This window comes from Zingiber officinale, chromosome 6B, assembly GCF_018446385.1.
Source record: "Zingiber officinale cultivar Zhangliang chromosome 6B, Zo_v1.1, whole genome shotgun sequence".
Classification (NCBI taxonomy): domain Eukaryota; kingdom Viridiplantae; phylum Streptophyta; class Magnoliopsida; order Zingiberales; family Zingiberaceae; genus Zingiber; species Zingiber officinale.
This window is the reverse complement of record NC_055996.1, coordinates 131,610,958-131,677,204: the sequence shown is the minus strand read 5'-3', so window position 1 is coordinate 131,677,204 and position 66,247 is coordinate 131,610,958. Positions and strand designations below refer to the sequence as shown.

Sequence of the window (66,247 nt, the reverse complement as noted above, 5' to 3'; positions counted from 1 at the left end):
AGTTTTATTAGGATTTTATTTTGATCTAGATACATGTACATTCCTTTTATGGAATATAGGATCAAAATGTAAAATTCTATTTATGTCATGGATCGAATCTTGCAAAGCGTGGAACCTTCTAAGGACCAGAGGCGCAGCGAAACTCGGAGCAAGATGGATGCGACAGTTAGACCCGGTGGCGGTGGCCAAATATGGCAGCAGCTTCGGATGACAACACACGGAGGACAATTAAAGATAAAAGCCATAATAGTTGAAAATTAGATTTTCTATTTATTGCTTTTATATTGTCCTGTGTGTGCATGTTAGTTTACAAGTTTAGTAGGCTAGCATAGTTAAAATTCCTCATTTGTAAATAACTAAGTGGGAGAGAGATTTTAAGTAAATCCATGGTCTCCATTACTGGTTTGTAAGTGATGCAAACAAGCTTGCGTTGGCTCGAGTGCCTTCCTCCATAACGGATGAGCTTGTTTGCGGATCACTAGAACAGACTTCCATTACTGGATGACTATAGGAAGTTAATCAAGGCGTGTGATCTTCCCCAGCGGAAGGGGCATAATCTTATTAATGGACTTAGTGTCAAGTAATGGTGAACACTTAGACACATCTAATAGTATCCTCCCCAACTGCTATTATTTGTGAGACCAAATAATACCAACTATTAATTTTATTTGTCAAAAGTTAGGTTGACAAGATAATAAAATTAATGGGTTAAACCCTCCTTTACAAATGTTGAAATTGTATACGTCCACACTAACGTGGCATACAAAATTCACGGTGTTATGAGGTGTTGGTTAATTTAAAATAGTATTGTTTGAGGAATCAATATTATTCTAAATTTAGAGTTCGACCAAAAGTTATTTGTGATTCTTAGGATGACTTTCAACCCACTATCCATCATACTTCAACAAAATAGACTTCGGACCAAATTACATAGATTGGAAAAGAAACACGGATATTGTCTCATCACTGAAAGCTATAAATTTATCTTGACCGAACCTTGTCCTGATGCACCCATGGTGAATCTACCCAAGAGGAGATTGAATATCATAAGAGATGGGTAAAGGCGGATGAGATGGCGCGGTGTTACATTTGGCTTCAATGTCAAATGTATTGCAACATCAAGATAAAGATTTACCAACGACTTATGATATTATGAACAATCTCAAGGAACTCTTTGGTCATCGTGATAGGGCTTCTAGACAAGAAGCTATGAGAAAGATAATGACCACCATGCAAGAGGGTACTCTGTAAGGGATCATATCCTAAACATGATGGCTTATCCGAAGCGAGATACAGATCCTTGGAGGAGAAATTGATGGGAAACCCGGATCGATATGATCCTCCAAACGCTACCTAGAAGTTTTGAGCGATTCCTTTGAACTATAATATGAATAAAAGGATTTATTTATTAGGGGAACTACTGACAAGCAGCAGAAGGATTATTTCGTCAAAATTCTCAAATTCACTATCTTTGAAAATGGTTCTACTTCTAAACCGAGAGGAAAGAAGAAGAAGAAACAAGATGGTTCAAAGAAAGTGAATAAATCTCGAGTACTGGATTAAAGTCTGGAGTGAAGAAGTCAAGGGCAAGTGCTTCATCTAACAGGACATTGGAAGGCGGACTGTCCTCGTAAGAACCAAAACAAAGGTATATCTCATGCTCTAATTGTTGAAACATGTTTAGCGGTGTTATCTACCAGCACCTGGTGTGTAGATACGGGAGCCACTGATCATGTCTGCAATTCCTTGCAGGGGTTCCAGGAAACCCGACGACTATCTGAAGGGGAGATTACCGTCTACATGGGCAATGCTACTAAGGTGGCAGCTGTTGCAGTGGGAGACGTCTACTTATCTTTTAGTAGAAATAAAAATTTGGTTTTAAGAAATTGTCTTTATGTACCCAGTTTAGAAAGAATTTAATTTCAGTTTCTAAACTGTTTTTAGATGGATATTCAGTTTCTTTCAGTAACGATGTAGTTATTAAAAGAAATAAAGTGATTATCTGTTCTGGTGCATTAGTTGGCAATTTGTATATTTTAAATCCAATTTCTTCCACAAAGCAAAACATGGAAATTTATAACTCATCTTCTAATTCTAATAAGAGAAAAGAACCTTCAGAAATGAACCAAGCATATCTTTGGCATCTAAGACTTGGTCATATTAATTTAAGTAGGATTCAGAGGCTTATAGCCGATGGACTTTTGAGTTCATTAGAGTTGGAAAATTTTCCAACTTGTGAATCTTGCTTAGAAGGTAAAATGACCAAGAGGCCGTTCAAGGCCAAGGGGTATAGAGCCAAAGAAGTGTTAGAGTTGGTTCACTCTGATTTGTGTGGTCCTATGTCTGTCCAGACAAGAGGAGGTTTTGAATATTTTATTTCTTTCATAGACGATTATTCAAGATATGGATACATTTACCTAATGCGCCGCAAGTCCGAATGCTTTGACAAGTTCAAAGAATACAAGGTCGATGTGGAGAAAGCGATTAGGTAAAAGTATCAAGACACTACGATCGATCGTGGTGGCGAATACCTCTTAGGAGAGTTTAGGAATTACTTATCGAGGTCGGGATTCAATCCCAATTGTCACTTGAACAGATGGAATGGTGTAGCGAGCGAAGGAATAGGACTCTTATGGAAATGGTTAGATCGATGATGAGTTATTGAATTACCAAATTCGTTTTGGGGATATGCTCGAAACAGCAGTATATATGTTCCGAACTTAGTACCTTCTAAATCGGTTTCTTCTACTCCCATAGAATTGTGGAATGGGCGAAACCCGTCTAAGACATATTCGGATTTGGGGTAGTCCGGCACATGTCTTGAAACCAGATCTTGATAAGTTAGAATCTCGTAAAGTTCGCGTGTTTGTAGGATATCCTAAAGGAACGAAGGTGGTTTATTTTATAGTCCTAAGACCGGAAGGTCATTGTTAGCACCAATGCCCGGCTTTTAGAAGAAGACTATATAATGGATCACAAGCCCAAGAGTAAAGTTGTTTTAGAAGAACTTAGAGAGGACATGTCTACTTCAGTACCAACGACAAGATGAAGTACCACAAGAGACCGCAACACGTGTCACACATGATGCACAACCACAGATAGACTCGTCGTAGTGGGAGGGTTGTGAGGCGACTGAAGATTCATGTTTTGGGAGAGTCTTGGACTTGATCCCTAAACATGAACCCGATCCCCGATCATATAATGAAGCACTCCAAGATATAGATGCAAGTCTTGGCAAAAGGCAATGAATTCGAAATAGAGTCCATGTACTCTAATAAGGTGTGGGAGCTTGTAGAACCACCGATGGTGTAAAAGCCGTTGGATGCAAGTGGATCTACAAAAGGAAAAGAGGGACAGACGGGAAGGTAGAAACCTTCAAAGCTAGGCTTGTTGCGAAAGGGTACACTCGGAAAGAGGGAATCGATTATGAGGAAACCTTTTCACCGGTAGCCATGCTTAAGTCTATCCGGATACTCTTATCCATTCTGCTCATATGGATTATGAGATTTGGCAAATGGATGTCAAGACAGCTTTCCTTAATGGAAGTCTTGAAGAGAACATCCATATGAAGCAACCGAAGGGTTCATTGAAAAGGCAAAGAGCATCTAGTGTGCAAGCTTAATCGGTCCATTTATGGATGAAGCAAGCTTCAGTCTTGGAACATCCGGTTTAATGAAGTAATCGATCATATGGATTTATTCAAAGTCCGGATGAGTCTTGTGTATATAAAAGTGTAATGAAAGCGTGGTGGTATTTCTTGTACTATCGTAGATGATATTTTGTTAATTGGCAACAATGTCAAAGTATTATTAGGCGTAAGGGTATGGTTGTCCAAACAATTTGATATGAAGGACTTAGGAGATTGTGCACACATTCTTGGGATCAAAGTTATAAGGGATCGTAAGAAAAGAATGTTGTGTCTGTCCCAAGCTTCATATATAGATACAATCCTTGCTCGTTTTAGCATGCAGGATTCCAAGAAAGGTTTCTTACCTTTTAGACATGGAGTAGCTCTATCTAAAGAGATGTCTCCAAAGACATCGAAAGAGATAGAGGACATGAAAGCAGTTCCTTATGCTTTTGTAGGAAGCCTAATGTATGCAATGCTATATACGAGACCGATATCTGTTTGGCCGTGGGCAGTAGATATCAGAGTAACCTGGACAAGGACATTGGATCTGCGGTAAAACATATATTAAAGTACACGAGAAGGACTAGAGATTATATGCTAGTTTACCAAGCGACGATCTGCTCCCTGTGGGTTACAGTGGATTTCCAATCGAGATAGGGATATGATGAAGTCTACATCGGGCTATGTGTTTACTTTAGGAGGTGGAGCCATTTCATGGAGGAGTGTTAAAATGCGTTTTGGACTCAACCATGGAAGCGAGTATGTAGCGACCTCGAGGCGCCTAAAGAAGCAAGATGGCTCGAGAACTTTCTAATGGACTTAGATGTGATTCTGGTTTGCCCAAAATCATCACAATTTATTGTGATAATAAATGCAATTGCAAACTCGAAGGAACCACGAGCCCATAAGGCAAGTAAACATATAGAGCGCAAGTACCACCGATAAGAGATATCGTGAGCGAGGAGAAGTTGTCATCGCCAAGATTGCATCAGTGGATAACCCTGGCGATCCTTTCACTAAGGCCCTTCCGAAAGCTTTCGATCGGCATGTGGAGGAATGGGAATCGGATGTATGGTAGAAGATATGTCGACTTAGTCATTAGTATAAGTGGAAGATTGTTGCAGTACCGAAAGCCTAAGCTTTGTAAACATTCATTATGAATAAAGAATCACATTTGGTCTAATTATCTACATTTGTTTGTAGTTGTTCATTTAATTTATATTGTAGATAACATAGTATGCGATGTCACATACAGAAGATGATGTTATCAGTACCTTATAAATTATAAACAGTAGCTCACGACCAGAATGGAAAGGAACAAACCATTAGAAGGTCGTAGTGTAATTAGGTATTAGTTTATCTTGACTATATAATTACACTAGTACACTCAGAGTGTATTGAGTAGGACCATTTGAGGTCGTTTCTTTTATATTGACTTTATAAAGGAACAAAGACCTCGGTTATTATGGAAGTGTGTGCTCTTAATCTTAATATAATAACAAGCACATATATTTGATATTTATTTCTTTAATTTATCAATGGGTGAGATTTAGTTCGATGAATCAATAAGCACGATAAATTGGGAAATGATATCACTTATAGTGTGTGTTGTTGATTATAGAAGGAAACTGTGTCCTAGAGATACTAGGTTGATAATGTCCCCAAGAGGAGCTCATAAGGATTGTCATGTTAAACCCTGCAGGTGGACTTAGTCCGACATGACGATAAGGTTGAGTGGTACTACTCTTGGACTTAGACATTAATTAAATGAGTTGTCAGTAACTCACTTAATTAGTGGACATTCGATATCTTAAACACAGGGAGACTAACACACTCATAATAAGAAGGAGCCCAAAAATGTAATTTGGGATTGGTGCGGTAGTTCAATGATAGTTCTCTAGTGGAATGAATTATCATTGATAAAATTAAGTTGTGTGTTCGGGGCGAACATGGGATGCTTAATTTTATCGGGAGACCAAAATCAATTCCTCCTCTCGGTCCCTATCGTAGCCTCTTATTTATAGAGTTCTATACCCACCTATACCCACCTTCTATACCCACCCAATAGGGGCCGGCCAAGCTAGCTTGGGATCAAGCTAGGGCCGGCCTAGGTATGAGATTGGGTGGTCGGCCCTAGCTTGAACCCAAGCTAGTAGGGCCGGCCAAAATAAATTAAAAAATAAATTTAATTTTAAATTTTATTATTATGTGGAAGATATATTTTAAAGAGAATTAAAATTAAAATATCTCTCTTGTAAAAGATCTACAAAAGATTAAAGAAAGAGATTAGATCTCTTTCCTTATTTGTAGATTGGAGAGATGTTTTATTTTTTCTTTAAAAATTATTCACATGTTGATAAAATTAAAATTATAGAAATTTCCTTTTATCAACCATGAAGAGATTTTAAAGAGAAATTTTATTTTTTAAAATTTCCGGAAACAAATTAGGAAGTTTTAATTGTTGATTAAAACTTGTCCTCTTTTGTTATCCAATGATGGCCGGCCACTTGAAATTAATTGGGGAAATTTTATTTTATTTCTCTCAATTAAATCATGTCAAGGAAATTAAGGAAAATTTATTGTAATTAAATTTCCTAATTTACCTAGGCCAAGGAATATAAAAGAAGGGGTGAGGGTGCCTTCACAAGACACAACATCTATTATTCCTCTCCCTCTTTTGTTCCTTGGTGTGGCCGGCCAACCTCTCCCTCTCTTCCTCTTGTGGTGGCCGAACCCTACCCTTCTATTGGAGCTCTTGTGGTGGCCGGATACTACTCGGAGAAGAAGAAGAAGAAGGAGAGAAAGCTAACATCTCTTGGAGTTTGGTTAGTATTTTGTTTTTCCTCCTTGGTGAAGCTTCCTCTTTGTTGGCCGAACCTAGCTAGGAGGAGAAGAAGGTGATTGGTGGTTTCTCGTCTCGGAAGATCGTTGCCCACACAACGTCTGAGGTTAGAAGAGGAATACGGTAGAAGATCAAGAGGTTTTTCTACAAGGTATAACTAGTAATTTCTATTTCCGCATCATGCTAGTTATTTATGGAAATAATACCAAATACAAGAGGCTTACGTTCTAGAATTTCGAATATGTTTTTTTGAAGTTGTGTTCTTTTGTTTCTTTCTTTTCCTTGTGATTTGATTGTTCTCTTTGGTTAACCTAAAGTTATTTTAGGAAATTAAATATTAGCTTTTTATTAAAGGTTTTGTCTAGTCGGTGGTGGTTGCTCCCATATCCAAAAAGGTCATGTGCCTTGCCACGTCAGTACTGGGAACCTTTTATGGAAATTAATATTTAATGGAATTAATAACTTAAGGAGACTTGGGTCGAACGTGTTAAGTTCCGCAGGAGATCCAAGTCAAAACCTAAAAGAACAAATAGATTAAGTTTTGGATCAAACGTGTTAAGTTCCGCAGGCGATCCAAAATTTAATTTAAAAAGAACACATGGTAGCTAGGAAAAGGTTCAGACCTTTGTACAAATTTTTTGTACAGTGGAACCTATAGGTTTTCCGAGTAGCAACCAACAGTTCGGCCGATGATGCTCCGCTACTTACACGGAAGCGGCGACGACCGGAATCCCCCTCTACCTCAACTCCACCTGATGAGCCACAGCCCGAGCGGGGCGCGGATGCTCCGGTGCTGTCCGGGACGGTTTCCTTAGAGAGTACACCGACCCCACATGACTCTCCGAGGGCCAGCTTTGAGGCGCCGCCGTCCAGCCCTTCCAGGACTTTGCGCCGTATCAGGCGTTTGGGCGAGCTTCCCTCCTCGTCCACCGGTGGGCCGTCCGGTAAGGCCGACGCTTCTCAGAGCGAGCCGAGCGGCCAGAATTTAATTAAAACCGTTCTGCGCCTTCCTTCGGAGGCGTACATGGCTGCTGCTGATCGGCCAATGGTCTCTGAGCAGCAGATCACCTTGACGGGCCCTCTTGCCCAAGCTTGGGTGGACGCTTGACGTCGAATAGCCAAGATGACTCCCGGGCAGCTCGGCGACAGCAACCTACAACAGGCCACTGGGGTATGCTCTTTTTCTTTGTTTGCGTATTTGAATTATGTTTTTAAACCTGTTCACATTTGCTAGCAGAACTGGGTGGAGCAGATCGCCATTAGCGATCGATTGGCCGAACTGGAGGATGAGTTGAAAAAACAAAAAGCTGCGGGGGGCACCGGGCAGTCGACGACCGCTCTGGAGAAGGCCAAAAAAATACTGGATGTCGAACGGAAACGGGCTTCCGATCTGGCGAGCAAGGTCGTTCGGCTTGAAACGATGGTCAAACAACGAGATAAGGAGATCAAGACGGCGACCACTCGGAAGCAACAGGCCATCGATGACATGGACCGGATGAAGGTGGAGATCAGATGGCTGGAGCAACGCATTAAGGATCTGGATGCTCTGCTGGCCACCGAGAAAGAGAGCCGCTCGACCGATCTCCAAAGGTTTGATGGAGAGTTGAAGGATCTCCAAGCTGCCAGCGACGCTGCCCACGCCGCGCTCAAAGAATATCAAGAGGGGGAGTCGGCCCGTTCGGACGAAGTGAGGAAGGCGTATCTCCGCTCGGGAGATTTCGGAGAGAAGTTTACTGGTGGATTACCTGAAGACCAAGGGCCACCTGCCCGCCGAGCTGGCCATCCCCCCCGAGGACCTCGCGACCGTGATGGGCGCCATCCTAGACACTCTTTTTGACTTTGACGCGTGATAAGCGTTTTTTCTTTTTATGAACTTTTTTGTATTCCAGCCGTTCGGCCCAACTTATTTTCGTAGTAACTTTTTTAGTTCCCCCAGTGCATAATAGATAATCTTTTCTGTTCCTCCAACTTCTGTTTTGACAAGAAATTTTTCTTTCGTCAGATTTTAAGTGTTCTTTATAACTCCTCCGCTCGGATTTACGATATAACGTGGACTACAGCCGCTTGCCTTCAATAACATCTTTCGCCATGCGACTAGGTAGCCGCTCGGCGCGCGAACGTCATTCGTTCACTTGCTCACATTTTTAATTCTAATTAACCATCTCTAGCTTTGCGCCTTACCTCAAAGGGGTTTGCGCTAGATTCTTGCCATGCGAGCCGCTTGGACGTTTATAGACGCCGGCTCGTCTCTCGATATTTAACGTCGGAGCTCGACGGTCTTCCGCTCGGAAATTATAGACGCCGGCTCGTCTCTCGATATTTAACGTCGGAGCTCGACGGTCTTCTGCTCGGATGTTTATAGACGTCGGCTCGTCTCTCGATATTTAACGTCGGAGCTCGACGGTCTTCTGCTCGGACGTTTATAGACGCCGGCTCGTCTCTCGATATTTAACGTCGGAGCTCGACGGTCTTCTGCTCGGACGTTTATAGACGCCGGCTCGTCTCGATATTTAACGCCGGAGCTCGGCGGTCTTCGCTTCGGGCGTTTATAAGCGGCTCGTCTCGATATTTAACGTCGAGCTCGGCGGTCTTACCCGGACATTTATAAGCGGCTCGTCTCGATATTTGCGTCGGAGCTCGGCGGTCTTCCGCTCGGACGTTTAGACGCCGGCTCGTCTCGATATTTAACGTCGGAGCTCGGCGGTCTTCGCTAGGAGCGTTTATAGGCGCCGGCTCTCTCGATATTTAACGTCGGAGCTCGGCGGTCTTCCGCTCGGGCGCTTATAGACGCGGCTCGTCTCTCGATATTTACGTCGGAGCTCGGCGGTCTTCCGCTCGGGCGTTATAGACGCCGGCTCGTCTCGATATTTAACGCCGAGCTCGGCGGTCTTGCTCGGGCGTTTATAACGCGGCTCGTCTCGATATTTAACGTCGGAGCTCGGCGGTCTTACGGCGTTTATAGACGGCGGCTTGTCTCTCGATATTTAACGCCGAGCTCGGCGGTCTTACTTTCGGGCGCTTATAGCGCGGCTCGTCTCGATATTACGTCGGAGCTCGGCGGTCTTACGGGCGTTTATAGCGCGGATCGTCTCGATATTTAGCGTCGAGCTCGGCGGTCTTACCTTTCGGGCGTTTATGACGCGGCTCGTCTCTCCATATTGCGTCGAGCTCGGCGGTCTTACGCTTTCGGGCGTTTATAGGCGTCGGCTCGTCTCTCGATATTTAACGTCGGAGCTCGGCGGTCTTCCTCGGACATTTATAGACGCGGCTCGTCTCTCGATATTTACGTCGGAGCTCGGCGGTCTTCCGCCCGGGCGTTTATAGACGCCGGCTCGTCTCTCCATATTTAACGTCGGGCTCGGCGGTCTTCGCTTCGGACGTTTATAGACGGCTCGTCTCGATATTTAGCGTCGGAGCTCGGCGGTCTTCCGCTCGGACGTTTATAGAGCGTCTCTCGATATTTAACGTCGGAGCTCGGCGGTCTTCCGCCGACGTTTATAGGCGTCGGCTCATCTCTCGATTTAACGTCGGAGCTCGGCGGTCTTCCGCTCGGATTATACGCCGGCTCGTCTCTTGATATTTAACGTCGGAGCTCGGCGGTCTTCTCGGGCGTTTATAGACGCCGCTCGTCTCTCGATATTGCGTCGAGCTCGGCGGTCTTACCTTCGAGCGTTTATAGCGGCTCGTCTCGATATTTAGCGTCGAGCTCGGCGGTCTTCCGCTCGGACGCGTTTATAGGCGGCTCGTCTCGATATTTAACGTCGGAGCTCGGCGGTCTTCCTCTCGGACGTTTATAGACGCGGCTCGTCTCGATATTTAACGCCGGAGCTCGGCGGTCTTACGCTCGGACATTTATAGGCGTCGGCTCGTCTCTCGATATTTAACGCGGAGCTCGGCGGTCTTCCGCTCGGACGTTTATAGATGCGGCTCGCTCTCGATATTTAACGTCGGAGCTCGGCGGTCTTCCGCGGACGGTTATAGACGGCGGCTCGTCTCTCCATATTTAACGTCGGAGCTCGGCGGTCTTACGCTCGGACGTTTATACGCCGGCTTGTCTCGATATTTAACGTTGGAGCTCGGCGGTCTTCCGCTCGGGCGCTTATAGGCGGCTCATCTCTCGATATTTAGCGTCGGAGCTCGGCGGTCTTCCGCTTTCGGGCGTTTATAGACGCCGGATCGTCTCGATATTTAACGCCGGAGCTCGGCGGTCTTCGGGGTTATAGACGGCGGCTCGTCTCTCCATATTTAACGCCGGAGCTCGGCGGTCTTCGGGTTTATAGACGCGGCTCGTCTCTCGATATTTAACGCCGGAGCTCGGCGGTCTTCCGGGACGTTTATAGACGCGGCTCGTCTCTCGATATTTAACGTCGAGCTCGGCGGTCTTCCGCTCGGACGTTTATAGACGCCGGCTCGTCTCGATATTTAACGTCGGAGCTCGGCGGTCTCCAGCTCGGACGGTTATAGACGTCGGCGCAGCTCTCGATATTTAACGCCGGAGCGCGGCGGTCTTCCGCTCGGACGTTTATAGACGCCGGCTCGTCTCTCGATATTTAACGTCGGAGCTCGACGGTCTTCCGCTCGGACGTTTATAGACGCCGGCTTGTCTCTCGATATTTAACGTCGGAGCTCAACGGTCTTCTGCTCAGACGTTTATAGACGCCGGCTCATCTCTCGATATTTAACGTCGGAGCTCGACGGTCTTCTGCTCGGACGTTTATAGACGCCGGCTCGTCTCTCGATATTTAACGTCGGAGCTCGACGGTCTTCTGCTCGGACGTTTATAGACGCCGGCTCGTCTCTCGATATTTAACGTCGGAGCTTGACGGTCTTCACGGCTAACTTTTAACTAATTATATACGCCCTGCCGAGGGGCGAGGGGTCCTCGTTATCGAGCGTGCGGCTCGTTTAATGTACCTCCGGCCGAACGGTCCGGGGCCTTCGATACTAAGCCTTTGGCTCAGATACAATTCACACTGCCGAACGACGCGGGGTCTACGTCATCGAGCGTTTGGGTATATTTGTACGCCCCGGCCGAACGACACGGGGTCTTCACGCAGTAGGCCGTTCGGCGGATAATGCTCAATGCGTTTTCATCTTTTTGCTTCCTGCATTACAAGGACATAGGCGACTAGCATATACAAAAATAAATTACATTCGTGCACCTTTCATCCAGCTCGATAAGGTTGGAGATGATTTGTACTCCACGGTCGATCCAGCTGCCGTCCGGCTTCATCCTCCAAATCGGACGCAATAAAAGTCGTGGCCTCCGATCGGGTTGGGTGAATCTGTACCTCCTCTTTTTCTTCATAAATTAAAGAAGGTGGCTTCTCAGTGATGGCGTTTACCTCGATCCGGGGCGTCTTCCGAGCGGAATTGGCTTCTGCTCGGACCATCTCGATGTAGCATCGCCGAGCTGCTAGCTGATCTCCCCGTACTTCTCCCACTTTGTCCTCCACGGGGAACTTGATCTTCTGATGGAAGGTGGAGATGACCGCTCGGAATTCGCTGAGCGTCGGTCGTCCCAAAATGACGTTGTAGGACGAGGGAGAGTCGACCACCACAAAGTTTGTTGTCCTTGTCCTCCTGAGCGGCTCTTCTCCCAGCGAGGTAGCCAGCCGGATCTGTCCGACCGGCTGAACTTCGTAGAGCGTAGTTGTCATGGGTAACAACTCGGCTCGATCAATTTGCAGCTGATCGAACGCCTTCTTGAATAAGATGTTGACTGAGCTCCCTGTGTCAACAAATACGCGGTGAATAGTGTAATTGGCTATTACTGCTTTGATGAGCAGAGCATCGTCGTGGGGTACTTCAACTCCTTCCAAGTCCCCTGGCCCGAAACTGATTTCCGGTCCGTTCGCCCACTCTTGGCTGCAGCCGACTGCATGAATTTGGAGCTGCCGGACGCTTACCTTTCTAGCTCGATTGGAGTCTCCTCCGGTCGGCCCGCCAGCAATAACGTTGATCTCGCCTCGGGAAGTATTGCTTCTATTTTCCTCTTCCCGAGCGGACGGTCGGGACCGTTCTCTGGACGCTCGGCGATTCTCCTGCCTTGGAGAACGATGCCGATCGGGAGCCTGTTGCTGTGGCCTATCGGTTCGTGTCCGTTCGGCGTCATGAGTTCTCTGCCGCCTGTCGACTGAGGGAGATCGTCGTCCGGCATTCCGGGGCACGGGATGAGCCACGAAGGGAAAACTTCGACAATCCCTTGTATTGTGCGTATCCGTCCGGTGGAAGGAGCAGAACATCGGGGTCCATTTCTTCCTTGGCTTTGGCCGAGCGGCAGCTACCTCTTGCACGTGGGATCGGACATGGGGGGCTCGGATTGCTTCGGCCCTCGGTCCTCTGGGCGGCTGATCAGCGGCATGTTGCTTCCGCTCGGACGGAGGAGGCCGCTCGGCTGGAGTTTCTTTTTTCCTGGCCGCTTGCGCTTCTTCCACGTTGATGTACTCGTTAGCCCGGTGTAGCATGTGATCATAATCCCGGGGCGGCTTTCGGATGAGCGATCGGAAGAAATCTCCATCCACTAGGCCTTGTGTGAAGGCATTCATCATAGTTTCCGAGGTGGCCATTGGAATATTCATTGCCACTTGGTTGAACCGCTGGATGTAACCTCGAAGCGATTCACGGGCTTCTTGCTTGATGGTGAACAGGCTCACGCTCGTTTTCTGGTAGCGTCGGCTGCTTGCAAAATGGTGGAGGAAGGCCGTTCGGAAATCCTTGAAGCTCGTGATGGATCCGTCCGGCAACCTCCGAAACCACCGTTGAGCCTACCCGGAGAGGGTGGTGAGGAAAACCCGACACTTCACCCCATCTGTGTATTGATGTAGGGTTGCCGTGTTGCCAAACTTACCCAAATGATCATCTGGGTCGGTTGTCCCATTATACTCGCCGATCGTCGGAGGCACGTAATGCTTGGGCAGGGGGTCTCGTAGAATAGCCTCTGAAAATTGGCGATTGATCCGCTCGGGCGATGCGTCCGCTCGGGGGGCTTTCCCCTTTCTGTCATCTCGTCTAGGCATTTCATCCGAAGAAGATCCCCTATCTCTGTGAGCTGGTACGGCTTCAGGGGTGCGGAACAGGGCTCGATGAAATGCAACGGTGGCTGGTGGCGCTTCCGCTCGACCACCAGACGCTGATGTTGCTTGCTGCTCCGGCCGCTCGGCTGTGGCTTTCTGTTTTTGCTCCACGAGCTTGGAGGCCCTTATCTCGACCAAAGCGTCGAGTTCCTCGTTCGAAAGCGTCACCGTGTGTTGTCGTCCAGCCTCGTCCATTGTTTCTGATTGGATGCAGGAGCGTTCCCACAGACGGCGCCAAATTGATCCTGTCCGAATCGCTGAACCAAAGGACGGTGGGCACGTGGCGCGCTCCTAGTCGATGGCGTGGGCCTCCGTCTGGTCGCACGAACCTCCGGCGATCCTGCACAGAAGTCGGGCCGGGAAGGGGTTCCCGGCGGCGACCCTCCGACGCTCAAGTCAGGTAAGCAAGTGGAAAAAGTGGCTTTGAAGCTCCTAGAACGCTACCTCCGGCGAAATAAGAGGCTCTTTATATAGAGCGGTGAAAGAACCAATACATGTCCACCGAGGCGCATACGTGTCCGCAGCTCATACCTCGGTATGCACCTGTCAGAAAGCTTACCTGACGCCATACTGCAACAGTCCCATCGCGCCTTCGATGGGACAACAGGACACCCCGTTGTCAGACTAGGAGTATGGCCTAGCCATACGACTTGGCGGCTGTCAGAAGAGGTTCCCCCTTCTTTACTGCTCATAATCCAGGGCGTCCGACCGGCTGGACAGGGAGTCCGTCCGGCCGGCCCCTCCTCCTTTTACGCGATGGCCGGACGGCACTCACCTCGCGTCCGGACGGACGACACTCACCTCGCGTCCGGCCTGCCGTTGACATTGATGCACTGGGGAAATTTCCAGTATGCGCTATGTAGGGACTGTTAGCAGTGTCATTTTCTCCTGGTTCTTCCGCTCGGCTCTTAACTACTGTTTCGACAGAGCGTCGGAACCCCGACCCGGTCAGGGCGCCTTTTACTACCGAATGTCCATTGGTCGGCCGATCAGTCCTATCCTTTTCTTCCAAGTCCGGTCGGCTCACCCTTCTCCGGCGGACCACTTGGCCCCTTGACCTCCACGTGGCGCTGACCCCTCGTTAGGAGGTCCTAGGCTCTTACCACCGGATCAATCTTGTTCATCGGTCTTTAATAAATGGCACCGGTATTCTTCAGTCTGAATGACATTACATTGTAACAACAGGTCTCATCGACTGTAACAAAGATAACTTTCTCTTGATCTTCCTTGACGAGCAGCACATGATGGTATCCTTGGAAAGCATCGAGTATGTAGATCAGCTCGCAACCCGCTATAGAGTCCACCATTTGATCTATTCGAGGCAGAGGATAAAAGTCTTTCGAGCAAATTTTATTAAATCACGGAAGTTGATGCAGACTCGCCACTTGTTACTCGGCTTAGAGACCAGCACGACTTGGCCAACTAGCTCAGAAATTGCACCTCGTGGATGTGACTGACTTTCAGCAATTTTTCTATCTCCGCTCGGATGATTTGTTTTCGCTTTGAGCTGAAGTCCCTCTTCCTTTGCTTCACCGGCCGAGCATTCGATCAGACGTGAAGCTCGTGCTGAGCCACGCTCGATGAAATGCTCGGGAGCTCATGAGTTGACCAGGCGAACACGTCGTGATTTCGCTTAACCATGCCACCTGCTCCGCCTTCTTCTCATCTATCAAGTCAGCGGTGACAAACGTCGTGGCTTCCAACTGGTTAGGATGGATCTGAACTTCCTCTTTCTCTTCATAAAACAGCGTGGGTAGTTCTTCCATGATGGTGTTTACCTCCAAACGTTCAATCTTCTGCATGGCCTTCACCTCGGATTTGACCATCTTGATGTAGCACCGTCAAAATGCTAATTGGTAGCCTTTGACTTTACCTACCTCATTGTTCACCGGGAATTTGATCTTCTGACAGAAGGTGGACACTACGGCTTGGAACTCGTTCAGGACCGGTCGATCCAATATTACATTGTAGGCAGACGACGCATCCACCATGATGAAATTTGTGGTCCTAGTCCTCTTAAGAGCCTCCTCTCCGAGTGATATGGTCAGCCGAGTCTGGCCAATCGGCAATACCTTATTGCCTATGAACCCATACAACGGGGTCATCAAGGTTGTAATTCGCTCCGATAGATTTGCAATTAGTTGAACGTCTTCTTGAAGATGATATTCATCAAGCTTCCTGTATCCACAAAAGTTCAGTGAATAGTATAATTAGATATTATCGTCAGATGATTAAGGCATCATCGTGAGAGATTTCCACTCTCTCTAGGCCTCGAGGGACAATGCTGATCTTTGGTCCCTCGGCCTTCTTCTTGCTGCATCGCATAACATGTATCTCTAGTCGCCGAGCGTGTGACTTCCTTGCTCGGTTGGAATCACCATCAGTTGGCCCACCAATGATCATTACAATCTCGCCTCGAGCGGCATTGCTTCAATTTTTCTCCTCCCGAGCCGAGGGTCTAGTCCGCTCAGCCGAAGCTCAAGCTGGACTTGCATTTCCCCTTCGCTGAGGCTGGCGATGACACTGCTCATCCACCTGTCTCTCTTCTTCTCTTTGCCCATCTGACCGACACCAATGATGTTGATTGAGAGTTGGTGAGCAACGACGGTATCCCAGAGGAACCAATTGGCTTGAAATTGGCCTCAAGTCATAGCAGTCCTGTATATTGTACGTTGCTGATTGATGGAAGGAGCAAAATAACAGTGTCCACAGCCAGCCTCTCACAGATTTCAGTCGTCTGCTGCTACATGCTGCACCACATGAGTTCGAGGTTCCTGGTGCAGTTGTGCTGCTCCCGACCGAGGGCCCTTTGGTGCCTGATTAACTGGCCACTGTTCAGGAGGAGCAGTCTACTCAGCAGGCACTTCCTTCCTTCGTGTCGCTTGGGCCTTCTTAACGTTTATGTATTCGGTGGCGTGCCTGAGCAGGTGATCAAAATCTTTTGGAGGCCTCTAGATCAGTGAGCAAAAAAATTCTCCTTCAGTCAGCCCTTGCGAGAAGGCATTCACTAATACCTCTCGGATGATCGATGGGATATCCATAGCCACATGGTTGAACCTCTTGATGTAGGCCCTTGATGCTTCCTTAAGCCCTTGCTTCACCAGGAACAAATTAACTCTCGTCTTTTGGTGATGGCGACTGCTAGCAAAATGATGCAGGAATGTCGCTTGGGAATCCTTGAAGCTATACATTGATTCGATCGGCAATCACCTGAACCACCGTTGTGCTGATCCAAAGAGGGTGGTGAGGAGGACTTGACATTTTACTCCATCGATGTACTGATGGAGTGTGGCTATGTTGTCAAATCTGATCAAATGGTTCTCTAGATTAGTCATCCCATTATATTCCCCGATCATCAATGGAGTATAATGTCAGGGTAGTGGGTCATTCAGGATCCCCTGAGAGAACTGTCAGTTGATCTGTTCGAGCGAATCATTAGTTCTTAGTGCTTTCCCTCCCATGTATCCCTCATAGGTGCGTAATCCGAGGAAGATCCTTGATCATTGTATGCCTGGCCTTGTTCCTTTGAGGGAGTATGGAACAACGCCCGATGAAAGGAGATCGGTGCATCCCCGTATATGCTAGTCAGCTTCTTGTTCTGCCCCTGAACAGATATATTCTCCACTCGGTCTCTATATCTGGCCTGTTGTCCCCCTGCTGACGTTGCGGGTTCATTTACGTGTCGCTCAGTCATTGCCTATTGTTGTTGCTCTAGCATTTTGATCGCCCAGGCTTGTATCAGCATATCCAACTCCTCCTTCGTCAGCGTCATAGTCGTGAGTCGTCCAGCGTCCTTCATCTCCACGTCTATGATACAGACTACGTTCCCACAGATAGTGCCACTATGATCCTGCCCGAAAATGGTGAAGAAGGCTAGCTAGGAATATGGCTACTCTGTTGACTTCGTGAAAACTCCGCTCTGATCTGTAACACACAGAACGTCAGTGCTGGGCCAGGGAAGGGATTCCCGGTGTTGGCCCTCCGACGCTCAAGTTAGTCACTAAAATAATAGAAAGAAGGCAGAGCAACGTAGTAGCAGTGAAAGCATAAGTGAAAATAACAAATAGTACATACCTCCGCCGGTGCATGGACCCCCCCTTTATATAGTGTTACAGTAGGCGACGTGCATGCTTCTTAAGGCGCAGGCATGTTTTCCAACCGTCCTATGAAAAGATATGTCAAAAAAGTATCTTTGACATCATACCTTAATAGGGCATGCAAATCCCTGACAATACAGTAGAAGCTTCCATTGCACCATTCGCTTGTTGACCATGCCCAGTTGTCAACAACATTACCTCCCAGAGAGAAATTAAGAGATATGAGAGAGGACCCACAATTCAACCGAGCGGGGTGGCCACTCGGCCGGGATTCCCTGTGCTATCGACCTCAGCTGCTTTTCCTCATAGTGACTTAGTTTGGCAGATTGTTTATGGCTCGATCAGACATGAGTTCCGGTCGGCCTTACACTCGCTCGATCAGTTGCGAGCATCTGATGTTTTGGCTGTACTGATCCCATTTGGACGAGCAATCTGCTCCAATGAACCTGCTGGTCAATCATACACTTCGGGGTCGATCATACACTTCGGGCCCGATCGGCAGTTGAAGTCAACTTCTACTCGACCCACATTTGGTGAGACGGTTGGTTCTCTACCGTTGACTACCCTGACCTTGACCTCCACGCATGCTGCTATCTCCACCCTTGACCCACACTTGGTGGGCCCCCTCTATCACCGCATCAATGATTTTTTGAACATAAATTAAATTCTTTAAATATATTTGTGTTAAAAAAAATCATTGCTCTCACTATATTAGATCAAATTAATGTTTGAGGGCACGAATATAATCAGGAGCACTAGCCGAACACATAAGATCTAGTTTCATGTCAATCCGAAGTAGTTTGATCCATCAGCTGTATTTTTTGAACACTAATTGAATTTTTCAAATATATTCATGTTCAAAAAATATTACTTTCAATATATTGGGTCAAATTGGTATTTGAGGGCATAGATATAACTAGGAGACATAGTCGAATATATATGAATTAGTTTCATATCAATATGAGGTCGTTTAGTTTATCAACTGATTTTATCTAAAATTGATTTTGATTAAAAAAAGTAAATTAGTTGACTAATTTATTTAAAATTTTGGCACAGAGCAAAATCACTTTAACTGATAAAAAAATCAATCGACTAATAGGGATAAAGTAGAAAATGAATATATAATTTAATAATTTTAAAATCATGTATTTTTTTTTATTTTACCCCTATCTATCAATTGATTTTTTTTATCAATCGAATTAATTTTACTACATGTCGAAACGCTGAAATTTTTAACAAATCAGTCGACTAATTTACTTTTTATTTTTTTAATGAAAGTTAATTTTAGATAAAATTAGTTGATATACCAAACGATCTCAGATTGACATGAAAATAGTTACTATATATTCGGCTATTTCTCCTAATTATATTCATATCCTCAAATGTAAATTTAACTCAATATATTAATAACATTGATTTTTTAATACAAATATATTTAAAAATTTTAATTTATGTTCAAAAAATTATTACTCTCAATATGTTGAGTAAAAACTAGCTGATGAAATAAATGACCTCAGATTAATATGAACCTAGTTCTTACATAATTGTCTACCTCTTCTGATTATATTTTTACCCTCAAACGTTAATTTGACTCAATATATTGAGAGCAATAATTTTTTAAATATAAAAATTATTTAAAAATCCTAATTTATATTTAAAAAATCATTGTTCTCAATATATTATGTCAAATTGATATTTAAAGGCTTAGATATAATAAGGAGAAATAACTAAACACATAAGATCTAGTTTCATATCAATTCGAGATCTTTGGTCCATCAGCTGGATTTTTTTAACACGAATTGAATTTTTCAAGCATACATGTTAAAAAAATCATTCCTCTGAATATATTGGGTTAAATTGATATATGAGGACATGAATATAATCATACATGTTGGTGCAATATTCTTTAGGTTAAGGTTGACTAAATTTGAGTTGGCTCAAGTTTGAGTCTTGATATTTGGGTTTTGATGTTTGGCAATATATGGAGATTGCAGGAGCAATCGTCCGTTTGAGAAGATTGTTGGTGTAATTCCAAGGTTTGACCAATTAGATGAGAAGAAGAGTCAAGTAGGTCAAAGGTTTGACCGGATACTTGACTGGGAAAGTCCTAATTGGAGGTTAGGCAGATCAAAACCTAGTGAGTGAAGCTAGGCAGTTGGGAAAGTCTTGGTGAGTGAAGCCAGGCAGATGGAAAGTCTTAGTGAGTGAAGTTAGGCAGATACAAAGACCTAGTGAGTGAAGCCAAGCACAAGGAAATCCAGACGGGTCAAGGGTGACCGGACATCTGGTGGAAGGAAATCCAAGTGGGTCATGGAGGACGGGACACTTGGCACGAGACGGTAAGTCCAAGTGGGTCAAGGTTGACCGGACACTTGGCACGAGGAGAAAAGTCCAAGTGGGTCAAGGTTGACCGGACACTTGACACAATAAGAAAAGTCCAAGTGGGTCAAAGGATTGACCGGACACTTGGTGAAGAAGCCCCAGCAAGTCATGGTTGACTGGATGCTAGGCACGAGGAGTCCCAACATGTCACGATTGACCGGATGCTGGGTTTGGCGACCCTAGACTTGACTCGGGCAAGCTAGGGTTGGTCAATTTGATCAAGTGATCAAATTGGACCAAGGCCAATCGATCAGCTGATCGATTGGGCACAGTGCAACGATAAACAACAACTCAATTGATCAGTCGATCGATTGGGAACTTATATCACACGCACAGAAGCCTTCCCAGTCGATCAGCTGATCGATTGGGGGCTAGAAATCGTGTGAGTCGCGATAAAGGCTAAATCGATCAGCTGATCGATTCAAACCTTTTTCAGCAGAGCATAGAGGCGCTCTGAATCGATCAACCAATCGATCCAAGCCTCTCCAATCGATTGGGATGTGACCATTGCGTAGGTTAAAGCTGTTGGAGTGCGATTTCTTCATAACTTCTTTGCGAGCTCTATCCCGATCTTCACGCGTTCTTCTCCACTGAGCTCACATAGACACGCCAGATCTTGGAGGCTTAGAGAGGTGTGTTGTTACACTTCCAAGCAAGTCAAGAGGTGTATTCAAGCTAGAAGAAGAGCAAGCTAGGATTTCTGCATTGTAAACTTGTAAGATTTGCTATTGTATTAGCTTGTATTTTGTTCTTCTTGTATATCTTGTTGTGTTAGTCTTGTATGAGGTTTCTCCACCTCCGGTAGTTACCTCTTCTTGTATTAATGGAGTGTGTGTCGCGTGTGAATTCTTGTATTAGTTACCTCTTCTTGAGGTGGATACCAAGTATATTTACGTGTTAGCGCTGTGAGTCTTGTTTCAAGTTCTTTCCGCTGCATATCAACAACACCGAAGCAAGCAAATGGAGCGCGACGAGCTATTCCCCCCCCCCCCCCCCCTCTAGCATCAATCAACCCTAACAATACAAACATACAGTAACTAGTTTCATGTAAATCCGAGGTCATTTGGTCTATCAGCCAGTTTTGAGTACGACTAATGGACCAAACGACATCGGGTTGACATGAAAATAAATCTTATATGTTCAGCTAGTTCTCCTAATTATATCTATACTCTCAAACATCAATTTGACACAGTATATTAAAAGCAATAATCTTTTGAACATGAATTAAATTTTTAAAATATTCTCATGTTCAAAAATTATTGCTCTCTATATTGAGTCAAATTGACGTTTGAGAGCATAAATATAATCAGGAGAGGTAGATAAACATATATGAACTAGTTTCATGTCACTTGGTCCATCAACCATTTTTGGCATGTATCGGTTGATGGACTAAATGACCTCAGATTTATATGAAATTAGTTTTTATGTGTTCGTCTTTCTCTCCTAATTATATTCATGCTCTCAAACATCAATTTAACTTAATATATTGAGAGTAATGGTTTTTGAACATAAATTAAAATTTTTAAATATATTTTAAAAAATCATTGCTCTCAATATATTAGATCAAATTAATGTTTGAGAGCATAAATATAATCAGGAGCACTGACTGAACACATAAGATCTAATTTCATGTCAATTAGAAGTTGTTTAGTCCATCAGCCAGATTTTTTCAACACTCATTGAATTTTTTAAATATATTCGTGTTAAAAAAAATCATTGCTCTCAATATATTTGGTCAACTTGAGATTTAAAGGCATGAATATAAATAGGAGTACTAGCCGAACACATAATATATAGTTTCATGTCAATCTGAAATCGTTTGGTCCATCGATCGGATTTTTTTGAACACTGATTGAATTTTTTAAATATATTTATATAAAAAAAATTATTGCTCAAAATATATTGGGTCAAATTGAGGGTTGAGAGCATGGATATAATTAAAAGAGGTAGACAAACACAAAAAAAAATTAGTTTCATGTCAATCTGAGTTCATTTGGTTCATCAGTCGATTTTACCTAAAATCGACTGATGAATCAAATGAACTCAGATTGACATGAAATTAATTTTTTTTGTGTTCGTCTACCTCTTTTAATTATATCCATGCTCTCAACCCTTAATTTGACCCAATATATTTTGAGCAATAATTTTTTGAATAATAAATTAAAATTTTTAAATATATTTATGTTAAAAAAATCATTGTTCTTAATATTTTAAGTCAAATTGACTTGAATATAATTAAGAGATAGTCGAATATATAAGTCAAATTGACTTGAATATAATCAGGAGATAGTTGAATATATAAAAATTAGTTTTATATTAATTTAATATTATTATTTTATCTAAAATTAATTTTTATTAAAAAAATAAATCAATCGATTGATTTATTTAAAATTTTAATACATAGTAAAATAGATTCAATTAATTAAAAAACAGTAGACAGATAGAGATAAAATAAAAAATAAATATATAATATAAAAATTTTTAAATCGTTATACATGATTTAATAATTTTAAAAATTTATCTATATAGTTCAATAAAAAAAGTCAAATTAATTTTGCATTTGAGCATATTGAAATTGACGTACTAGATTAGGCAAACCGTGATGCAAATTTGACCGGAATGGATCAGGCCAAATGTCACCCCGCATAATTATATGGACAGACTTCATTAACACTTGCGTCCTATTCTATCCGCCATCACAGTCACACTAGGACAGTGCCAGCGATTTTCCTGAACCAATAATTTCACGAGCGGTTCAATTAAAGATTCGTCGTAGTTACAACGGTCCCCATTCCGCTCCACGCGTTAACGGCAAGCGACTCGTCCACGAACAACCCCGGTCACAATAAAACTGCTCACCATCTTATAGTCAACCCCTCACTTCTCGATAAACCCTGTCAATTTTACGGTCAACTCTCGCAGCGGAGGATCGGATTCCTTCGACCCAAGGTCCGTCTTTGTTTATCCAAGTCAGGCCAGCGACGACCGTGACTCGCAGCTCCTCTTCAGGGAATCCGTCACCTAATCTTCTTCCTCTGCTTGTAAGGATGGATGGGTAGAATGGCGCAGTGGGCTTCGATGGAGAAGCGGCTCGGTTTCCTTCTCTTTTATATCTCTTGTTCTGCACTATTCTTCAGCTTTTTCTCCTGCCGGCGTCGTGTAGTTTTGGCCCAGGATTTGGCGACGGCGCGGCCGGTCGACGTCGGCGTGATACTTGACCTGGAGAGCCTAACAGGGAAGAGGAGCTGGACCAGCATTTCCATGGCACTCGACGATTTCTATGCTGCCCATGGGGATAACAAGACGAGGGTGGTTCTTCATCTCAGGGATTCAAAGGCAAGCGCGGTTGGAGCAGCAGAAGCAGGTAATTAAGAATGGTGAATCACCTGCAGGTAAACTTGTTTTGATTTTACAGTGCTCGATCTAACGCACAAATGATGGTGATGAATCACCTGCAGCGGTTGACTTGATGAAGAACGTTCACGTGTCTTGCATCGTCGGCCCACTGACGTCCACCGAGGCTGCCTTCGTCGTCCACCTCGGCGACCGCGCTCGAGTGCCCGTCGTCGCATTCTCGGCCACTAGCCCCGCCCTTCGCTCCCCATTCTTCGTCCGCGCAACCCCCAGCGACTCGGTGCAGGTCCCCGCCATCGCCGCCCTCGTCCGACACTTCGCCTGGCGCCAAGTCGTCCTCGTCTACACCGACTCAGAGTACGGCACCGGCGTCGTTCCCTCCCTCATCGACGCCCTGCAGGATGCCTACGTCCGCGTTCCCTACCGCGCTGTCATCCCCGCCGCTGCCTCCGATGATGACCTCGACCGCGAACTGCGCCGCCTCAAGGATATGCCCGCGCGGGTCTTTGTCGTCCACGCGCTGCCTGACCTGGGAATCCGCATATTTCGACTGGCGACGGAGCTAGGCATGATGACTGCAGGATACGTGTGGATCGCCACCGGCGGCATCTCCGACGTTCTCGAAATGGTAGACAAAATGCCCATGAGCGGCATCATCGGCGTCCGCTCGTACGTGAACCGGTCCAAGGAAGTACTCAACTTCACGAACCGCTTCCGATGGCGGTTTCAGAGAGACTATCCAGCAGCGCAGGTCGCCAATCCATCAATGATTCAACTGAGGGCGTACGACACGGTGTGGGCGGTGGCGACGGCGGCGAAGAAGCTGGATCCGTCCTTGATGCGCTCGTCCATTGACCGCACCGCGCAATCCGGAAACGCCTCAACCGATTTGGGGCGCCTCGGCGTCAGCAAAACAGGGGAAGCACTTCTGCACGCTATTCTCCACACTCGGTTCCAAGGGCTGACGGGCGATTTCCTGCTTGTTGACGGTCAACTCCAGCCGTCGGCGTTGGAGATAGTCAATGTCGACGGTGGAAAGCTAATCACCATTGGGTTCTGGACGCCGGAGGAAGGCGGAACCCTAAAGCAGCAGCTAAACTCCACCAACGACACCGATGTCCTAAATTCCGTGGTCTGGCCAGGCAGCCAGACCGATGTCCCGAGAGGCTGGGAAATCCCGACAAACGGCAAGAGGCTCCGAATTGGCGTCCCGTTGAAGCACGGTTTCGACCAGTTCGTCAAGGTGGAGACCGATCCGACCACCAATCGAACCCACGTCTCTGGCTACTGCATTGACGTGTTCGAGGCGGTCATGCATCGGCTTCCCTATCCTGTCGCCTTCGACTACATCCCGGCGGTGAATTCCGACGAATCCTACGACAATTTGGTCTACCAAGTCTACTCTAAGGTTGGTCTCCGCTGCAATATAACCCCCAATTCGGTGTCAAATTGTTCAATCTTCTCGTTGGACAGAATTTTGACGCGGTGGTCGGCGACACCACCATCCTCGCCAATCGAACTCATTTCGTCGACTTCACGATGCCGTACGCAGAATCGGGGGTGTCGATGGTGGTGTCGGTGGAGAAGAACAATAGCACCGGCATGTGGATCTTCTTGCAGCCGTTGACTCCCGACCTCTGGTGGGCTATCTTCGCCGTATTCGTGCTCACCGGATTCATGCTGTGGATGATCGAGCGCCGCAACAACGAGTTTCCCGGCACGCCGTTCCAGCAACTGGGCACCGTCTTCTACTACGTTTTCTCTATTGCCTTCTTCGCACACGGTAAAAAAGCTTCTTTTACCTCCCTTTTTTCACTAATTGGGTGTCCATCAACTGTTTACGATATTGATTCAGCGGAGAAGTTGACGAGCAACCTGTCGAGGTTCGCGGTGATCGTCTTCTCGTTCGTGGTACTGGTACTGACGTCGAGCTATACGGCGAGCCTGACGTCGACGCTCACTGTGCGGCAGTTGCAACCGACGGTGACGAACGTGGACCAGTTGCTAGCCACCGGTGCGTTCGTTGGCCACCAGGACGGCTCCTACGTGGTCGGGATGCTGGAGAGGATGGGAATCCACGCGAGCAAGCTGAGGAACTACAGCACATCCGATCAGTTCGCGGAGGCCTTGGCGAAAGGCAGCGCCAGGGGAGGCGTCGACGCGGTGTTCGACGAGATACCTTACCTAAAGCTCTTCCTGTACCAACACCCCGATGATTTCACCATGGTCGGCCCAACCTACAAGACCGATGGCTTCGGCTTCGTAAGCTTTCTACACCCAGAATTAGAGATGGATTTCCGGAAGTTAAGAACTGATCGGCCATTTGCTCAACAGGTGTTCCCTCAAGGCTCGCCGCTTGTCCCGGACATATCGAGGGCGATACTGAACGCGACAGAGGCCAGAGAGCTGGCACTCATCGAGTCGAAATGGTTTGGCTTTCCGAAGAACTCCACAAGCAAAAGCAGCGACAGAAGCTCGTCGAGCTTAGCGCTCCATGACTTTGCCGGCCTCTTCGTCATCACCGGCCTCGTCTCGGCGGCGGCTTTGATCATCTTCCTGGCCAGATTCATCTACGTTGAGCGAAATGGGCTGCAGGAAGCGGCTTCGACGGAGACCACTTTGTGGAGGAAGACGGTTGCCTTACTGAAGCACTATCACGACGTGGAAGAAACTCCATCTTGTCCTACGTCGAAGAGGGATGAGAACGGCGCTTTAGGCGGTGATCAAATTCCGGCGACTGGCTCACAGAGTCCGGAGAGCATATCGAATCACTCGCTGTTCAGCGCTGCTTCAGGAGAGGAGGGAGCGTCCTCTTCGGAGCTAAATAGCCCAATGGCAGAGAGCAGGGAAGCAAGATGATCTTCCGACATTGACAGAGGCAAAAAAACTGACACGAAGAAGGCAAATACGCAGAGAAATTCAGAAATAACTAGTCTTGTGGCGTTTATTAAATTTTATTTTGGTCAATTAATGAATTTAAAGTTTTAAATCAAATATTCAGAAATGTCTCGCAGTTCTTGTTCAGCATTCCATCGAGATTGTCGACCAGCTCAACGAATAATTCCATTGAGTTTAAATTTAGAGAGTTCCCATCAGAGTCAAGAGGGACAAAAACGCGAGTGAATCAAATCTACTCGCGGAGAATGCTCTGATCGGTCTGGACCGGGCGGAACCGGTTCAATCTGGACCGTGATGTTGAATCGAATCTAGCGAGCGGCATTCAGACGCCGCACGTGCGACGCGAGCTGAAGCGCCGGCGGGGCTACGGCCGTGGTCTCCGCCGCGTTGCAGCTCAGCGACCGGATCACCCTCCACGACCCTCTCCTCCAGCGATCGGTATTCTCCGCCGCCTCCGCCCTCTGCCTCCTCTTCCGGCTCCTAAGCTCCTCCATCCGCATCGCCGCAGAGACCCTCGTCGGCCCCGCCGCCAACAGAAACCATCTCGGCGGCAGCTTCTCCGGAGACGAGGCTTTCCTGATCTTCTCCGATGAACGCCGACTCATCCTCCGGTGCTCCGCAGCGATGCCTGATTGGGGACGGCAATGCTCCGGCTCCGCGAGGGGCTTCCAAGGCAGCAGCGGGCGAGGGTCGAGAGAGATGAGCTTCCAGCCGAGGAAGACGTCATCGGCCAAACAGTTATCGCCAGCGGCACACAAGAATTGAAAGGAATCGTCCGGAGGAGAGGTGATCACTCCGTCGTGGACCTGAACCTCACCGCCGTCGGCTCTACCGCGGACGTCAAGGGCGATCTCCCTGAAAGAGAGGGAGAGGGAGGACACATCGTCTCCGTCCAATTTTCTAAGATCCGAATCCAACGGATCGTAGCCAACGAGCAGCCGCATCGTCTGGTTCGATAGCATTGCGGGAAGATCAGAAATGGTGGGAATTTTAAAGAGGGAGTGGGGCATTTTTGGGCCTTTAATTTTTTTTTAAAAAAAAAAAGAACGACAAGAAATCTGAGTTTGACTGATTTATTCTGGAAAATATTTATAAAAATTATTTAAGAAATTTTTGGAAAAAAATCAGGAAAGTAAATTGTTTCAGTCAAGTTTTTTTTTATTGAAAAAAAATACAAAGTTGAGTTGCGTACAATCAAGAGAAGAAAGATCATTCTTTTGGCAGATCAAAAAACGGAGGAAGCTTTAAAAACATCATCCTTTAATTTTCTTTCTAATTATTACCGCTACCTTTTAAAGCTTTAATAAAGTGGCCTTGGCACCCTTTAACTTGTTTCCTTATACTCGCAGGTTAAAAGGAGTCATTCGAGCTCCACTTTTTCACACGCAATGAATATCTATAGCTTTTTTGTTTGGTATATATCATGGGGAAATTTTATCAGTCCGATTCTCGTGTCCGATAAGTGTACGGGAAAAATAAATTTAAATTGTCAACTCAATCGAGTCGATGTAAAAAATGTCAAATTTAAGAAGTTTTTAAATTCAGATATCATCTTATCTCAAAATTGTGAACATAATTCGTTAGGATGTAATTATTATGTTGATTGAATGTACATCTCATTTCACTCTATAAACACAAGAAATATTAATGTTGACTCATGGAAAGGACATTAGTGTTGGTCCTCCGACATTTAAATTAGTCACCAGTAAAAAGAAGAAGACGAAATAACAGTAGCACAAGCACAAACAGTGAATAATGCGTACTTCCACCGATGTATAGACCCCCTTTATATAGTATCGTGATGTGCGCATTTCTTTCGAGACGTGGACATGTTCTCCAATTTATCCTATGAAAGGACATGTCAAGAAAGTATCTCTGACACCATACCTTAACTTGACATGCATATCCCTGACAAAACAGTAGAAACTTCTGTCGTACGATTCACCCATTAACTATGTCTTGTGTCAGCGGTACTATCTCCCCGAAGAATGCGTCAGCGATCCATCTGCTGAGCTGAGCGAGTTAGTTGCTCAGCTAAGTACTCCTCCGCTCGACCGAACTCGGTTATTCCTCAGCGTGGTGACAGATTTCCATAGTTTGTTTTCGCCCGACCGAACTAACGCTCCAGAATTTTAAATGATTGAGATTGATCTTAATTTAAGATTTAATAAATTTCTAGAATTAAATTAAATTTTATTTTAAAAATTAAAATATTTTTTATGTATAGTAATATTAATATTAGTCAAAAGTAAAAATTGATTTTTGGGTTGACCCGCAGGAGCGCGCATGATAAGTCGGATAAGAAATGAGGACTCTAAATGAATGTTAATTAGTTCCTTTATAGTCTGTTTACATGCGGAAGCGGAAATAAAAAATTAGGAAAAAAATTTCACGATGGAAAACTTTGCACCGTTTACTTCATTAAATTTTTAGGAGGAAAAGAAAACACAATCCATCGATGGTTGAATTTGAAGCAAAAAACGATCACCGCCAAATCGGGCGAAAACCAAAGGATGGAAAACCATATGACGCATGTACCATCTCTTCTTGACAAAATTACACACTTATATATGACTCTTCATTTCTCTTCCCCCAACTCATTTTCTCCGTTTGAAGCAGCCTTTGTGTATCACCCATCTGCGGCAACAACTACGATCTTTCCTCCCTCGACAGTGTTTCTATCTTTCCTCGGCAACTTGTAGCAGCATCTTGTCTTTCTTCGGCAGTCTCCTGTCTTCCCTCGGCAACGTGTGACTGTGTCCTCTGTTCTACGGCGGAGTTCTGTGATACTGGTAACATGCTTCCCCCTTCTTAACTTTTTGTTTGATTTCTTACAACATTCATCATTATTCATCCATTCAGCCAACGAATGTCACTTCTTAATTTTTTTTTATGCCACATTCAACATTCTTCGTTATCGGCAACGAATGCTTTCCGAGTTATTTTTGAAACAAGCATGGATATATTTTAGGTTTACCAAAAGTGCAAATATTAAATATTCCCACACAGTTCGGATCCTCTGTCCCCATTTTTTTCTGTCCCCGTGTCCCACTGCCGATCTGACGGACCAGATTACATCTCAAAGATGCCTTGCACATCACGAGGATACTGCACACATCTTAAAGATGCCATGATGCATTGAGATGTAATCTGATCCGTCCGATCAACAGTGGGACATAGGGATAGAGAGAAATGGGGACAGAGGATCTGAACTAATTCCCACATAAGATAAAGTTCATCCAAAAAAAGTCTTGATCTTTGAATGCAAGAGTCATGATTATGTAAAAGAAGGTTTTTTTTTTTAAAAAAAAAATCTGATTGAATGTAATCTTGGTGTCACGATTATGCAAAGGAAGCTTTTTAAAAATTTTATAAGGTGTCATTAATTTTTATTTTACAATAATTTAGCACTTTGAATTTTTTTTTACAGCAATCTATATTATTATTATTCTGTGTACAGGTTTAATAAGATGGAGTGGGATAGTGGTGAAGAAGATGATCAAAATATTAATGATTATTATGATGAGAATGATGGTAGTTCAGATCGGATGATGAAATTTTTATAAATAGGAATTGTATAGTTGGGTTTTGGATGATTTTGAAGGATATGAGAAAATATGTAGATAAGGGTTTGCCGGAGAGTAATGAGCAAAAAGATAATGTTCGGCGTATTTTGTTGCACAATCTTATGATTTCTAGCGACACATGTCATAGTATTCTCATGGTGAATTTAGATGGTTTTAGACGCTTGTGTGAAATATGAAAACACAACAATAGGGTAAAAGGCAATAAGAATTCAAGTGTTGAAGAAAAGGTTGCTAAATTTTTATATTTGCGCGGTCATGATGTCAAAAAATGAGAATTGAGTTTTTTCTTTCGTCGAAGTACAATGACTACTAGTACCTTCATGCTGAATTTATAAAGCAACCAGATGGATCTGAAATTCCTCCTCATATAGAGAGTAGCAACATATTCTATCCTTACTTTAAGGTATTTTTTTTTATCATTTTGAACTTCAAAAGTTTTGTAATATACTTTGTAGCCACATATGTGATTGTCTCTTAATTGCAGGATTATGTTGGTGCATTAGATGGAACTCATATACGTGTTAAGGTATCTGATGTAGATACACCTCGATATAGAGGAAGAATGGATTGACCAACTACCAATGTGTTGGTTTGATGCTCCTCTGATTTGAAGTTCATATATCTCCTAGCCGGATGGGAAGGAACTGCATCTGATTCTCGAATCATAAAAAATGCCTATCTAGACGTGATAAATTGATAATTCCTCATGGTATATAGTTTACAATTAATGCTTATTAGTAGATAATATTTGAAAGTAAATATGACTAACTTATACCTTTAATTTGATGGTAGGTAAATATTATTTAGTTGACTCTGGGTTTATGTTGAAGAGGGACTTGATTACCCCTTATCGAGGAATTCGTTATCATTTGAAAGAATATTCGAGATGTGGCCCTACAAATGCAAAAGAGTTATTCAATCTCCGACATACAACTCTTCGCGGTGCAATCGAGAGAGCTTTTGGGGTTTTAAAAAAGATTTCCAATTATTGCTAGTGGAACAGAACCTCATTATGAAGTTGATATTCGTACAGATATTTTCTTAGCATGTTGTATTCTTCATAATTGTTTAATGGGGGTGGATCCAGATGAGAGATTAATTAATGAAGTGGATCGTGAATTCAGTCAACTTCTAACGATGAAGTGAGTCACAATGAAAGATAGGAAGATGACTGGAGGCAAGGAAGCATGATTAGAGATAACATAGCTAATGTCATGTGGTTAGATTTTAATATTGACTAAAGAAGGGTTTTTTTTATTTATTAGAAAACTATCAAAAGAGTAATGTTTTGATTTATGAGTCACTTTTATTGTACTTTTTATATGCTTGGAATGTTTGATTCGAATAATATAATGGATTGAATATATTTTTTTGATAAATCTAAAGATTAGACGTTGATCTGTTGGATTTTTTTTTTTATACCTACAATTTGCTTGTTAGACCAGTGTTAGTATACTTGAATGTTTACAATTGTGAATAAGATTTGATTTTTTTTTCCCATGTTCATGTGTGCATTTGATGTAGGTGTTGATTAAGAATTGATACACCAATTGAACAAGTCAAGAGAGATGTGATTAAGTGGATTGAAGAAATGGATAAAATTTTCATAGATGCTATGTTAGAACAACAAGTTAATGGTAACTGAATAGGTGGCACTTTCACATCTACTGCGTACAAAGATATGGTTATCATTTGTAGTGAAAAGATTGAAATCCCATTGACAAAGGATGATTTGAAGAACAGAATTAAAACATTAAAAAATCATTTCAATTCATGTTATGATTTGTTTAAGAATGTAAGCGGAGTTCAATGGCATGCTGAAAGTAGAAGATTTGAGGCCGAGGAGGTAGTTTGGAAGTAACTTATTGATGTAAGTATTAATTGTAAATATTAATTTATTTTTAGTCAATCACTGTATTTCCAATTATGTTTGCTGGTAGATGACATAAGATATGTATGGCATGCATCTATATATTTTGTAAAAAGTATTAGATATGACATGCATATGTTTTTGCTTTCTCTGTTTCACGAATTCACCTACTAGCTTGTTTGATTTATTTATAATTATGTTTAACTTTGTCTAGGCTAATCCATCAATCAAGAAGTGGAGATATACCCCTGTACCTCGTTATGAGAAGTTATTAGAGTTGTTTGCTCACAATAGGGCAAATGGTCAAAGAGCCTCTATTGCTGCAGAAAGAAATGTTGAAATTACTTTAAAGGGAGAACAAAGAGACCTTGGACTAGATGATGAATATGAGAATTTTGAAGTGATCCCTGATAGTCCACCATTTGATGATCGATCAAGGAAGCAAAAGCTTGCATCTATTGATCCATATGGCAATAAGAAAAATGCAGTCATCGACATTAATGTCAAGGAAGTTGTTGTCGCAATTGATCGTTCAACTTCAGTGATTGAAAATAGGTCATTTCGCATACAAAATGTGAATGAGAAACTCTACAAAGCTCTAGTTTGTGCTGGTGTTCTAGATAAAAATATACTTGCTGCGTATCTATTTCTAGGAGAGAACAAGGAGAAGATGATGCTATTCATGGGATGCCCACCAGAGAAGAGGTTGGAATTTCTAAAGATGATATTCTCTTTCTGATTTTGATCGGCTATGTCAACATGATAGCCACAATTTTGCAAAGCTCTAGAATATAAGTACAAAAAAGTGAGCTACTTATTTTGGTATAAGGAAGTACAAACTTTGTAGTTTAATATTTTAGTTGGTGATAATTTTATCATACTTGTAGACTATTTTCAAGTAATTAATATTGGTGGTTGACAATTTTTTATTTATATTTTGTTTGACAACTATTTAATAGTGATTGCAAATTATTTGCAAGTAAAATTTATTGTTGATACTTTTTGTAGTTTAATATTTTAGTTAACAATAATATTTTTTGGGTTTGTCTTGAGTTGTAATAAATATTATTTTTAAAAATAACATTGATAAATTTAAATTGTTTGACAACTATTTAATAGTGATTGTAAATTATTTGCAATTAAAATTTATTATTGATATTTTTTGTAGTTTAATTTTTTAGTTGACAATAATATTTTTTGGGTTTGTGTTGAGCTGTAATAAATATTATTTTTAAAAATAATATTGATAAATTTAAATTGTAGAATTTATTTTGATTAGTAATAATTTTTAATTATCAATATAAAATAAATATTAATTTAAAATATATGTCACACCTGGAAGAATATTTTAATTATCAAGATAAAATAAATATTAATTTAAAATATTTGAGAAGGATAGGGTATTTTGGTCAATAAATAATTTTATTTTCTTTCTATTTATCTAAGTAAACAGTTTAAGACATTGATTTTATCCACTTTCCTCGATCAAGGTAAACAAACATAGTAGGTTATGGATTCCTTTCCCTTTCCATGTCTCTAGGTTTGTTTAATCCATCCATGATCCACCCCACCAGATAAACAGAGTATTAAGTACAATCTTCACGTGCATCATGCAGAATGATACGGTAATCTTCAATTAAATTTATAGTATTATTTAAATAACGAATACATTAGTTTTAGAAATGCATTTATGTCGAGAAGGTCGGATCCTTTGGTCTATATTTTATGGATCAGGAAATGTTCTATTTATATGTATTGATAAAAATTGATAGTCCTTATCTATTCTATAAGTTGGGACCATTAATTCCTACTAATATACGTAAAGGGATATGATCCGTAAGGATCTCAGCTGTTTATTGAGTACTAAATAATGATAAAAAAAAAAGGGTTAACATAACAATTATAGATGTAATTAAATTTAACCTATTATATTATTACATAATATTCATTGGTTATGAAACAATTTAAATTAATAGTGTATATATTATTATTGTGATAGATTACACCAACAAGCGCATCTGGTGTAGTGGTATCATAGTACCCTCCCACGGTACTGACCAGGGTTCGATTCCCTGGATGCGCAAGTTTTTTTAAAGCACCTTTATTTTAATCTACTGTGGCAAATGTTTATTTTAATCCCGAAATCTCATTTAGATTCATTTGCTCCATCAAATGTCACACTTGTTTCAGGCCAGAAGGCCTGCATGTAACCTTTTCTATTTGCAATTATAAAGTGGACTGCAGAATTTGCACATACATCCCTTTTTAAAGCATTGTACAGTTCCATCAACTGTCATCTCACATGTACAAACGGCTTGCACCCTATCAAAGGCCAGCGTGCACCCCTTGGCCTAAGCTTGGTTTGGCGGATTTAGGAGAAACAAATCCTTAGTATTCCAAGCTCCGTGGATTTAGGAGAAACAATTCCTTACTGTTCTGTTCATCATGCTGCATATGTCCAACCTTTCTTTCAAGTTAGGGGGCTAACAAGCTTAGGCCACTAGAAAAACTCCATGTCCTCATGGAACATTTTTGCATGTATATTTTAATTTACTTTTCAAATTGTCCAAGTATAACATCTCTTTTCCAAATAGTCTCCGATTTAGATTTTCCCATGCAAAGAATCTAGAATTCCGTTCTTTTATTTTTCTTGTTCATTTCGAAAGTTTTGTGGTCCAAGATTTCTTTAATATCATCTACAAATAGTTTTCTCACAATCGATGGAGCTCTCTTGGCACTATTTCTTAATGGATCTGTTTCATCTGTATGGAACTCCTTGAAGAAATTTACAAGGGACGTAGGGTGAACTTTAAGCCTTTCAAGTAAATTCAACCTATACGTCACATTACTAACCTTCTCCATAATCTTGAAATGTCCATCATACTTGAAAATTAATCCTCTATGAATAGTCTTACTACTGATTCTCTTCTAAATTTGAGGAATAAGTTTTAGCAAGACTTTATCCCTAATAAAAATTCCTAGCTGTCTTGGGATTCCTCAAGCAACTCTTGCTTTTTCCTTGTATATTTATATGCTATAGGATATTTCCCCCCAGATTTTTACTTGGCTATCTCCGTGAGAGGTATTGGCTACTCCCCCAACACTGTCTCATAGGGATTCCTCTCGGCGGTTGAGAACTTGTGTAAATTATAGCAGAATTATGCATTGTCTAATAACTCTAGTTATTTTTTTTGACTTGCTATAACATAGTGTTGCAAGTACTCTTTAAGTAAATGGTTTATCCTTTCAGTTTATCCATTAATTTACAGATGGTTAACAATGGAGAATTTAAGATCAATTCCCATCATATTGAATAAAAAAAAAATCTAAAATCTCCCAATAAACCTTATATTTCTGTCATTCACAATGTCACTAGTTAAATCGAAAAATATTATCACATTCTGATAAAAGAGTTCAACAGCAATAATGGTAAGTCAAAGGAGTCGCAATAAACACAACATATTTTGAGAATCTGTCCATTGACACCATGATAGAAGACATGCAATTAACCTTTGGAAACCCACAAATAAAGTCTATGGAAATCAAAACCCAAAGTTTTCTCGGAATAGGTGGTTAGAGTAATTCTACTTTCTTTTTCACTAAGTTTTCACATAAACTTCCACATTATTTTCCATCTAAGGCCAAATATAAGAACGGGCCAAAGAGTAACATCCTTTTGATACTGAGATGACTAGCCCATTGTGGGTCATGAGTTTTCTTCAACAACGTAACTCTCTTTACCAACCATCTTCTATAGGTGCAAAGATTCTCCCTCTTTGTAAATCAAGAAATATCCTTGATCTAGTATCACCGTATTATTCCATCTCTTATTTGCTACACCAACTTCTCATAAGTTATAATATTTGCAATAATGGTCTTTATTCTTTCTCACCTTTATTATTCGACCCAATTAGGGGCGGATTTACACGTGGACTGGAGGAGGAGGGGGGGGGGGGGGACCACAACCCCCTAGTCCACGTGTAAACATTATTAGTAATAATATTAGAGTCGGTGGCGTGCCACGACAGTCTACTCACTTCCGTCGCTCAATGGCATGCCACGACAGTCTACTCAATTCAATCTGAGTCATGTAAAAAATATCAAATAATTCAGATTAGAAGTTTTAAAATCCAGATATCATCCTATCTAAAAATTATGAAGATGATTGATTGGGATGTTTCACTTTATAAATACAAGAAATGTCAGTATTGAATCAGGGAAAGGATCCTAACGTTGGTCCTCCGACGTTCAAGTTAGTCACCAGCAAAAAGAAGAAGATGGAACCAGTAGTACAAGCGTAAATGTAAATAATGCGTACTTCCACCGGTGTATAGATCTCCTTTATATAGTGTTGTGATGTGCGCACTTCTTTTGAGCCGTGGGCACGTTCTCCAATTGATCGTGGACACGCTCTCCAATTTGCCCTATGAAAGGACATATCAAGAAAGTACTTCTGACACCATACCTTAATAGGATATGCATATCCCTGACAAGACAGTAGAAGCTTCCGTCGTACGATCCGTCCGTTCGTCATGTCTTGTGTCGGTGGTACTATCTCCCCGAAGAATGTGTCAGCGATCCAGCTACTGGGCCAAGCGGGATAGCTGCTCGGCTAAATACTCCTCCGCTCGGCCGAACTCGGCTGCTCCTCGGCGTGGCGACAGATCTCCATAGTTTGTTTCTGCCCGACCGGACTAATGTTCCGGACACACATATGCTCCTCTGTTTTGTGACGATCGTCTGATGATCTCGGTATAACGGGCGCTTCGCTTGAACCAACCCTTTGTTGATCGGGCAATATATACTCGATCGACCACTACAAGATAGATCTGCTTGGCCCCTCAACGTTTGACCCTTTGTCGTTGTTCTCCTTGACTTTGATCTCCACACTAATTGCTACTTCCGTCGTTTGACCCGTACTTAATAGGGCTCTCTTTATCACCGTATCAAGGTAGAATTCAAATTCAAGAATTTTTAGATTAAAAATTTTTAAATCAGATTGGGATTGATCTTAATTTAAGATTTAATAAATTTTTAGGATTAAATTAAATTTTATTTTAAAACTTAAAATATTTTTTAATGTATAGTAATATTAATATTAGTCAAAAGTAAAAATTAATTTTTGGGTTGCCCTGCAGGGAGCGCGCACGATAAGTCGGATAAGAAATGAGGACTTTGAATGAATGTTAATTAGTTCCTTCAAGTACAATCTTCGCATGCATCATGCAAAATGATACAATAATCTTCAATTAAATATATAGTATTATTTAAATAATGAATACATTAGTTTTAGAAATGCATTTCTATTGAGGAGGTCGTATTCTTTAGTCTATATTTTATGGATAGTCCATTTATAGTCCTTATTTATTTTATAAATGGGGACATTAATTTTTACTAATATATATCTAAAAGGATCTTCTTATTTGTAAGGATCTCAGCTGTTTATTGAGTACTAAATAATGATAAAAAAAGGTTAACATCACAATTATAGATGTAATTAATTTTAACATATTTTATTATATATAATATTCATTGGTTATGAAACAATTTCATTTAATAGTTTATATAATATTATTGTGTTAGATCAAACCAACAAGCGCATCTGGTGTAGTGGTATCATAGTACCCTCCCACGGTACTGACCAGGGTTCGATTCCCTGGATGCGCATTTTTTTAAGCACATCTTTATTTTAATCTCATGTGGCAAACGTTTATTTTAATCTCGAAATCTCATTTAGATTCATTGGCTCACTCAAATGCCACACTTGTTTCAGGCCAGCCAGAAGGCCTGCATGTAACCTTTTATATTTGCAATTATAAAGTGGACTGCAGATTTGCACATACATCCTTTTTTAAAGCATTGTACACTTCTATCAACTGTCATCTCACATGTACAAACGGCTTGCACCCTATCAAAGGTCAGCTTGCACCCCTTGGCTGAAGCTTGGCTCGGCGGTTTAGGAGAAACAAATCCTTAGTGTTCCAAGCTCCGTGGATTTAGGAGAAACAATTCCTTATTGTTCCATTCATCATGCTGCATAATCAAGTCGTTCGTGAGTTATTCGAAACTCGATTTGATAAAAGCTTGTTTGAACTCGTTTAATGAGGCTCGTTAAGATAAATAAACCAAACTTCGTAATATTTGGCCCGTTAGCTCGTGAACACGTTCGTTAAACTCATTAAACAACTTTTAAATAAAAAAAATAATAGTTTTGATATTAAAATTATAGATTTTACACTCTACTTATGAAAAATATAAACAAATATATTAAATTTATTTATTAGAAAAAAATTATAAATTTTAATAATATTATTATAATTTTATCTAAATATATAATTTAGTTTTTAATGAATATTTAAATTTAGGATTTATATTTATTAAGCTCGTTTAGGTTCGATAAAAGCTCGAATAAACTCGAGAGCCATGAATATATTCGTTAAATAAAACTCAAGCTCGACTTGATTATAAACGAGTCAAGCTCGAACATTCAAGAGTTCGGCTCGGCTCGGTTCGATTACACCCCTAACCATCAGGTTTAGTGGTGTAAACGAATCGAATCGAACCGAATATGCAGAAAAATTTAAGGCTCGAATTCGGCTCGAAATAGATATATTCGAGTTCGAGCTCGATTCGAAGCTCGAAAAATATAAAATATTTGGTTCGAGTTCGGTTTGAATTAGGGCTCATGTTCGAGTTCGGCTCGAAATATTCGAACATGTTCGCGAACTATTCGAATTATTGCTCGAAAATAAGTTCGAAAGACTCGAAATTTTTTTTATTTAATATATATTTAAATTATATTAATAAATATTAAAACTCGCGAATGGCTCGAATAATATAATTTGGGCTCGAGTTCGGCTTGAAAAAAAGTTCGAACATGTTCGAGTTCGGTTCGAATTCGATAATTTCGAATACGAATCGAATATTTTTCGAGCCGGCTCGAAAAGCTCGAGAGCCGGCTCGATTCGTTTGCAGCCCTAATAAAGTTAAGAGGCTAACAAGCCTCCCCCACTAGAAAAAATCGATATCTTCATCGAACGTTTTTGCATGTATATCTTAATTTACTTTTCAAATTGTCAAAGTATAACATCTCTTTTTCAAGTAGCCTCCGATTTAGTTTTTCCCTTACAAAGAATCGAGAATTCCGTCCTTCTATTTTTCTTATTCATTTCGAAGGTCATCTACAAATTACTTTCTCACAATCGGTGGATCTCTCTTGGAACTATTTCTTGATAGATCTATTTCATCTGCATGGAACTCATTGGAAAAATGTACAAGGGATGTAGGATGACCTTTAAGCCTTTTAAATAAATTCAACCTATACCTCACATTACTAACCTTCTCCACAATCTTGAAATGTCCATCATACTTGAAAATTAATCCTCTATGAATAACCTTACTATTGATTCTCTTCCAAATTTGAGGAATAAGTTTTAGCAAGACTTTATCCCTAATAAAAAAATTTTAACTGTCTTGGGATTCCTCAAACAACTCTTGCTTTTTCCTTGCATATTTATATGTTGTAGGATATTTTCCCCTAGATTTTTACTTGGCTATATCCGTAGGAGTTATTGGATACTCCCCCAACATTATCTCATAGGGATTCCTCTTGGTAGTTGAGAACTTGTGCAAATTATAGTAGAATTATGCATTGTATAATAACTCTAGTTAATTTTTCTGACTTGCTATAACATAGTACTGCAAGTACTCTTCAAGTAAATGGTTTATCCTTTCAGTTTGTCTATCAATTTACAGATAGTTAACAATGGAGAATTTAAGATCAATTCCCATCATATTGAATAAAAAAATCTAAAATCTCCCAATAAACCTTGTATTTCTGTCATTCACAATGTTATTAGGTAAATCAAAAAATATTACTGCATTTTGATAAAAGAGTTCAACAGCAATAATGTCAAGCCAAAGGAGCCGCAATAAACACAACATATTTTGAGAATATGTCCATTGACACCATGATAGAAGGCATGCTATTAACCTTTGGAAACCCACAAATAAAGTTTATGGAAATCAAAACCCAAGGTTTTTCCGGAATAGGTGGTTAGAGTAATTCTAATTCCTTCGTTCGCTAAGTTTCCACATCATTTTCCATCTAAGGCTAAATATAAGAACAGGCCAAAGAGTAAGCATCCTTTCGATACTGAGATGACTAGCCCATTATAAGTCATGAGTTTTCTTTAATAACTCTCTTTGCCGACCATCTTCTATAGGTACAAAGATTCTCTCTCTTTGTAAATCAAGAAATGTCCTTGATCTAGTACCACCGTTTCCATCTCTTATTTGCTATACCAACTTCTCATAAGTTATAATTTTTGCAATAACAGTCTTTATTCTTTCTCACCCTTATTATTCGACCCAATTAAGGGCGGATTTACACGTAGACTGGGGGGGCAACCCCCTAGTCCACGTGTAAACATTATTAGTAATACTATTAGAGTCAGTGGCATGCCATGGCAGTCTACTTACTTCCGTCGCTCAGTGGCTCAGGTGTGTCTTCGTAGCCTGCAAAATCACTAAATGTTGTGTGGAGGTCTCGTGCGAGTGTGACAAGAACGTTCTCAAGCCCAATTCGAGAGTAAGGTGCACTTTCTTTCTACTCCTTATTCCTTAGACTTTAGTCTTAGGGTTTTGAAACCCTTAAAACTAAGAAGAGAAAAAGAAAAAGAATTTTTTTTTTTATGTTTCCAATTTTTATATTCATTTTTACGGTTCTACCCCACTATGATTCTATGAACATTGAATAGATTTATACCTTGAACCTTCATGAATTAGGCGAGAAGAACATAGAGATAAGTACGGAAAGACCAAATTCATAAATTTTGTAAGGAAAAAAATCTTAATATTACATTGCCCTCTCCCTCCTTGTGACCCTGTCTAATTGTTTGGCTTACAATCTTACAGAGTTATAGACTTGCATAGTTGCACTTGAAGTTGAACTTGAATTCTTGAAGGTTGCTTTACAATTTACATGGTCCTCCATAAAATTTTTTTCGCCTATAATATATACACGCACATGCTGATGTAACATGCTAATATTATATTGTAATTGTTAAATGGTATCCATGATTCATCAATATTCAATGATCCTATTTAGCTACCGTGGGCCCATGGCATTGAAATAACCTATCGATCTCTACATTGTTATGATTTATAGCTTCTTTTGAATGGTAAAGTTCATAATTTTACTAGATTGCTTGATTTTATTTGTTTTCTCTTTTTTTTTTATTAGATCCCTTAAGTTTTTTTTTTATTTTTCCTCTATTGAAATGATTAATTTTAGATATTTCAATAAAATCTTACAAGTTATGATTTTAGAAATTAAAGTGTTTAAATAGTTAAATAGTTGAAGTTGAAATTGTTTATTATTGATTTAATATTTGATGAAATGATAAAAAGCATGGTGTTTTTTTTGATGTTGTTATCATTCACTAGTTTAATATTGTTATTAATTAGTATTCACTTATTTAAAATAATTTGATTTTTTTCATTTGTAAAGGCTTCATATACTTCAAATGAAAAAAAAAACCATTACGATTGATAAGTTTTTTCAAAGGAATGGAGTAAATGAACTTGATTCAACTACTTCTATAGCCCCATCAATAAGATCAGATAACAATGATCTTTCATCTAAAACTCCTCATAAAAGATTCAAAAATATAAAACTTAAAAGGTTGATCTCGATTCTTTAGAGCATGATCCAAGATTATGTCAACAAATTTGATAATATCATTATAACCAATGAGAAGAGATTCGTCGAGCTTATTTAAATTTGAAGGTATGTCAACCTATTCTTCAACAATATCCATTAAATAAAAATATTAAGTACCCTTGGTATGAACAATTTCCTTGGTTAGAGTAGTTACCAGTTAAAGATAAAACATATTGCTTTCCATGTTTTATCTTCAACAAGCCATAAAAATACTTAAATCAAACTAAATTTACTATTGATGAATTTGATAATTAAAAGAAAGTTTAAAATGGAAAAGCCTATACTTTCTGGGCCATATAGAGAAAGATAATTTATCTTCACTCTATCATAATGCTGAAAAGTCATGTGAGGATTTGATGAATCAACCATAAGATATATAAAGGAGATCTGACAATTTTAATGAAGAATAAGTTGTAACTAATCATCTTCGGTTAAAGGTTCACATACATGTGGTGTTGTTGCTTGCACTTCAAGGAATTCCCTTTAGAGGTCATGATGAGGAAATCTAGTTCACCTAATTGTGGGAATTTCCTTGAATTTTTGGATGTGCTAACCATGTACAATGATGAAATTTTAAAGGCAATTGCAAAGGCTCCCAAAAATGCCAAGTATACAAGTCACGATATTCAGAAACAAATACTTTATGTGATTTCAGTGAGAGAAAAAAATGCAATCCGTGTAAAAATTGGAGTTGTCAAGTATTGCATAATTGTTGATGAAGCCTGAGATAAGTCCAGAAGAGAGCAAATGTCTATAGGATTGAGGTTCGTGGATACTAATGGATTCATTTAAAAGCATTTTTTGGGACTTGTTCATGTATCTAATACTAGGCTTTGACTTTAAAGGATGTTATATATTCTGCTTTGGCTTACTATATTTTTTATTTTCAAAATATTAGAGGACAAGGCTATGATGGTGCTAGTAACATGAGGAGTGACCCCCAGGGCGTAGCGTAGGCGGTGGGTGCATTGTATCTCTGGCGTAATGGCCAGGGGTCGATTCTCAGGAACTAACGACCTGGGGTTTACGCCATGCGCCTATGGCCCGTGTACTTGCATGAACCTCCCTCCATATCCATGGGGCTGACACTAGGGGGGCCGCTAAGGTAGCGGATCTACCTTTTTAGTAATATGAGGAGTGAGTTTAATGGATTGCAATCTTTGATAATAAAAGATTTTAGAAGTGTTTATTATGTTCATTGTTTTTCTCATCGATTACAATTGACTTTAGCTGCAACATCAAAAAATGTGACACATATTCATCAATTTTTTGATAGATTAACTTTTATAGTTAATATTGTTGGTTCTTCATGTAAGCATAATGATGAATTGAAGAATGCTCATGCGGATGACATTGCACATTTGATTGCTATTAATGAACTTTAGACAGGGTGTTGACTTAATCAAATAGGTATTTTACAACGAGCTACTGATACATGTTGGAGTTCTCATTTGAGATCATTGAAAGACCTAATTAAGATGTTTAGTCTATCGTGTATGGTATTGCTCAAGGTTATGGATGATGAGCTTCTTTCTCAACGAGCAGATGTTGTTGGATCGTGATCGTTCGATAGAGGGGAGTGAATATCGATTTAAAATTTTATCGAGTAACACAGTGTAAAAGTAAAAACAATGCTAACAAAGTCAATTTACTTGATTCGGAGCCTTTGACGACTCCTACTCCAAGGCCCACACACAAGGGTGCTTTCGATGGATAATCCACTAGCAATTCGAATATTGATTACAAAAATTAAGTACATAAATGCTAGAAAGAAAATACCAACAATAAACGATAAGAAGAAAAAGAACAAAGCTTTGTCGGATGACTTTCGCAACGTCGCAGGAGCGCAGGAGAGCAGGTTTTCAGTTGTTGTTCTGACTCTAGCCTTGACCCTCCTTATATAGGAGGTTCGGGGCGCCCGCAGCCCTTTGGAGCGCCCTGAAGTGACGTAGCCGAGCCAACCAGTGAACTCCACGTGGCACAGCGACGTTGGGGATAAAACTTCGCTTCTGGGTGCTCGGGTACCTCCCGGGCACCCGGACCTTGATTTCCAGCAGCTTCCTTCTTACAAGAAAATGTTAGTCCGAGACACTTATATCTCCTGCAAAATAGATTATTAGCACAGTTAGAATAAACAGAAATAGTATTAATTAGATTCCATCTCTCCGAGACCGGAATCTAGTCAAAATCTCGACTTAAAGTTTCGAAATGGTTCTAAGTCGGATCAGCACCTAAGTTCCCTTCCCGGGAACGCGTCCTCATAGTCACTCCCCTCCAGTGACTTACCTTTACTTACCTGCCAGACGTTAGGTCAGTCCTTCAACCCGTCTGGACTTCGTGTCAGCTATCCGGTCAGCCCGTCGACCCATTTAAACTTCGTGTCAGCTATCTGGTCGGCCCGTCGACCTAGCTAGGCTTCGTGCCAGATATCATGTCAGCCCGTCGACCTGTCTGGACTTCTCCTGTACACTCGGTCAGAGTGTTAGATCAACAACAAAACTAACTTAACCTATTTTGTCATTCATCAAAACCTGAGTTAGACCGTTAGTGCTAACCGACCTATTAGTGTCATTCATCAATAGGTAGGAATTAAAGTTAGTCTAATTTTATTATTTTAAGATCATTTTCAAGGTTGGTCATTTTATGTAAGAATTTAAGTTAATTTTCAAGCAAACAGAGTTTAAGTTTAATAAATTTTTAATCTAAAAAATTAAGTTTAATTTTAAAATAAATTTTTAAGTTCTTTTTAAAAAAATAAGTTTAAAAATAAATTTTTAAGTTTAAAAAACTTAAGTTTAATTTTAAAATAAATTTTTAAGTTTTAAAAAATATTAAGTTTAAAAATAAATTTTTAAGTTTAAAAAAATTAGGTTTAATTTTAAAGTAAATTTTTAAGTTTTAATAAAATTAAGTTTAAAAATAAATTTTTAAGTTTAAAAAACTTAAGTTTAATTTTAAAATAAATTTTTAAGTTTTAAACAAAAATTAAGTTTAAAAATAAATTTTTATGTTTAAAAAAACTTAAGTTTAATTTTAAAATAAATTTTTAAGTTTTTTAAAAAATAAGTTTAAAAATAAATTTTTAAGTTTTAAAAAATTAGGTTTAATTTAAAATAAATTTTTAAAAGATTAAGTTTAAAAGTAAATTTTTAAGTTTAAAAATTAAGTTTAATTTTAAAATAATTTTAATTTTAATTTAATTTTAATTTAATTTAATTTTATGTTAATTTAATATTTTAATTTAATGTTAATTTAATATTTTAAATTAAAATTTTAATTGAGTCCTTAGTCGTCTCACCCGATCTACGTTTTCAATCAGAGAATCCTATAATTTTATGAGATGAATTAGATTCAATTTTAGGGTTTGGTTTAACTTTGTGTTAGATTTAGGTTTAGCTTTGGGTTCAACAAATAGGCATTCTCTAGATAAATTTCTGGATTATGGTGAGTCACTTGGACATCATTAGAGTAACCATGCCTTCAAGGTTTTTCAAATAGTCCTATCCACTGGACTTAGTAGAAAGCCTTGGTCTAATTGGTTAGGATCCATAAAAGGCAGCTTCGGTCAGTTTCACTTAGCCAAATGCACCGGGTCGAAGCCATATCTTTCTAGACATGCATAGACTAAACTTCCCTGATGTACTATCATCCAAAATTTCACCAGTACCATAGTTCAAGTTAAACTTGAACCCCTTTCTAATTAGTCCTAAGTACCCTGGCGGGTAGATTAGTTTGGGTTACCCTTCTGGGTAGGTTAGTTTTGAAGGTGTCAGCTATTCTGGAGCCTCCCCCTGAATTATTGACCTTTATCTTTGATTTTTATTTCTTGGTTTATGTCTATTTCTTTTATAGTTATATTTAACTTCATGATATTCTAAATTTGGATGGGTTTTAAAATATTTAGTTTTTGAATTTATTGATTTAGATTTTTGATTTGAATTATCTGTTTTTATATAGTATATTTTTTCTTTAGGTATGTAGTATTGGTTAAGTCCTACTTGCGTGGTTAAGTATGCTTTCGGAACCCAAGCTTTACTTATTGGTTTATATTGGGTTATTAATGATTTAAATGTTTTATTTGAACTTGACTTATAGTCAAATCCGATTTTGTTGTAAATTGCTTTTTGGTTATTTAAGATTAAATCTAAATTTTTAGATCTTGTTGTAAATTTTTATAACATTTCTTTTAATTTATTAATTTCTACTTTTTGTGATAAATTTTCCTCCTCAAGTGTTAGATCATGAGTTGGATTATTTTGTGTAATTTGTTCCTTGAGATTTTGGTTTTCCTCAAGGAGTAATTTGTTTTTATTTTCTGATTTAACTAATTTACTATTTAAACAAGAAATAATTTTAAAAAACTTTCTATTTAAATTTAGGTATACCTCTTCAGGACCTTCGGAAACGAGTACGGACTCGTGGCTCGAATTGGGTTCGAACTCGTCTTCCGATTCATCCTCCGACTCTGCTTCGCGGGCCATTAGCGCGAGGTAACTCTGGTTCTTCTGATCTTCATCCTCCGATTCTTCTGAAGACGAGTTGTCCCACGTTGCTTTGAGGGCCTTCTTTTTGGTCGGCTTCGTTTTGTCATTCTTCAATCTTGGGCACTCGTTCTTGTAGTGCCCCTTCTTGTTGCATCCGAATCACGTCATGTTCCTCGGTTCGGTTGGAGAACTGATCTTTTGTAGATCCTTCTTGCTGAAGCGCTTCTTTTTCCTAGCGAACATTTTCCTTACCAGGTTCACCAGGTGCTCTTCGTTTTCAGAATCTTGGTAAGAATCTTCTTCAGGTTCAAGATTGTTCTTCTTTTCTTTGGAGGAACCTGCAAACAAAGTAATACCTTTCTCGGCCCTAGCGTTAGTTTGCTCGTGTAATTCTAATTCGCAAAATAGTTCATCTAATTTTAATTTCGATAATTTTTTAGAAATTTTGTAGGCATCCACGATAGATGCCCACAAAGAGTTACGCGGAAAAACGTTTAACGCGCACCTTATTAGATCTATGTTTTCCATTTGGTGGTCTATCGCGTCGAGCCCGTTGAGGATGTCCTTCATCCTCGCGTGAAGCTGACTCGCCATTTCTCCTTCCTGCATTTTTATATTAAAAATTCTATTTAATAGCAAATCTCATTTTGTTACCTTAGAGTCACTGGTTCCTTCGTGCAACTCGATCAACTTGTCCCAAAGTTCTTTCGCGTTCTAGTGCTGTCCTACCCGGTTAAGCTCTTCCCTGGTCAATCCGCATTGTAGCGTGTTGATTACCTTGTTCTCCGTCGATGCTTTCTTCTTTATGTCCGAAGTCCACTGTTCCGGATCAATTAGATTTCTGGAGTTGTCAACTGATGCTCTGTAGGCTTTTGTGACGCTGAGCCATTGGTCGAAGTCCGTCTTCAGGTAGACTTCCATCATTTTCTTCTTGTATAGAAAATCGTCCCCGTTGAATAGGGGATGACGTACCGTGCTGAAGCCTTCAATCTAAGACATTTTAATCTACACACAATCAAACAAATAGACAAGAGAGGTCCCAAGACTTGGTCTTGGATTAGCAGTGCGGTAGGAAATAATATATAAAAAAAAATTGAATTGGTGTTGCACCAATTCAGGTAAAATGCAACGAAAAAATTTCCCCAAAAGGTAATAATACCAGTTTGGAATAATGCAAAAAATTGAAAACCTACAAGGAAAGAATAAAAAAAATAGCTTCACCCCTGTCTGATTGGTGGTTGCACCAAATCATAGTGGTACTTACTTTGATACCACTTATTGGATCGTGATCGTTCGATAGAGGGGGGGGCGAAGAAAAAGAACAAAGCTTTGTCGAATGGCTTTCGCAACGTCGTAGGAGCGCAAGAGAGCAGGTTTTTAGTTGTTGTTCTGACTCCAGCCTTGACCCTCCTTATATAGGAGGTTCGTGTTGGTGCGGGAAGCATCCGACGATCGAACTCGTGTTTTGATAATGGCAAAGGATTCAAAGTTAAGGTGTTTTGTATTCTAACAAGTCTACTTGAGGATTTCAGGAAAGTCCTAGCTGCGGTTAGGCAAAGGGAAAAACCCTAGGGGGTGATAACCCTAGGTCATAGGGGGGTGATAACCCTATGTGGAAAGTCTTGGCAGGTCGATGACTTCAGGCAAAAGTCCTAGGGGGTGGTAACCCTAGGTGGAAAGTCCTGGTGTCGCGAACCAGGTGAAAAACTGGACTAGCCGGGAAGCGGATGTCCAGCAGAAAGTCCGGAAGCGTCGAGTGCTGAGCAAAAGTCCAGTTGATCTGGAGGATCGACTGGCAACAGGTAAATCTCCTGAGTGGAGTAGGTGAGGACGCGTTCCCCGTAGAGGGAACAGTAGGCGTCGGGTCGACCTAGGGTTTCCGGTTGGAAACCCGAAGTCAAACCCGGATAGTCTGACGACTATCAAATATATATTCATTATATTTGTTGTTTTTATGTGCTAACTCTGTGCTGCAAGATATTGTTTGGGACTAATATGTCTTGCAGGTACAAAATAAGGAAGTTTTCCCTCGGATGAACAGTGTCTGAGGCGCCTCCATGGAGCTTGGAGGCTCCTCGGGTGCAAAAGTTGACCTGGCTGCGAAGCTTCAATGGAGGCGCCTTGAAGGGGGTTTAAGGCGCCTTGGAAGGCGCCTTGAGCAGGGTATAAGGCGCCTTAAACAGATGAAGTTCGACCAGTTCAAGTTTCATCCACGCGGAGGACTCGGCAGCATGGAGGCGCCTTGAACAGCCTTCAAGGCGCCTTGAACACCCTTTATAAGGGGGTTTCGACTAGCACTTCAAAAAATCAAGTTCCAGGCTTTCTTTCTTCAACGTGATGCTAACACAATCATTCCGAAGTGCTGCTGCAACATTCCGACGACCCGGAGCTCCATTTTCTTCTTTCTTAAGTTGTCGGTACAAAGTTATTTTAATACTTTCATTGTAATTTGTAATTTTTATCGAGCTTATAGTTGTTGCCCACCGGAAGCGATCAAGGATCGCGGGCCTTCGAGTAGGAGTCGCCTTAGGATCCGAACGAAGTAAATCCTCCGTGTTCTTCTGTGTGTGTTTCTCTATTTCATTTCCGCTGCATTAATTTCTGAACGAGGTTTTAATTACTCTGATATTTTTACGATTCCTATAAACGAACGATTTAGCCACGAGCGCTATTCACCCCCCCCTCTAGCGCGGTCTTGATCCAACAATTGGTATCAGAGCGGGGTTGTTTTGAATTGGTGCAACCATCATTCAAAACAGTTTTTTTTCGTGGTATTTTGTTAATTTTTTTTCCGGAGTCAATTAGAAATTAGCTAAGTAGCTAAAATTCTAATTATTTTCAAATCGGTGTTGCTCAAAGTTGGTCAATACCACTTGAGCTCGTTATTTTTTTTCTTCTTCTTCCCGCACTACTAATCCAAGACTCAGTTTTGGAATAGATCCTCTTGTTTGTGTTTTATTTAGATCTAAATGGCCCAACAAGAAGGATATAGCACTGTTCGTCCCCCACTATTTTCCGGAGAAGACTTCGGATATTGGAAGGGGCGAATGGAGATATATCTGAAGATCCAGTTCGACACCTGGATGATAGTCAAGACAGGACTGCAACTACCAACTGATGCAGACGGCAAGCCTACATCCTGTGAGAACTGGGAGCCAGCCTTTATCAAAAAGGTGGAAGCCGACGCCAAAGCCACCTGCACCATCCAGTGCGGTCTTACCAAGGAAGAGCTCAACAGAGTCGGTCCGTTCTCTTCCGCAAAGGAGCTGTGGGAGAAATTGATTGAACTTCACGAAGGCACCTCGGAAACCAAGGTAAGTAAGCGTGATTTAATACTTAATAAACTATACAACTTAAAAATGCAGGAAGGCGAGACGGCAAGCTCGTTACACGCTCGAATTCAAGATATTCTGAACTCTCTTCATGGAATCGGGCAGAAGGTAGAAAATAGAGACATTATAAGGTATGCTCTTAACTCGTTTCCTAGGAGTACATTGTGGGCATCGATGGTAGATGCCTACAAAGTCTCCGAGGATTTGTCTTCCTTAAAATTAGATGAATTATTTAGTGAATTTGAACTTCATGAACAAACTAATACACAGCCGACCGAGAAGGGTATCGCTTTGGTTGCAGATACTAGTCGAACACGCGAACCAAGATCTCGACGAAAATTTGAACCGGAATCAGAAGACGAACCCGACTCAGAAGATTCAGAAGAAGAACTGACCAGCGAACTAGTGAATCTTGTGAAGAAGCTCTACAAGAAGAAGAAGGGCTTCAACAAGAAAGACCTGAAGAAGGTAGTTTAATCCAAGGAGGCCCAACCGAACTCGAAGGTAAAATTTGAAGTCACTTGCTACGGGTGCAACCAGAAGGGGCACATCAAAGCCAACTGGCCCCAACCAAAAGGAAGCCAAGAAGCAAAGAAGAAAGAAGGCCCTGAAGGCAACCTGGGACGAATCTTCTTCAGAGGACGACGACGACGAACTTGATCAGACGAGTTTACTCGCACTGATGGCCCGGGACCAAATCATTGAATCCTAGAGCGAGAGCGAGTCAGAGGCCGACTCCGAACAAAGCCACGGATCCGCATCCGTTTCCGAAGGGCCATACTCCGCTATAAGTATTCCGAGGCTTAATAATTTAGTCAATTATTTACTTCGCAAATTAGCTAAGTCAAATCTTAAAATAAAGTCACTTCTAAAGGAAGTAGTTGTCCTTAAAGAAGTAACTAACTCAAATTCCTTACCTGATCAAGTTCAGACTAAAGATTCAACTCAAGTTCAAAAACTTGAGGAAGAAAATTTGAGTTTGAAAAATCAGGTCAAGGATTTAAAAAATACCTTAGAACGGTTTTCTTTGGGCTCCAAGAATCTGGACCTAATTCTTGGGACACAAAGAGCCGTCTACAATAGAACTGGGCTAGGATATAAGAGTAAAAAGAAATATAAATCTTATTTATCCCTAATAAACAAACAAAGTAGTAAATCAGTCCAAGCATGGGTCCCCAAGTCCAAGTTGATCGATCAAGTTGGACTTGGCCAATACTGGGTTCCGAAGGATCAAATACACTACATCGATAGACCATATCGAGACTATGATCTAGGGGGAGCTAAAAGAAAAACGATCTTAAAAATTTAAAATTCAAAATTCAAAATCAATTTAAAAATTCGAAATTAAAAATCAATTTAAAAATTCAAAATTAAAAATTCAAAATTAAATTATAAATTCAAAATTCAAAATTAAAAATTCGAAATTAAATTAAAAATTCAAAATTAAAAATCAAATTAAAAATTAATTAAATTAAAAATTCAAAATTAAAAATTCGAAATTAAAATTAAAAATTCAAAATTAAAAAAAAAATTCGAAATTAAATAAAATTCAAAATTTAAAAATCAAAATCAAAGATAGATGGAGGATCCAGACTAGCTGGCACCCCCAACTGAACTACCCGATAGGGTAACTGAACCTAATCTACCCGAAATGGGTAAAACAAGAGTAGATTACCCGGTAGGGTAATTAAGGTTAAATTAAAACGGGCTAGGTTTAACTTGACCCACAGTACTGGTGAAGTTTTTGGATGATAGTACGTTAGGGAAGCTTGGGCATCGCATGTCTAGGAAGATTTGGCTTCGACCTGGTGCATTTGGCCAAGTGGAACTGATCGAAGCTACCCTTAAATGGATCCTAACTAGTTAGACCAAGGATTAGTATTAAGTTCAATGGGTAGGACTATTTGGGAAACCTCGAAGGCATTGTTACTTTAATGAGCTCCTTGTGACTCACCATAGCCCAGAAGTTTATCCAAAGAATGCTTACTTGTTGAATCCAAAGCTAAACCTGAATCTAACACAAAGTTAAACCAGCTCCTTAAATTCAACAATAATTCATCTCACAACAATTATATGATTTCCTGATTGACAATTTAGATCGGGTGAGATGACTAAGAAATTAAACTATGAAAATTGACTTAAACTTAAATCAAATTAATCAACAATTAAATTATCTTTAATTTCAAAATTATTTTTTAAAAAAAACTTAAATTTCAAAATTATTTTAAAAAACTTAAATTTCAAAATTATTTTTAAAAACTTAATTTCAAAATTATTTTAAAAACTTAATTTCAAAATTATTTAAAAAACTTAAATTTCAAAATTATTTTAAAAAACTTAATTTCAAAATTATTTTTAAAAAAACTTAAATTTCAAAATTATTTTAAAAAACTTAAATTTCAAAATTATTTTCAAAATTATTTTAAAAAACTTAAATTTCAAAATTATTTTTAAAAACTTAATTTCAAAATTATTTTAAAAAACTTAAATTTCAAAATTAGTTTAAAACTTAATTTCAAAATTATTTTAAAAAACTTAATTTCAAAATTATTTTAAAAAACTTAAATTTCAAAATTATTTTAAAAACTTAATTTCAAAATTATTTTAAAAACTTAAATTTCAAAATTATTTTAAAAAACTTAAATTTCAAAATTATTTAAAAAAAAAACTTAAATTTCAAAATTATTTTAAAAAACTTAAATTTCAAAATTATTTTAAAAATTTAATTTCAAAATTATTCAAAAATATTTTATTGGTTGAAAATTTTAACTTTAATTTACTAAGTATAAGTCAATTGTGTGACAGTGGATATCTAGTCAATTTTGATAAATCTTGGTGTCTAGTTAAAAACATCGAAAACCCTGAAATTAGACTTAAGGGACTTAGGAAGAATAATATCTACACAATTGACCTATCAATATCCTCAATAAAGTGTCTCTTGACACAACAAGAGGAAACCCAACTGTGGCACAGAAGACTGGGTCACACTCACACTGGACTCATTTCAAAAATGAGTCAAAATGGTCTAGTTAAAGGTTTGCCCAAATTAAAATTTATTGAAAACTCAATCTGTGATGCGTGTCAACAAGGAAAACAAACCAAGTCAACCCACAAGTCAACCAACCTAGAAAGAACTAACACCGTACTTGAGCTCCTTCACCTTGACCTATTTGATTCACATGGAGCCAAATCACTAAGCAAGAACCAATATTGCTTAGTAATAATTGATGACTACTCTAGGTACACATGGGTAAAATTCCTAAAAACAAATGATGAAACCTATGAAATATTTAGTAATTTTTACAAATTAACGGAAAATGAAAGAGATACTAAAATCAAAAGAATAAGAAGTGATCACGGGGGGGATTTGAAAATCATAGGTTTACCCAATTTTGTAAAATAAATGGATACCAACATGAATTTTCATGTCCTAGACCCCCCCCAACAAAATGGTCTAGTGGAACGTAAGAATAGAACACTACAAGAAGTCGCTAGGACTATGCTAAACGAATATAACTTAAATCATCAATTTTGGGCTGAAGCAATAAATACTGCAAATCATATTCAAAACAGAATTTTAATTAACAAACTTCACAATAAAACACCTTATGAACTTTACTATCATAAAATTCCCAACCTAAACTATTTAAAAGTATTTGGTTGTAAAGTTCACATTTTAAATACCAAAGATTACTTAGGAAAATTTACACCCAAGTCTAACCAAGGAATATTTTTAGGATACTCATCCTCCAGTAGGGCCTTTAGAGTATATAATCAAAATACCTTGAAGGTTGAAGAAACAACTAATGTAATATTTGATGAAGAAAACAACCTATCCAATATAAATGAAAATATTGACATAACCCCAAGAGTTATAGAAGATGATGAAATTCAACCTAACCTTAATGAGTCAGAAGAACCAGTTTCTGACCCACAGACGAGACCAACTAGAGTAAGTACCTCTCATTCACCTGACCAAATTTTGGGTGACCCAAACCTAGGAGTCAGAACTAGATCATCCTATAGAAACCTTAGTCAGATTGCCCTTATTTCTAAAATTGAACCTAAGACAATAGAAGAAGCCCTACCTGACCCAGACTGGATCATTGCAATGCAGGAAGAATTAGCACAATTTGAGAGAAACCAAGTCTGGGACCTTGTACCTAAACCCATAGATAAATCAATAATAGACACCAAATGAGTTTTTAGGAACAAGTTGGATGATCACGGTGATATAGTAAGAAACAAAGCTAGGCTAGTAGCCAAAGGGTTTAGTCAAGTCGAAGGCTTAGACTATGATGAAACCTATGCTCCGGTAGCCAGATTCGAGTCCATTAGGATGTTATTAGCCTATGCAGCAAATAAAGGGTTCAAATTGTACCAAATGGGACTTAAGTCAGCCTTTTTAAATGGATTTATCAAGGAAGAGGTCTACGTAAGCCAACCTCCAGGGTTTGAAGACATAGACTACCCAAACCATGTATTTAAATTAAAAAAGGCGTTATATGGACTAAAACAAGCCCCTAGAGCATGGTATGAAAGATTATCTAATTACTTAATATCCAAAGACTTTTACCAAGGACAAATCGATCCGACCTTGTTCGTGAAAACTATAGAAAAAGACATCTTTATAGCCCAAATCTATGTTGACGACATAATTTTTGGCTCAATAACTCAAAATTTTTAAAAGAATTTGTTAAATTAATGGAAAGTGAATTTGAAATGAGTATGGTTGGGGAACTCAACTTTTTCTTAGGCTTACAAATAAAACAAACCAAAGATGGAATCTACATTTATCAAACTAAATATGCTAAGGAGTTAATTAAAAAATTCTGCATGGAAAATTCAAAAATTATAAATACTCCAATGACAACCAACATAAACATTGACTCTGACCCTGAAAGAAAACCAGTAGACCCAAAATACTATAGGAGTGTCATAGGTAGTTTACTTTACCTAACTGCAAGTCGACTTGACATATTGTTTGTAGTAGGTATGTGCGCAAGATTCCAATCCTGTGCAAAAGAGTCACACCTAACATATGTTAAAAGAATACTTAGGTATATTAAAGGAACTCTAAATGTAGGACTCTAGTACCCAAGAAATTGCACCTTTGACCTTTATGGCTATTCTGATTCAAACTATGCTGGGTGCAAATTAGATAGGAAAAGTACAAGTGGTAGTTGCCAGATTCTAGGTCAGTGCCTAGTAAGTTGGTCAAGTAGAAAGCAACATTGTGTTGCTCTATCCACTACAGAAGCTGAATACATAGCTCTAGGAGAATGTGCATCTCAATTGTTATGGATGATGCATAAATTAAAAGACTATCAACTAGAATATAAAAATACAAAAATCTTTATTGACAATATCAGCTCAATTAATCTGACCAAAAATCCTATTCACCATTCTAGGACTAAACACATAGAGGTAAAACACCACTTTGTAAGGGATCACGTAGCTAAAGGTGAAATTGCACTCAACCATGTTGAGTCCAAATCAAACCTAGCTGACATCTTTACAAAACCCTTACCTGAACTTGAGTTCAGTGCACTTAGAAGGTAAATAGGAATGTGTTGGGTAGAGTAGGTGTCTCATCTTGTTTTTATTATTATTTTTCAAATTCTAAGAAAAAATTGCTTTCAAAATTCCATTTTTTTTAGACTTTTCAAAAAGCTGGACCTAGCCTAAGTTTACCCCCTAGAAATCATGTTCCCCTAGATTTAAGCCAGAGCATCTCACAAATACCTAGGCATACCTTGATTGTGATTGAAAACATAGAATGTCGTGAGATGCATAGGGTAAAGCCTGGACTCAAGAATGCTTATATCTGTGCATCGATATGAGTCTGGGCGTTAAATACACAATATACATCAATCAAGTTAAGTCTTCCAGCTCTAGTCAAATCTATCTGGATCAAAGTAACTTAACTTGACTAACCATGTGAAAGTTGTTGTCCTGTAGACAACCAGCAAGTAGCTAAAGGTTAGACAGTTGGTAAAGGATACTCAATTTTCTAGTTAAGCATGTTTGATCTTTAGGGCTCTGATACCTAGTAAGTTAATCTATTGAACATGACTCATGCTTGGACTTAAGGACCAACTGACTTTGAATGAATAATCAAAATTTTAGCAACATTACTCCCTCCTTGTCCTAAAATTTAAATATTGTTCAAACTTAAGCTAAGTTTACCGTTAACCTAAGTTTTCAAAATTCAATACTTGTAAAGAGCTAAGCTAAGTTCCAATCTTAATTTTCAAAACTTGTTGAACTTAGCTAACTTTGAAATCAACCTTTGTAAATTCCTGCACAGTTTTTCAAAACTTAACTAAGTACCTTCAAAGATTAAAAAACAACTTTTCTCCTAAGTAAGAATTATATTTTTACTAACTTTTAAAATCCATCAAAAAGATACACTTCCTAACAGTTTTATAATGTTAACTAAGTTTCCAAAGAGTTAACATCATCTTTTCACTTAGCTAAAAATAGGAAATGACTGTTAAGTGGTCTCAAAATCTAGTTATTCAAAAGTCTATTATTGTTTATTTTTGATATATGGCAAAGGGGGAGAGTAGCAAAAATGTAAATGTAAATGTAAAATTCAAATTTAAATTAATATAAAAGGGGGAGCAACAGTTAAGGGGGAGCAACAGTTAAGGGGGAGCATATAGGTTATGCTAAAAATAGTTTATGCTAAAACTTTAAATTTGTAGGGTTTACTTTAGCAAATTTGCTTTGTCAAATATGTTCATCTATTCTAGCAAATTTTGCCTGTGTTAAAAGTGTTCATCTATTCGTTTGTTTACTTAACTTTGAATTTGAGTTGCCATAATAAAAAAGGGGGAGATTGTTGGTGCGGGAAGCATCCGACGATCGAACTCGTGTTTTGATAATGGCAAAGGATTCAAAGTTAAGGTGTTCTGTATTCTAACAAGTCTACTTGAGGATTTCAGGAAAGTCCTAGCTGCGGTTAGGCAAAGGGAAAAACCCTAAGGGTGCGTTTGGTTCGGGGTTATTCTTGATAACCTTGGTTATCCATTCAAGGTTATCAACAAAAACCTTGTTTGGTTTAGGTATTCGATGATTCCCAAGTAATGTTTCATGCCCGACACGTCAGCAAAAGGGTCATGCAGCCCGGAATCGGAAAACCTCATAAAACTAAGGTTTTTGTTGATTCCGGGGTTAACGAATTTTTTTTACCAAAAATACCCTCCGATAAGAAAAAACATGAAAAAAAAAAGAGAAAAAATATAAAAAAATATTATAAAATGTAAAAAAAATAAAAAATTTAAAAATAAAATTTTAAAAAAAGATTAAAATTTTTTTTAAAAATTTAACATTTTAAAAAATTAAAAAAAAATTATTTTTTTTTTAAAAAATAATAAATAAAAATTAAAATTTAAAAAATGTAAAAAATTTAAAAAATATAAATATAAATAATATAAAAATATAAAAACATTAAAAAAATAAAAAAACACATAAAAAAGTAAAAAAAATATACAAGGAAAAAGAAAAGTAAAATAAATAAATAAATAAATAATAATAATAATAATAATATTATGTATAGTTGGTTTTGTAACTGAGGATAATACGGTAAAATATTAAACTAGGGTATTCATTAAAACCTTTAAACAAACAAGTTTTTGTTGCATTACCTAAGTTGAACCAAACAACATTTGGTTATGTTTTATTCCCTATAACCTTGGTTATACATGATGACTTGAACCAAACGCACCCTAAGGGGTGGTAACCCTAGGTCATAGGGGGTGATAACCCTATGTGGAAAATCTTGGCAGGTCGATCACTTCAGGCAAAAGTCCTAGGGGGTGGTAACCCTAGGTGGAAAGTCCTGGTGTCGCGAACCAGGTGAAAGACTGGACTAGCCGGGAAGCGGATGTCCAGCAGAAAGTCCGGAAGCGTCGAGTGCTGAGCAAAAGTCCAGTCGATCTGGAGGATCGACTGGCAACAGGTAAATCTCCTGAGTGGAGTAGGTGAGGACGCGTTCCCCGTAGAGGGAACATTAGGCGTCGGGTTGACCTAGGGTTTCCGGATGGAAATCTGAAGTTAGACCCGGATAGTCTGACGACTATCAAATATATATTCATTATATTTGTTGTTTTTATGTGCTAACTCTGTGCTGCAGGATATTGTTTGGGACTAACATGTCTTGCAGGTACAAAATAAGGAAGTTTTCCCTCGGATGAACAGTGTCCTAGGCGCCTCCATGGAGCTTGGAGGCGCCTCGGGTGCAAAAGTTGACCTGGCTGCGAAGCTTCAATGGAGGTGCCTTGAAGGGGGTTTAAGGCGTCTTGAGCAGGGTATAAGGCGCCTTAAACAGATGAAGTTCGACCAGTTCAAGTTTCATCCACGCGGAGGACTTGGCAGCATGGAGGCGCCTTGAACAGCCTTCAAGGCGCCTTGAACACCCTTTATAAGGGGGTTTCGACCAGCACTTCAAACAATCAAGTTCCAGACTTTCTTTCTTCAACGTGCTGCTAACACAATCATTCCGAAGTGCTGCTGCAACATTCCGACGACCCGGAGCTCCATTTTCTTCTTTCTTAAGTTGTCGGTACAAAGTTATTTTAATACTTTCATTGTAATTTTTAATTTTTATCGAGCTTATAGTTGTTGCCCACCGGAAGCGATCAAGGATCGCGGGCCTTCGAGTAGGAGTCGCCTTAGGCTCCGAACGAAGTAAATCCTCCGTGTTCTTCTATGTGTGTTTCTCTATTTCATTTCCGCTGCATTAATTTCTGAACGAGGTTTTAATTACTCTGATAGTTTTACTATTCCGATAAACGAACGATTTAGCCATGAGCGCTATTCACCCCACCTTTAGCGCTGTCTCGATCCAACAGTTCGGGCGCCCGTAGCCCTTCGGGGCGCCCTGAAGTGACGTAGCCGAGTCAACCAGTGAACTCCACGTGGCACAGCGACGTTGGGGATAAAACTTTGCCTCCGGGGGCCCGGGTACCTCCTGGGCGCCCGGACCTTGATTTCCAACAGCTTCCTTCCTGCAAGAAAACGTTAGTCTGAGACACTTATATCTCCTGCAAAACAAATTATTAGTACAGTTATAATAAACAGAAGTAGTATTAATTAGATTCCATCTCTCCGAGACCGGAATCTAGTCAAAATCTCGACTTAGAGTTTCGAAATGGTTATAAGTCGGATCAGCACCTAAGTTCCCTTCCCGGGAACGCGTCCTCACAGTCACTCCCCTTCAGTGACTTACCTTTACTTACCTGCCAGACGTTAGGTCAGTCCTTCAACCCGTCTGGACTTCGTGTCAGCTATCCGGTCAGCCCGTCGACCTAGCTGGACTTCGTGCCAAACGTCCGGTCAGCCCGTCAACCCATTTAAACTTCGTGTCAGCTATCCGGTCGGCCCGTCGACCTAGCTAGGCTTCGTGCCAGATATCAGGTCAGCCCGTCGACCTGTCTGGACTTCTCCTGTACACTCGGTCAGAGTGTTAGATCAACAACAAAACTAACTTAACCTATTTTGTCATTTATCAAAACCTGGGTTAGACCGTTAGTGCTAACCGACCAACAGATGTAACCTCTGTTTATGATGGAATGACTTCTTTTGATTTTGTATTTATCTTATATCTTATGAAAGATATTATGTGGATCACATATATCCTTTATCAAGCTTTACAAAGTAAGTCTCAGGATATTATAAATACAATGGAACTTGTATTATCTACAAAGAATTTACTTTAACAGACGAGGGATAACAAGAGGAATGATTTGCTTGTAAAAGTGAAATTTTTTTGTGAATTTTGAAATATTGATATTCTCGATTTCAATGCTCTGTATATTAACAGACAAGGTCGAGCCCGTGATCGTCAAGATAATTTCACCATTGAACATTATTATCAGGTTGACCTCTTTTATGGCTCAATAAATTCATAGTTTCAAGAAATTAATGGACGCTTTAGTGATGATGCTACGAAATTGCTTAGTCTTAGTAATGTCTTAAATCCTTAAAATATAGTGAAATTTTTCAGAGTTGCGGATATATGTAAATTAGTTGAAAAATTCTATGCACAAAATTTTACAAGAGATAAAAAAGAGTAATTGGAGATGCAATTGAAGCCTTTATGAGTATAATATGTTGCATTAATCCCAATGGTTCATGCGACCATGTGTTTTGATTTTTGGGCAAAGAGTTTAAGTTAGGTTCACTCTTGTATTTGATATTGTTGGTGCAATCAACCTCTAGGGTTTCAATGTTTGACAATATACCTAAGTTTGGTCAATTTGACCAAGGGTTGATCCAAACAAGACTTGATATTTGGAAGAGAGGAGTCTAGTCAGGACCAGATGACTAACAAAGGTAAGTACTAACCAAAGGATAGGTAGGTGAGAAGTCTACTGGGTGACTAGTCGAGATTAGGCAAAGTAGAAGTCCTAGTGAGTGAAGTCGGACCCTAGTGAGTGAAGCTAGGTAGTGAAAGTTATGGTGAGTGAAGCCGGACCCTAGTGAGTGAAGCTAGGTGGTGGAAGTCCTGGTGAGTGAGGGCGGGTCCTAGTGAGTGAAGCTAGGTAGTGGAAGTCCTAGTGAGTGAAGTCAGACCCTAGTGAGTGAAGTTAGGTGGTGGAAGTCCTGGTGAGTGAAGCCAGATAATGGAAGTTCTAGTGAGTGAAGTTGAGCAATCATATGGGAGGTAACCCTATGCTATATGTGACCGACTGGTTTTCGGTCGACCGCGCGCGGTCGATTGGATCAGTGAATCTTGAAATCTATTAACACTGTCTTACTTTACTGCTTTATCTATTGTGTTAACTCAGTGTTGCAGGGAAGTCCAGCTAGGTCAACGGGCCGATCAGATAGCTGGCATGAAGTTCAGACAAGGTCAACGACTGACCGGATGTCTACAAGATGGTAAGTTGAGGTTAGTCACAGGACGCCCAGAATGTCAAAACTTATCTCGTCGCCAGCTTGGAGTGCGTTGATTGGGTAAGCTGACGTCACGATCCAGGAGCCCGAAACGGATCTGGGCACCCGGAACTGGTTATATAAGTAGTCTTCCACCAAGAGCCAAACACAACTTCTTTTACGATTATTCTCTTTCACGCTACTCCAAAGACGCTCCTGTGACGTTGCGAAGCTCCTCTGACAACCTGCGATTTAGTTTCATTTTCCTTGTTGTCGGTAATTTTTTATAGTTCGTGTACTAAATTGTGTAATACTTTTTGCGAATTATTAGTGATTGCCCAACGAAAGCACTCTCACGTGCGAGCCTTGGAGTAGGAGTCGACGAAGGCTCCAAACCAAGTAAAATTGGTTTGTTAGCGTTGCTTCAATTTTTCTCTTCTGCTGCGTACGCGATTTAATTTACAATTTTCGACGATCGTTATTCATCCCCCCCTCTAGCGAACTTTACGATCCAACGGATATGTGTATGTAAGTGTGCATGTTTGTAGGATACACATATGACTCAGCTTGATGGCTTCGGATCTGGTGAAGAATGGAGCATCCGAGGGATCGTGGACAAAGCAGTAAGTACATGGGACGAGGGAAGCGACTTCGAGGCATACGCGAAAGATGACATTGGAGACGAGCCGCGGGCTTGGATGCATCCAAGGGATGAGAGCCAAAGAAAGTATGCTTGAAGGCAAGAGGTCAAGGCTGCAATGAAGAGTCAAGTGGGTCGTAAGGGTAAGGGTCCGAGTGCTGAGAGACTGTACTTGGGGTACCAGTCGACTGATGGAAATGACAGTCGATTGGTACAATCGACTGGGCAATCGATTGGGAGCGAACAGAATACTTCTATTTGCTTGGCCAGTGTGGAGCAGTCGATTGGTACTTTCACCAGTCGACTGGTATCGGACCGTTAGGTTCTTTCACAGTTGGCTGGTACGCGGGGTTTTTCAACCTATGACCTATATAACCAAGGTTTGGAAGCTTGGTTAAGATTGACGAAATTAGTGGTGGTTAACCTTAATTAATAGTCAACAAGTGCTCAAAGAGTTTCTTGTAATCCAGGAGGTCTTGGTGAGTGTTGTGGTGAGGTTTCTCCAACCACAAGGAGGCTTGAGTTAGCCGGAGTTTGCAGGGGACTAATCCACCGACGGATTAAGGGATCGTTTACTTTACGGAGAGCCGTGGAGTAGGAGCAAGTTATCTTCGAACCACGTTACATCGAGTGTCAATTTGTTTGCTTGTTCTTTAGCTTTCATATTCATATTTGTTGGGACCAAATATGTAGCTAGAGGGGGGGGTGGGTGAATACCTCGTCGCGTGCTCGTGGTCGGCGTTGCTTGTTTCTTCAAGGATGTGCAGCGGAAATATACAAGAAACAACTCACACAACGCTAACAAGTAGATTTACTTGGTATCCACCTCCAAAGGAGGTGACTAATCCAAGGATTCACACACTCACACACACCTCCACTATGAATAACACTCCTTTATGGTAACTACCAAAGGCGGAGAAGCCTTACAAGTTCACACTACAAGAAGAAAGGGAAAGGGTACACAAATACAAGCAAAAGCTTACAATAAGTATGGAAAACCCTAACCCTAGCTTTCTTCCTCAGCTGTAGAGCCGCCTCTTGACTTGGAAGACCTCCAAGAACCTTCAAGAACTGACGATCTGAACTTTGCGGAGAAGCTGTGGAGTTGCTGTGTAGATCGGAGATGAACAGTGTAAGCTCTACCGAAGAAGACGCACGCTAACGACCTTTATCTGCACCAACGGTCGGATCCCGATCGATTCGATTGCTCCCAATCGATCGGGGAGGCTTTGGATCGATCCACTGATCGATCCAGAGCACCTCTGTGCTCTGGGAATTTGCCTGGATCGATCGGTTGATCGATTCAGGGCTTATCGCGCGAAGTCGCAGCTCCCAATCGATCCACTGATCGATTGGGTGCTCTGGATCGATCGACCGATCGATTCAGCGCTGTTCTGTGCGATCGCGCACTCGTCCCAATCGATCCACTGATCGATTGGGAGGAGACCTGTTGCGAAGACTCGCCCAATCGATCGGTCGATCGATTGGGCATGAGCCAATCGATCGGCTGATCGATCCAGCTCATGATTTTCTCCCACAATCAAGTCTAAAGCCTCCTAAACCAACATCCGGTCAACCATGACCTGTTGGTTCATCATGCCTAGCATCCGGTCACCCTTGACCTGCTAGGACTCCCTCACCAAGTGTCCGGTCAATCCCTTTGACCCACTTGGACTTTTCCTCATCGTGCCAAGTATCCGGTCACTCCTTTGACCTACTTGGACTTTTCCCTTCATGCCAAGTATCCGGTCAATCCCTTTGACCCACTTGGACTTTCACCAAATGGCTGGTCAACCTTGACCCATCTGGATTTCCCCGTGCCTGACTTCACTCACCAGGACTTCCCTTCTGCCTAGCTTCACTCACTAGGACTTCTCTTCTGCCTGACTTCTCTCACCAGGACTTTCACCTAGCTTCACTCACTAGGATTTTCACTTGGCTTCACTCACCAGGATTTTCCTTTGCCTAGCTTCACTCACCAGGACTTTCACCTAGTTTCACTCATCAGGATTTTCCTTCTGCCTAGCTTCACTCGCTAGGTCTTTCACCTGGCTTCACTCACCAGGATTTTCCTTCTGCCTAGCTTCACTCACTAGGATTTTCCTTTGCCTAACCTCCAAGTTAGGACTTCACAGTCAAGTATCTGGTCAACCTTGACCTACTTGACTCTTCTTGAACCAACCTGATCATAGGGGAATTGCCACAAATAATCTTCCCAAATGAACAACTGCACATGCATTGTCCATATCATCGAAGTCTTGTATTGTCAAACATTGAAACTCAAACCAAGACTCAAGCTTGGTCAACCAGGTCAACCTTGACCTGAGGGATATTGCACCAACAATATTAGTATTGTATTTCCACTTGCACACTAACAAATACGTAGGAACCTATCGAATTGGGGCACCGACAATTCAACCCTCTTTTAGCAAATCATACGTAAGATTCCCTATATAATATAATCAAAAGATCTGACTATAAAAAATTATTAACTATTTCAGAATTATGTCAATGATTACTGAAAATTAATAAATCAGTTACATATAACCTCAGTTTTTAGAGTGATCATATTTATGTTTATTCTTTTGGTTTTCACTGTTATTATAAAATGATCATTTTTTGATAGGAATATTATAAAATTAAGACTTTAGAGTAAAATAGATGATGCTTTTCTGTCAGACGTGTTAATAATATATATTGAAAAAGAAATTATTAAAAATATGAGCATAGGAGTTTGAAAATTTTAAAGAACATTGAATTTTTTTAATTAGAGAATTAGAATTATCAAATATATTTGATATTTAATTGGTTGATTCGACGTTGTATTTTTTTTCAAATTAATTTCACAATTCCTATTTAATTCATGTGTATCTGCGACTATTTTTATTGCAGGAAAGAGTTCTTTTTGCACTTGAGAATTCTAGAATTTTCCAATTGGTAGTATGATGAAGGATAAGGTACAATTTTTTTTTTAATTTTTTCGTTAACGATCTATTTTCATATCCTCTCATACCCTTGATTTTCCTTTTCCCCCCTTTCCATTATACTCAATGGAAGATAGATGCAGAAGAACTTTCTGTTGGCAGTTGCATGTTTGTGAGTTTGATGAACAAATGAAATTTCATGGGGTAAAATAGCACAAATTAGTAATCTAATTACATGTAATTTCATGTAGTGACTATAAATGCTAATCTAGTCCTTCTTTTTCGAATTATTCGAGTGTTTAAGATTATGTTGATGTCTTTGATAAGTGTGTTGGGACAATTTGGGAAAAATAGTAGATGGTTTATATTAAGCTCACCTAATTTAAAATTTGAGATCCACCCCTAAATTCAATGCATCTATATCCATAATTACTGACCAGGGTTCGATTTCCTAGATGCGCATATTTTTTAAAGCGCCTTTATTTTAATCTCGAAATTTCAGTTAGATTCATTTGCATGAACATTAACCTACACAACATATAATTTGATTATTTATTTAATCAGTCCTATAAATTATTCCTGTTTTCTTGTTTTTGTTGAAAATTAAACTTGATTTTAGATGTTGATAAATTTTATGGAGATAGAATGGTGAGGTGGCAAGTTTTGACTAGAGATAGGATAGAGATAGAACTTGATGAATTGATAATAGTTCGTGGAGATAGAATTTAAAAAAAATAAAAAATGTTATAATTATCTCATATTAGTGCTTATCCAATAAGCCTATAAATATGTATTTCTTTTCACTGAATGAAATAAGTTGAGTTTTCTATTTTCTTCTACTCCTTTTACTCCTTTTCCACATAGAGTTATTTCTCCTCTTCCATATTTTTTCCTTTTATAATTCTTTTTTCTTCTCCCATAATTTCTGTTTCCAACAAAGTGGTATCAGAGCTATGGCTAATAGAGGTATGGTTCCCTTCCAAGTTCTAGTACTCAAAGCGAGTAATTATGACAATTGGAGTATCAAGATGAAGGCGCTTCTTGGAGCTCATGATGTTTGGGAAGTTATAGAAAAAGGCTATGTTGAGCCTCGTGACGACTCGACGTTATCTTCAACTGAAAAAGACAGTCTGAGAGATTTAAGAAAGAGAGACAAGAAGGCTCTCTTCCTCATTTATCAAGCTTTAGATGAGGATGGTTTTGAGAAGATTTCAAGTGCTACTTCAGCCAAGCAAGCATGGGAAAAGCTCCAAGTCTCATATCAAGGAGAAGAAAAGTAAAAAGGTACGACTTTTGAAGTCAATTTGATGCTCTTCGTATGAAAGAAGGTGAGTTAGTATCAGATTATTTTTCTAGAGTCTCTACCATTTCCAATCAACTAAAGAGAAATGGTGAGAAACTAGAAGAAGTAACTATCATTGAGAAAAGTCTTCGATCATTGGATTCAAAATTTGATAGCATTACAACCATCATCGAAGAGACCAAGGATCTACAAGTCATGACGATTGAGCAACTGCTGGGTTCATTACAAGCCCATGAAGAAAAGAAGAAGATAAATGAAGAAATTACTCAACAACTCCTAAAGACGACTCTTCAACCGACAAAGAAAGATGAAGGCTCCAGTAATAATAGAAGTCAACGGGGAAGAGGTCGTGGATATGGACGAGGTCGTTCTAATGAGCAAGGATGGGTCTCCAACAACAACAATGAAAGAGGAGAACATTCAACAAGAGGACGTGGAAGAGGGTATACAAACTCGAGGTACGATAAATCTCAAGTTAAGTGCTACAATTGTGACAAATTTGGACATTATGCAAAAGAATGTAGATCGCCCAAGAATAAAGTATATGAAAGAGTAAATTATATGGAAGAAAGGAAAGAAGAAGATGACACCCTACTGCTAGCGTATAAAGATAATGAAAGAGAAAAAGATACAATTTGGTATCTCGACACTGGTGCAAGCAATTATATGTGTGGGAAAAGAAACATGTTCGTAGAGTTTGATGAATCAGTTGGTGGTAATGTATCCTTCGGAGATGAATCAAAGATTGAGGTAAAAGGCAAAGGTAACATTCTTATCCGTTTGAAGAATGGAAAACATGAATTTATCTCAAATGTTTTCTTTGTACCAAATATGAAGAGCAACATCCTAAGCTTAGGACAACTTTTGGCAAAAGGGTATGATATTCATCTAAAAGATGGTATGCTCATCTTGAAAGATCATATTGGTTGCTTAATTGCTAAGGTGCCTATGTAAAAAAATAGAATGTTCTTACTTAATATTCAAAATGATGTCGTCAACTGTCTCAAAGCTTGTTACAAAGACATCACTTGGCTATGACATCTTTGATTTGGACATCTGAATTTCGGAGGACTAGAACTGCTTTCAAAGAAGGAGATGGTGAGAGGACTACCTTACATCAAACATCCTGATCAAGTATGTGAAGCATGTCTACGTGGGAAGCAATTTAGAAGAGGTTTTCCAAAGGAGTCAAGTTCAAGAGCTCAAAAGCCTCTTGAAC

At 40.0% G+C, this 66,247-nt stretch overlaps 1 protein-coding gene and 2 non-coding genes across 3 annotated transcripts; all 3 read left to right on the top strand.

Moving 5' to 3' along the window:
• Positions 1-22,934: 22,934 nt before the first annotated feature.
• On the top strand, positions 22,935-26,376 carry LOC121989563 (glutamate receptor 2.7-like). Its single transcript, XM_042543679.1, has 5 exons — positions 22,935-23,392; positions 23,487-24,790; positions 24,856-25,165; positions 25,238-25,644; positions 25,717-26,376. Exons 1-5 carry the CDS (start codon positions 23,080-23,082, stop codon positions 26,239-26,241), a joined length of 2,859 nt encoding a protein of 952 aa, XP_042399613.1. The 5' UTR covers positions 22,935-23,079; the 3' UTR covers positions 26,242-26,376.
• Positions 26,377-33,749: 7,373 nt separating this feature from the next.
• Positions 33,750-33,820, top strand: TRNAG-CCC. Its single transcript has one exon. It is a non-coding gene; the product is annotated as a tRNA-Gly (tRNA).
• Positions 33,821-37,333: 3,513 nt separating this feature from the next.
• TRNAG-CCC lies at positions 37,334-37,404 on the top strand. The gene has a single exon. It is a non-coding gene; the product is annotated as a tRNA-Gly (tRNA).
• The last annotated feature ends 28,843 nt before the right edge of the window (positions 37,405-66,247 follow it).

Coding starts and splice junctions, on each gene's coding strand:
- LOC121989563 (XM_042543679.1), top strand. CDS start 23,080: ATGGGTAGAATGGCGCAGTGGGCTTCGATGGAGAAGCGGCTCGGTTTC. Junction 24,791..24,855: donor TCTACCAAGTCTACTCTAAG/GTTGGTCTCCGC, acceptor CTCGTTGGACAG/AATTTTGACGCGGTGGTCGG. Junction 25,645..25,716: donor AGACCGATGGCTTCGGCTTC/GTAAGCTTTCTA, acceptor TTTGCTCAACAG/GTGTTCCCTCAAGGCTCGCC.